The sequence below is a fragment of the Miniopterus schreibersii genome (genome assembly GCF_964146895.1).
Source record: "Miniopterus schreibersii genome assembly, chromosome: 4".
Classification (NCBI taxonomy): Eukaryota; Metazoa; Chordata; class Mammalia; order Chiroptera; family Miniopteridae; genus Miniopterus; species Miniopterus schreibersii.
Window position 1 is genome coordinate 65,623,965 of NC_138105.1, and position 64,628 is coordinate 65,688,592.

Sequence of the window (64,628 nt, forward strand, 5' to 3'; positions counted from 1 at the left end):
CAAGCAACAAGTGCTGGGAGGGTGTGGAGAAAGGGGAGCCCTGGTGCACTGCCGGTGGGAACGCAGACTGGGGCAGCCACTGTGGAAAATAGCGTGGAGGGTCCTCAAAAAATTAAAAATGGAGCTGCCATTTGACCCAGTGATTCCACTTCTAGGAATATATCCTAAGAATCCTGAAGCACTAATCAGAAAGAACTTATGCACCCCTATGTTCATAGCAGCGCAGTTTACAAGAGCTAAGATCTGGACACAGCCCAGGCGCCCATCAGTAGCTGAGTGGATAGAAAGGCTGTGGGGCATTCACACCATGGAGTACTACGCAGCTGTAAAGAAGAAGGCCCTCGGACCCTTTGGGACAGTATGGATGGACCTGGAGAGTATTACTCTAAGCGAAGCAAGCCAGGCAGAGAAAGACAAGTACCACGTAATCTCACTCATATGTGAAATCTAATGAACAAAATAAACTGATGAATAAAATAAAACCAGAGGCAGGGATGCATGGATCAGACTGACACATGTCAGAGGGGAGCGGGTGGGGGGCTGGATAAAGGAAGGTGAAGAGATTAGCCAAGGAACATATATGCATAGCCCAGGGACAACAGTGTGGTGAGGGCCAGGGGGCGCTGCTGAGTGGAGGTGGGCAAAGTGGGGGGGACAGGGACATCTGCAAGTGTCAGCAATAAAAAAAAAATTTCTAAGATTTTTTTTTAATCCTCACTTGAGGATATTTTTTCCACTGCTTTTCAGAGGGAGTGGGAGAGAGAGAGAACATCAGTGTGAGAGAGACACACTGATTGGTTGCCTCCCACACGCGCTCCGACCAGGGCCGGGGAACAAGCCTGCAACCGAGGTACGTGCCCTTGGCCAGGATCAAACCTGCGACCCTTCAGTCCGAGGGCCGACGCTCTAACCACTGAGCAAACCAGCTAGGGCCACAACAATAAAAAAAAATAATAAAGGGTGAATATCGACACGCATATAAAGAAGGAACCTTAGCACTAACTGGTTTGGCTCAGCAGTTAGAGCGTCAGCCTGCAGACTGAAGGGTCCTGGGTTCGATTCCAGCCAAGGGCATGTAACTTGGTTGCAGGCTCGATCCCCAGCCCTGGTTGGGGTGAGTGGGGAAGGCAACCAATCGATGTGTCTCTCTCATGTTGTTGTTTCTCTCTCTCTCCCTCCCTTCTACTGTCTCTGAAAAGCAACAGAAAAAATATCCTCGGGTGAGGGTTAAAAAGTAAATAAATAAATAAAAAGTTCCAATTGTTAAAAAAGAAAGAAAGAAAGAACCTTGACCTACACAAAATTAACTCAAAATGGATCACAGACCTAAATGTAAATGTAAATATAAAACAATAAAATTCCTAGAAGAAAACAAAACATCTTTGTGGCCTTGGGTTTGGCAAAGAGTTCTTATAGAAAGTACCACAAGCATAATCTATAAAGAAGAAAAAAAAAGATAAATTGAACATTATAAAAATTAAAAACTTTTGCTCCGCAAAGGACACAAAAAGATGAAAAGGATGGAAAACCAAACCACAGACTGGGAGAGAATATTTGCAAACCACATGCCCAGTAAAGGACTTGTATGCAGAATATATAAAGAATTTTCAAAACATAGTAATAGGAAGACAACCTACTAAAAGAAATGGTAAAATTTGAATAGACAGTTCACCAAAGAAGATACAGATAACATATGAACACGTGAAAAGATATTCAACATCATTAATCAATTGGGGATTTGCAGGTTAAATCCACAATGAGATGCCATCAGCTAAAAGAAAAAATATGTAGCACTTGTGTTTGTTTTGTTTAATTTGCGGATAAAGACTGCATACAGGTGTGAAAAATAAAGCCTCTTTTGCAACCCAGAACTCATAGTTCAGTATGAGGTGTTTTTTTGTGTTTTGTGTTTTGTTTTTTTATTTCAAAGAGAGGCAGGGAGAGGGAGAGAGAGAGAAACATCAGTGATGAGAGAGTCATTGACCCGCTGCCTCCTGCTGGGGACCGAGCCTAAAACCGGGGCATGTGCCCTGACCAGGAACTGAACTGTGACCTCTTGGTTCATGGGTCGATGCTCAACCACTGAGCAACACTGGCCAGGCCAATATGAGTTTTGATACATATAATAAGGAACATGATGAAAAATAATAATTATATATATATATATATATATATATATATATATATATATATATATATACACACACAACCAAGTGCTGGCAGGGAGTGGGAAACTGGTCAGCAGTTTCTTACCAAGTTAAACATATAGTTATCCTAGGACCCAGCAATCCCACTTGTAAGGACTTACCCAAGTAAAATGAACACCAATTGTTCATATGACACCTGAATATGTATGTTTATAGCAGCACTAGTAATGATGTTCCCAAACTGGAGCCAACCCAAATGTCCTTTTGTGAATGAATGGTGACACACGTACACAACGGAAAACTGCTCAGCAGTCAAAAGGGATGGGCTCCTCATACACCCAACTGCACAGACACGTTCCAAATGCTAAATGAAAGAAGCCGGTCTCAAAAGCCACATTATGTGTGATTCCATTTATATCACATTTGCAAAAGGATTTTATTTTATTTTATTATTTTATTTTATTTTTGTAAAATATATCTTTATTGATTTCAGAGAGAGGAAAGAAGAAGGAGAGAGATAGAAACATCAATGATGAGAGAGTCATTGATCGAGCCCACAACCTGGGCATGTGCCCTGACCAGGAATTGAACCCTGATCGCTTGGATCCTAGGTTGACGCTCAACCGCTGAGCCGCGCCTGGCCGGGCGCAAAAGGATTTTAAAAGTTGTAGCAACAAAGAGTGGATCTATGGTTTCCAGGGGCTAGGGGTGTGGTGAGAGTCTGGCTCTACAAAGGAGGGAGTTTTTCAGGGGGAGGGAATTATCTTCTGTCAACTCTCGCTGATTATTTACATGACTCTGTACATGTGTCAAAACTCATAGTCAAATATCAAAGAAAGTGAAGACAGTGCCATGTACTTTTAAAAACAAAAAATTAAATAAATCTTATTGCCAAAAAGTACCCCTCAAACATAAAAATACTGTAGAAGAGCAGTAGTGACTGCCAGGTGAAAGGAGGCAGTTTCTGTTGGAAAGGGTACCTGGGGACCCTGATGGGGTTGATGATGTCCTTAGTCTTGGCCTGGCTGGGGGTCATATGGCCATTGGGTTCACAAGAACTGATTAGGTTAGATATTCATGTTTTCTGTGTGTGTGTGTTTCAAACATGCACACAAGCTCACCTAATGAACTAAAATGTGACAAATGTCCCCACTGGCACCTGGTATGTGGAAAGAACCCGTCTGCCTTTTTGGGGAACTGGAAGGGAGATTTGTTTTGAAGCTGGAGAAATTCAGAGGCCCGGCCCTAGTGGGCATCCAGGGAGCAGGTGGTTTTTCTGAGGTCAGTGAGAGCCACGGAAGGTGTTAGACCAGGGGCTGACACCTGGTCCTGTTGTGACACGCTGGCAATGGGCAGCAGGCAGATGCCCAGAGAAGGTGGCCCTCGTGCTCCTGCGTGTCTCTGCACTTCCGTCCGCTCTCTGCTCTGTGACTCAGCCTGGCCTTCTCCTTTTGCCTAGCTGGTTATTTCTGTTCTGTGCTGTCCTCCCAGCCCTGCCCCGCTCAGACTGATTTATGCTTTTTTTCACCTGCCTGGCAGTGGGAAGTCACCCTGACCTCCTCAGGGCCAACCACTGGGGGTGAGTGGATAGTCCCGGGCCTCCGGGCCTCAGTGACCAGACAGGGGTGGGGTTGGGGGACCTTATCAGACTTCCCATCTGCTATTCATTATGACGCAACAGCGAAGAAAACCGCACTTTCTTCATAGTTGGGGATTGGGGGAGGGGCGACAGTGCTGCTGTGTGGCGCCAGGCACTCACCTTCTCTGAGCCTTGATAGTACCATCTGTGGGGGTTCCAGAGGCCCCTGAATTATGTGTATCTCCAGGGAGCGGTGTTCCAGAACTTTCTAGAACTTTTAAGAACTTCTCAACAGGGATTCTGCACATAGAAACGGCCAAGATCTGCTGGATTGGAGACAAATTGCAATCCCCCTTTGCTGCGAGTGCCAGGAAGCAGCCATGTGCTCACCCTTGCATTGTAGTCCTCCTTTGAGGGTCCTAAAGAGTAAGGGAGTCAGGGTCCTAAAGATCTTGACCCACAGGTTGGATTCACAAGATCTCCCTATGCCCAGACTGCCTGTTCAACGTCTCCCGGCTGTCAAATGCCATCTGCTCAGCATGGCCTCCCTTGACTCCCTGTGTAAAGCCACAGCCCACACCCCCCAACATCTCCCAGCCCTGTTCTCTACTTTATTTTTTGCTCAGAATGTATTGCCATCCAACAGGCTCAAATATATTTTTTAAATGTCTTTCCTGCCCTGGCCGGGTGGCTCAGCTGGTTGGAGTGTCTTCCTGTACACCAAAAGGTTGTTGGCTCAATTTCCAGTCAGGGCACATACCTTTTTTTTTTTTTTTTTTTTAATATATCTTTATGAATTTCAGAGAGAGGAAAGGAGAGGGAGAGAGAGATAGAAACATCAATGATGAGAGAGTCACTGATCGAGCCCGCAACCCCGGGCATGTGACTCGACAGGGAATCGAACCCCGATCGCCTGGATCCCAGGTCGATGCTCAACCACTGAGCCCCGCCCGGCCTGGTAGGGCACGTACCTAGGTTGCAGGCTCAATCCCTGGTGCAGGCTTGTGCGGAGACAACAGATTGATGACATTTCTTTGTCTCTCTCCCTTCCTTTTTCTCAAAAAAAAAAAAAAAGGTATTTTCTTACTTGTCTAACTAGAATGTTAAGCAGAGGGGTCAGGGATTTTGTCATTTTGTTTTCTGCAGCACCTAGAATGCCTGGCACACAGTAGGTGCTCAATCAATGTTTTCTGGGAGAATCAATGGCCCTCCTCAAAGCCTCCTGGTTAGTGTTTAGACCCTGGAGCCCCACGGGTAAAGCCGGCTCCGGGCCCTGTCTGGTCCCATCATGATCTGTGCCTCAGTTTACCCATCTGTATATGGGAGGAAATGGCAGTAACTCCGGGGTGATGTGCAGGTGCAACAAGCCCACACACGCAAGCACTTCCAACAGCAGGAGCCGCCCCGCCCGCGCCGCCGGGACTCTGAGGCTTGCTCCTGATTGGCTCAGAGCGGGCTCGGGGCCGGGCCTGGGGACAGGCCAGGGCGGGGTCAGGGGCCCCGGGACCAGGGAGTCCGCCCTCCTGCAGAATGAGGAAGGAGGGCCCAGCCAATTGCTGGGACCCGGGCTGCTGGGGCCCTTCCAAGAGCTGCTCCGCCCTCCCCAGGGGCACCCACCTCTCCTCCTCGCCGCCACAGTCAACCTGTTAGGCCGGGCCAGGCAGGTCTGGAGATGGGCGGGGAGCCCTGAGCCTCTGCACCCCAGCTCCTGCTCCTCCTCCTCCCCCACCGCCCTGTGCCCAGCACTCAGGCTTCTCGGAGCTGGGCTGCCTGGGAGCCCGAGGCCAGGAAGTCCGGGGTTCCAGTGGGAGGGGTGACCCCCAAGAAGAGGGCAGCCCATTCACGCTTGGCTGCCAGGAGCCCTCCCCAGAGCCAGCAGAGTGGGGGTACCCTCCCCAGGGGGCCAGGGCCATGCTGCCTTGTGCCTTCTGAGGTCCCGCACCATGGCCCGGTCGCTGACCTGGCACTGCTGCCCCTGGTGCCTGACAGAGGATGAGAAGACAGCCGCGCGGATTGACCAGGAGATCAACAAGATCCTCCTGGAACAGAAGAAGCGGGACCGAGGGGAGCTGAAGCTGCTGCTGTTGGGTGAGTCCAGGGCCTGGCGAGAGGGCGGAGGGAAGAGGGGCTGAAGGAGAAGGTCCTCCCGCACCAGGGTGGGAGAACCTGGGAACCCACTTGCTGGATATGAAGACTGAGGCCCAGAGAAGCCTAGTTCCTCGTCCAAACATGGGCCCAGCCACCTTGCAGAGCATCTGCAAGAACAGAGGTGGCCCCGCGGGATGGCCTCATGGGGCCGGCCCCAGCCTGGCAGGCCCAGCACGCCCTACCGGCTCTGTGTCATGGAAAGGGAACCATGAGCTCAAGTCTCTGCCTGGGACTCTCCCTCCAGCTCCGTTCCTGACTGCCCTCCAGTTCCTCTCTCCCTGTCGCACCAAGCAGTCGGGAGGGCTTGACCCAGATTCTGGAGGTTTATTAGCATGAGTTTTGCAGGCAAAGCATTGCCAACTGGTTCTGATTGATTGATTGATTCATTCATTCATTCATACATTCAAGAAGTGTTAACTCCTGGGGACAGAGCAGCAACGGAGATGGAAGTTGTCCCTGCCTCCATGGACCTCATCTTCTGGTGAGGGAGGTAGACATTAAGATAAAAGAATTTCCAGAACCTAGAAGACTGAGGAGGAAAATTAAACCAATGAGGCAGTAGGGATGACTTGAAGGGCAGCAGACTGTGACCTCAGAAACCTCAAATCTTGTTGTCCACATGTGTCCACTTCCCCAACCACTTTGCCCTGTGTATGGCCCCAGGGATGCAGGCCTTGGAGGGTCTTCCAGGACTCTCTGAGCCCTGGGTGTGGGCTGGGGAAGGTTCTAGGTGTCCTGAAGTCACATCTGCCTGGCCCAGGTCAGAGAAGCTGTATAGTCACCTCTCTCTTCCCTTGCTCAGTGGGAAGCCCTGAGGATTAGAGAGAGGAAAGAGAGTGGGAGCACTGGGCGCCCAGGAATGGCACCTTAATTGAGTGACCTTCTAACATTGCTTTCTCTTATTGAACTAGGTAAAATAATCCCCCCTCCCATTTATTTCTCCAAGAAGATCTGGCATGGCATAAAATTCAAACCCTGGCCCCCTTGACCTCTCAGACCCTAGCTTCATCTATTGACCATAATATTTCAGCTGCAGCCACCTGGCTTCTTTGCTCTTCATTGAATATTTCATATTTTCCTTAAACATTTGGTAAAATCATCAATGAGCTGTTTGAGCCTGGAAAGTTTTTGATTAAGAATTTAATTGCTTTAATAGCTATCTCTATTTCATTTCTTTAACAGGGTATTGTTATATTAAATAATATATGTGATATATTTATATATCATTTATTAATACATAGGACTATTTAAGCTTTGAGTAAGCTTTGGTTATTGGTGTCTTTCAAAGAATTTGTCCATTTCTTCAAAATTGTTAAATTTCTGGGCATAGAGTTGTTTATAACATTCCCTTATCTTTTTTTTTTGTGTAGAATCCGTAGTGATGTCCTTTCTTTTTTTTTTTTTTAATATGTCTTTATTGATTTCAGAGAGAGGAAGGGAGAGGGAGAGAGATAGAAATGTCAATGATGAGAGAGTCATTGATTGGCTGCCTCCTCATGCCCACCACTGGGGATTGAGCCCACAACACGGGCATGGGCCCTGACCGGGAATCAACCCTCAATCTCCTGGATCGTAGGTCAATGCTCAACCGCTGAGCCACGCCAGCCGGGTTGATGTTCCTTCTTTAATTCTTTGTCTTCCGTCCCTTTTCTTCATCAGTCAGACTAGGAGTTTATAAATGTTAGTGATCTTTCCTTGTACATTTCAAGTTTATTTACCCCAACCTCAGGGCCCTTGCACTTGCTGTTATCCCCGTAAAGAGCTCTCAGTGTCACCCAAACCTTTGCATGACTGGCACTCTCACTCAAGGAAGGTCTCAGCTCAACTGTTATCTGCTCAGAGAAGTTTTCCCTAAATACCATGGCTACACAGACAGCCTCATCCTTCTCTATCCTCTCTTGACTTTTTCCCATAGCACCCACTCACTGACACTCAGGTGTTTACTTGTTTATTGTCTGCCTCTCCAGTTATACAGCAAACAGTGTAAGAGTGGGGACCATGTCTGTCTTATCCACTCCTGTGCCCCCAGCATCTAGCCCAGAAGGACAATGAACCTGATATATAGTAACTGTCTAATGCATGCTTTATAAATGAGTGAACGAATGAATGAATGAGTCATTCAATCCTGATTTAGGGGCAATTTTCCCCAGAGCTGTACCATATCTTCCTGGAGATGGGCAGGTCCCTTGCCCCACACCACTCTAACTGCTGCACAGCCAGCCCCAAATCAGGAAGCCCCTTCTGCTGTTGTGGGGAAGGGAGCGGGGAGAGGAGGTTGTCTGTGTCCCCGAGCACTGATGGTCACCCTGTAGACAGCCCTGTGGACTGGTTTCGACCACCCCCATCCCTTTCCTGAGGGCCACCTCCACACCTCTCTACCTTTTTGAAAACAGGAATTTTAAAAAAGTTATTTTTTCCTAAAGATTCACTGATCCTTTTGAGGATGAAGGCCCAGGGACCAGAGGGTGGGAGGGGGGAGTGTCTGTCTATGACAGGAAGCGATCACCATGTTGGGGAGGGGGAAAATTCAGAATGAAGCCAGCTCTGTCCACAATCCCAGATGAGGAAACCAAGGCCCAGAGAGGCAAAGTGACTTGCCCAAGGTCACACAGCCAGTATTGGAACCTAGAATTCCAGTTCCAGGTCTGTGTGTCTGACTGCCCTGTGCACGTGCCTCAGAAGAGAAAAGCCACAGAACCCCAATGACAGACCAGGACACTGAGGCCCAGGGATGTGGCAGCATTGGTCTGGGTCAGTGGCCACTGGGAGCCAGAGCTGGACTTAGAAGCTGAGCCACCTGCCCCCCTGCTGCCCAGACTGGCTCCTGTACCCCAGGAGCCCCGTTTCCCGGGGCGGAGGCGGGGCCACCGTCCCAGTGGCAGAGGCTGCACGCTGTCGCTGTCTCGCTGTCCCGCTGTCTCGTGATGCCCAGGGCTTGGCCCGCTCCTCCTGGCGCCTGCTGGTTTCCGCTTCCTCACCATCCCGGGAGGAAGTATCACTTCCCCTCTGGGCTTCGGGCCGCCAGGTGGCTGCAGCTGTCCCCGCAGCCCCCAGGCCCATGTGGGGGTTTCCTGAGGCAGACCAGGAGCCAGGGGCTGGAGGGATTCCAGGTCCCTTAGTGGCTTCAGGACAGGCTTGGGCTGCAAAGAGGGGTTTCCAACCATGGAGTTCTTCAGAATTCAGGTTGTGATCCATCCATGAGTCACAAAAACCATGTTGTGGGTGGAGACCAGAATTTTTTTTTCTTTAATAAAACAGAAGAGACGAGGGGGGGAAAAAATCAGTACACCGCAACATTGTTAACTGTCGCCTCCTGAGACCTTTGTTCTCTATATTTTTGGTGGAGACCTCAGGTCTGGAAGGCGACATGGAGAGAGGTCAGGGGGTGCAGTCCCCTGCCCCAGGCCTCAGGGCCATCTCCGGCAGCCCCCAGAGGAGCCGTCCAGTTTCTAAGCGTCTGTAGAAATGTCACATTAACTGATATGTTGATGACGCCTGACCCACCAGACTGACCATGTCCCATTCTGTGGATGGAGGACCCATAAGGGTTGACTTTAGTCCCCTGCTTCTCCACTAGCTGTGTAACCCTGGGAAAGGCCCTTCACCTCTCTGAGCACCATGTCTCCTGCAAATGGGAAAACAGCAGGGATCTTATGAGGATGGACCGAGGACATGCAGAGTGCCTTGGCGCCTGTCCTGGCAGATGCCAAGAGTTAAGCCATGCTCGCTGCGATGATGATGAGGCCGGTTGTTACTATTATAATTGTCCTTACTGTTTAGGTAGCACATGGGGAATTTTCAGCACGATAATTAAAAAGCTCATGGGCTCTGGACTTAGACAGAACTGGGTTTGACCCAAGGCAGTCCCCTCAACAGATCTGGGACTCAGTTTCCCTACCCGAAAAGTGGGGCCAAGAGGGGTCTCTCTCTCGCCACGAGGCTCAGGTGAGATGGTGCTTCATGCTCTCAGCTCTCAAGGGCACGTGGGCTTGGCCGCTTCTGCCATCCCCTAATGCCAAGCTTCTGAAGACTGGCAGTCTCCCCAGGTTTCTAAGTGGGAAGCAAGGCTGTGGGTTTATGTCACTGACTGTGACATTCAAATGTTTCACTTGCAGCATATTTAGTGAGCTTGGCATTTGCTCTTCCTAAAATCCAAGAAATTCCAGAATCTGAGACACGTGGCCCCACATTGGAGAGCTTTAGATTATGGACCTAGGGACCCTGTGGGGTGCTTTGTTTTCTTTTTGTTTTTTTAAATCCTCACCTGAGGATATTTTTCCCATTGCTTTTCAGAGAGAGTGGAGGGTAAAGAGAGAGAGGGAGAAACATCAATGTGAGAGAGACACATCGATTCGTTGCCTCCCACATGTGCCCCATCCAGGGGCAGAGCCTGCAACTGAGGTATGTGCCCTTGGCTGGAACTGAACTCAGGACCCTTCAGCCTGTGGGTTGACATTTTAACCACTGAACCAAACCCTAGGGCATTTTTATTTTTTTAAGAAAACATTTTGTTTGGGAATAATTTTGGATACACAGCACAGAGTTGCCCTCTAGTCCTAAGCAGCTTCCCTTCACATCCATGTCTTTTTTTTTTAAAGATGTTTTTATTGATTTTAGAGAGAGAGGAAGGGAGAGAGAGAGAGAAGCATGACTGGATGCCTCCTGCATGCCCCCTACTGGGAATCAAGCCTGCAACCAGGGCATGTGCCCTGACCAGGAATTGAACTGCTGACCTCTTGGTTCATGGGTCAACACTCAACCGCTGAGCTACACCCGGCTGGGTCACATTCACATCTTATAGAACTGCAGTGCCATTGTCATAGCTGAGGAATGAACATGGGACCCTTCCTGTCGTATCACTGTTAACTAAGCTCCAGACAGTGGATTGGGTGATTTGACTGTCCTTTCCATGAAGGCCCTTTTCTTATTCCAGGGTGCAATCCAGCATTTCATGTTGCATTTAGAGTTGTTTTTTTCTTTCTTGACTTATTTTGAAATGTGTGCAGACTTATAGAAAAGTTGTGCCTGGATTCTTCTGCATTTTTTTTTTCCTTTTTAATTTATTGATTTTAGAGAGAGAGAGAGGAAGGGAGAGAAAAACATAGACCTGTTGTTCCACTTAGTTGTGCATTCATTGGTTGCCTCTTGTATGTGCCCTGACTAGGAATCGAACCTGCAACCTTGATGTATCAGGATGATGCTCTAACCAACTGAGCTAGCAGGTCAGGGCTGCAACTGTGAACATTTTACCACATTTCCTTTATTCTTCTTCCCCGAATATATACACACATATATATGCCACCTGTAAGTGTATGCATATATACTTATAATTTATTGAATCCATAATTATAGCTATAATTTATTTACTATACATTTATATATTTAATACATACATACCTATTTTTTCTGAACTGTTTGACCTGATGCTTATTTACCCCTAAATACTTCAGTGGGTTTGAGTCTCACTACAAAGCAAAGGCCCCCCAGGACCACGACCAAAAGCTGGCGGTGAGCATGGCGCAGAGCTGTGGGCCAGACACACCTCACTCACACCTGCCAGCTCTCCCACTTTCCCCACTAATGTCCTTTATGGCAACACAACAGTGTCTCATTTTCTTAGACCTCGATTCCAGTGGACTTATAACACTCGGTGCCACCTCAGACCTGCCCTTGTCACCCTCAGATGTGCTGGGGATTGTCAGGGGGCAAGATGCCCCTGGGGGGTGATATAAGGTAGCACCCTCCTTTTCTTTGTCTCCCACACTCTCCACCCTCCTCCCTGCCCCTCTTCCTCTGCTCCTATTTCCTCTTTCTGGGCACCAACCAGGCCACCCCTTCCCTTTTTGCTGCTTTTCCAGTTCCTCCTGCAGCAGTCCCCAGTCTGGTCCCTGGAAAACCCCCATACCTGTGTCTCCCAGGAGCCAGGTAGGGTGACCAAGATGTTGGAGGAGCCTCCCAGCCTTGCACCTCCTGCCTGGCTATCACACCCATTTTACAGACAGAAAACAGAGGCACAGAGGGGGAAGGAGGTTCTGGAGCTCAGGCAGCAGGGAGCTGAGCCTTGGTCTTTGAGTTTCTGGTTCTGGGCTCTTGAAAAATCCAGAATTAATATCACAAACCCAGGGTCGGTTTTGTGTGTGAGCAATCTGGGCAGTCCCCCAGTGCCCTCTCTCAGAAGGGCTCTGTTTTTTTCATCTTGCACTTGGCCCTGTCAGTTCTGCAGCTGGGCTTGCAAGAGCCCCTCTCCCCACGTTGGTTCATCAGCAGGGCCCTCCCGATTCTGTTTCCTAAATATCTCGCATATGTGTCCCCTTCTCACCAGCTCCTGGGTCCACCCCATCATGTCCTACCTCCACCAGTGCAGTGCCTCTGCCCTGGTACCCCACAGCCTGTCCACCCCCGCAGCAGCAGCCACCAGAGGGTGCATGTGAGCATCCGAATGGGGTCCTGTCTCTCCTCTATCCACAGTCCTCCCTCCTGGGCTCCCACCGCCCTGGGGTAAAAGCCCAAGTTCTCCCACAAGACCCTGTATGACCTGCCCTGTCCCCTCCCTGCCATCACCTCCTCCCTCTCTTCCCCTCCAGCCACATGGGGACCCTTCATTGTTTCTCCAACATGCCAGGTGTGGGCCTGTCCCAGGACCTTTGCACAGGCTTTGCCCTCTGCATGGTATATCCTCCCTCCAAATCTTGGCACAAGAGCAACCTTCCCAGCCTTCGGCTCTCAACCCTACAAGTCACCTCCACCAAGAGGCCTTCTTTGACACTCAGCTATAGTAGTCACCTAAACATTCTTTATCTACCCTATTTTAGTTCCTTCATAAAAGTTTTTCTACCTGAGATTATTATAGCAAATAGTATTAATTACAATGAATAAACACTGATAGTACTGATAATAGTGAGCACTAATGTAGCTCTTGCTATATCTAAGCATGCTCTAAGCCATGGTCCACAAACTTTTTCTGTAGAGAGACAGATAGCAAATATTTTCAGCTGTGTGGCCAGAGGGTTTCTGTCCGACTACTGAACTCTGTAATTATAGGGAGAAAACAGCCTAGACTATCAGAACACAGGTGGGTGTGGTCATGTGCCAATAAAACTTTATTGATAGACACTGAAACCTGAATTTCACATAATTTTCACATGATATGAAACAAGTTTCTTCTGATTTCTTTCAGTGTGAAAACTGGAACCATTAAAAGTCTCAGAAACAAAAAGCATACAAACTGTAAAAGCTCCCTGGCTCTGCCTAAACAGGCTGAATTTGGCCCGAGGGCCATGGTTTGCAGCCCCCTCCTAGGAGCCCTTCCAATGAACTCGTTTGCCTTCAAGGTCATTGCTCGGGCAGGGCCTGGGGCTGATGCCCGGGGCAGGGGTGGGGAGACGAGGCCAAGGGTGGTCCCAGAGCGCGGCCCTGGCTGAGGGGAACCTGAGCCCAGGAGGCCCGCCTGAGACCGAGCGCTGGCGTGTCCCCACAGGCCCGGGCGAGAGTGGGAAGAGCACGTTCATCAAGCAGATGCGCATCATCCACGGCGCCGGCTACTCGGAGGAAGAGCGCAGGGCCTTCCGGCCGCTCGTCTACCAGAACATCTTTGCGTCCATGCGGGCCATGATCGAGGCCATGGACCAGCTGCAGATCCCCTTCAGCAGGCCAGAGAGCAAGGTGACCGTCCTGGGGTTGCCCCGTGGGCCTCGCACGGGGGGGGGGGGCCCTTAGGACCCCCAGGCCTTGCTAAGAACACCCCCTCCAGAGGTTTCTTGAGACCCTGCCCTGCATTCTAGGCAGCTCTGCCCAGCATGCTTTCCCCTCGCATGTCCCCCGTGCGTCCCCAGGGCTCCATCCTTGGACCCCGTGGGCATGGGGATCCTGAAGCAACACCTGCTCCCCTGTGGAAATACTAATACAATGGGCTGATTACTGCGGGGAGAGGCTACTATGCAGTTCATGCATCATATTACCTTTTTTTTTAAAAAAACAAACACATTTTATTGAGGTAAGAACACTCAACATTAGATTTATCCTCTCAAATTGTAAGTGCTCAGTATGGTATTAACTGGAGGAAGTATATTGTGCCGCAGAGCTCTACAACCATCCATCCTGCCTGACAGAAACTCTGCCCACTGCTCAGCAACTCTGAGTGTCCCCTCCCCAAGCCCCTTCTTCTCTGTCCCCCTGAGTCTGCCTGTTCTGGTTGCCTCCTGTAAGTGGGGTTGTGCGGTGTTTTCCCTTGCGTGCCTGGCCTGTCTCACTTAACATCGTATCCTCAAGGTTTATCCACATCGTTGCCTGTTGTAGAATTTCCTTCTTTGTATTTATTTTTATTTTATTTAAAAATTTTATTTTTTAATTACAGTTCACATTCAATATTCTTTTGTATTAGTTTTAGATATACAGCATAGTGGTTAGACGACCACATACTTTACAAGAATTTCCTTCTTTTTAAAGACTGAATACTATTCCACTTATGGGCCACACTTTCTTATCCATTCATCTGTTGATGGATATTTGTTTTTTTTCTACATCTTGGGTATTGAGAACAGTGCTGCAATGGGTATGGGAGTGCTCATATCTTTTCGAGATATGTTTTCAATTTTCTTTATAAACACCCAGAAATAGAATTTGTGGATCATATGGTGATTCTATTTTTAATTTTTTGAGGAACCTCCATACTGTCTTCTATGTGGTCACACCATTTTGCATTCCTACCAACAGTGCACGGGGTTCTAATTTCTCCACATCCTCACTAACACTTGATGTTTTGGGTTTGCTTGTTTTTTGTTTTTGTTTTTTTTTAATAGAAAGTAATCTTTTTTAAAAAGGTATCTTTATTGATTTCAGAGAGAGGAAAGGAGAGGGAGAGAGAGAGAGAATTGAAACATCAATGATGAGAGAGTCATTGATCCTCTGCCTCCTGCACGCCCCCCACTGGGAATCGAGCCCACAACCCAGGCATGTGCCCTGACCGGGAATCGAATCGAGATCTCCTGGATCCCAGGTCAATGCTCAACCACTGAGCCACATCGGGCTGAGCAGGGTTTGCTTGTTTTTTATAATGGCCATCCTAACAGTTGTGAGGTCACATTACTTTTCTAAAATCTGAAAGCATCTAGTTTGTGAATCTGAGATGGTCCAAGGACCTTGGAAGAGGGACTGGGGGCCTATGGTTCCTACCTCACAGGGCTGATATAAGAATGTGTTAAATTAAAAGTGCCCAAAGTTTTCAAAACAATGCCTGGAATGTACTATGGGCTCAGTAAGTGTTAGTGGGTGAAACAATTATTTAATCCTCACAGTAGCCCCTTTCAACTATTACCCCATATTATAGATGAGAAGGGGGCTCCCCCTAAGGATAACCACTATCCCATCTTCCATCACCATACGTGGGTTGCCTATTTTTTTAATTCTCAAAGTTTCTGTAATGATTTTTTTATGTCTGGCTTCTGGTGCTGTACAATATGTCTGTGATTCACTTATCTTTTGGGGGCATCATTTATTTCCACCATAAGAGTATGTCTTGGTTTATTTATTTGTCCATTCTGATGTTGTTGACATTTGGGTCATCTGCATATTTCTGTTGGGTATTTACTTATAAGGGACATGTAGTAGACACCAAACTATTTTCCAAGTAATTGTAGCAATTCACACTCCCAGCAGAAGTACATGCAGAGTTCCAGTTGCTCCCTGTCCTAATCAACACTTGGTATGGTTTTGATTTCCATTGCTCTGATTAATAAGAACTTGTGTACCTTTTCTTATGTTTGTTGGACACTTAGATATCCTTTTTTGTGAAGCAACTATTCAAACCTTTTGCCCATTACTTTGATTTTGTTTTTTCCCCACTTAAAAAAGTACAGTTGCTCGGTTTTTTCTTTACTGATTTGCAGAAAATTCTGTGTATATTCTGAATATACACAGAAGCACTTTGTTACTTTCACATCTATTGTGAGATTTATTCCTAGGAATTCACTATCTTTTGATGCTACTATAAATGCGATTTACATTTTTAAAAGTTTCCACTAGTTAGTGGTTAGCGTATAGGCACACATTTGATTTTTGTTTATTGATCTTGCATTTGGGGACCCTGTTAAGTTCTCTTGTTTATTCTAATAGTTTATCTATAGACTATTTTGGATTTCCTACATATAGTCACGTAATCTGTGCATAACCACAGTGTAATTTCTTCCTTTCCAAACCCGACCTTTCATTTCTTTCCCCTGGCAGGGACCTCGGTACAGTGTTCATTAAAATGGCATGAGTGGGCATCATTGTCTCATTTTCAGTCTTCTGTCTTTTAACAGCAAAGCACTTTGTTCAAAGCCCATTAAGGTCTATTCAGGGGCTTCACTGAATATAGTTTTACTATGAATTTTTAGAAGGATGTTTCTCCTAATATTTGCTTTTAAAATTATTAATTGCCCTGGCCGGTGTGGCTCAGTGGTCGGGGTGCCGTCCTTTGCACTGAAGGGTCTCAGGTTTGTTTCCTGGTCAGGGCACATACCCAGGTTGCAGGTTTGATCCCGGGTTGGGGTGCCTACAGGAGGCAAACAATCAATGTTGCTCTCTCACATCAGAGTTTCTCTCCCACTCCCTTCCTCTCTCTCAAGAATCAATGAAAAACATATCTTTGAGTGGTGATTAAAAAAAATTATTAATCAGTTTTATTGTGTTTTTTAAAACTTTGGAATATGTGTTTTCAGGCTGTGTATTAGTTTGCTCAGGCTGCCATAACAAAGTGCCACAGTCTGGGGAACTTATACGACAGAAATTAATTTTTTCACAATTCTGGAGGCTGGACGTCTGAGATCAAGGTGTCGGAGGGGCTTGTCTCCTTGGCATGCAGATGGCTGTCTTCTCTCTGTGTCCTCACATGGTCGTCCCTACTCCTTTTGTATGAGGACACCAGTCCCCACTCCTGGGGCTTTCACGTCCCTTACCTCGATGTGAGACCTGGGCAAGTTGCTTCTGGTGCCTCAGTAGCCTAATCTATGAAATGGGGGACACCTGTAGGGACTTGTCTCCTAGGAGTCAAGGAACCAGTGCTTGCAGAGACAGGAGGGGTGCCCTGCACTTAGGAGGCCCTTAGTGCACACAGGCCATGGCCTTTATCCCCTGTTGTCCTCTGGACCACGTTTCTCTGCTGCCCCTGGTACTGGGACAGTCACTTTCCCTCAGCACGCCCTCCGTGGGTGGACGCAGGAGTGACTGAGGGAGCACATCAGAGGGGACAGAGGTGGGGGGGCTGTGCGGGCCTGCACCTGGGCTGGGAAGGCGGGGCAGCTGAGAAAGGAGGGGAAGGGGGCTTGCTGGGATGTCGGAGGCTGCTCTGACCTGCCTCGTCCGTCCCTCCAGCACCACGCCAGCCTGGTCATGAGCCAGGACCCCTACAAAGTGACCACTTTTGAGAAGCGCTATGCGGTGGCCATGCAGTGGCTGTGGAGCGACGCCGGCGTCCGGGCCTGCTATGAGCGCCGGCGCGAGTTCCACCTGCTTGACTCGGCAGTGTAGTGAGTCTGGGTCGCGGCGGTGGAGGCGGGGTGCGGGGTGCAGGGTTGGGGGTGAGGTGGGCACAACTACAGATTGAGATGCAGCCAGCAGAGACCCAGTCCCAGGATTACAACTAGACAGAGGGGGTCCCGAGTAGCCAGCTCCTACCCTGGAGACATGCTGTTGGGGACATGCTGTTGGGTGTGAGCTGCCTTTGGGATGGTGGACATTGTTCCTGGGGTGAGGTTGTATTTGGGTGACATTGTATCTGGGGTGACATTGTTCCTGGGGTGAGGTTGTTCCTGGGGTGACCCTGTTTTGGGGGTGATGTCATTTCTGGGGTGACATTGCTCATTATCACATGGTGATGCTGTCCTGGGCACGATGCTGGGCGCCCAGGGTGATTTGCTCCCAGGCCATCACTATTTTCGGGGCAATGCCACTCCTGGTGACAGCCCCCAAGGTGACACCCCCTACAGTGTTGCTGTTCTTGAGGTCACACCGTCCTTGGGATAACGCTGCTCCACAGGTGAAGCTGCTTCTCCCAACGCTCCCATGGCCTCAGGGTGGTGCTCCTGGGCCATCTACAGACCCCAGAGATCCTGGCTCCTCGTGGGGGGGGCTCTCTCCCCTACCAGGATCCTCACTGGGCCCTGGGTGGTGGGCCTGAGAAGGTAAGGGAGGCTGCAGGGCCAAGCTCAGGGCTCCTTGATCCCCAGCTACCTGTCTCACCTGGAGCGCATCACCGAGGAGGGCTACATCCCCACAGCCCAAGATGTGCTTCGCAGCCGTATGCCCACCACCGGCATCAACGAGTACTGCTTCTCTGTGCAGAAAACCAACCTGCGGTGAGTGTGCAGCCTGCTTGGTGGGGAGTGCTTCCTGGAGGAGGGGCAAAGCAGTTGGGGCCCTGAGGGATGAGTAGGAGTTTCCTAGACCCAGCCGTCAAGGGGGTTCCAGGCTGAAGGAGGCAGAATTGGACATAGACACCTCCAGCTCCCATACAGTCAGGACCAGGACCTGGAAGAGCCCAGAGTGAAGCACCAGAGCTCCTGGGAGAGGGGACATTGGTATTAGGGCATTGAAGGATGAGATCACTAGTGCCGCCCCTTGAGGGGCTATTGTGCAGGAGAAGACAGAGACTGTATGGTTGGAACTATGCCAGAGGGATGGATTTGGGCTGGGGAAGCTCAGAGGCTGATCCCTCTAGTGGTCTATAAAGGGGGTGAGACTAGAGGTCTGGAGAGTCAGGAGGAGGCAAGAACCATGGTCCAGGCAGGAAGGGATAGTAAGGGTCGGGACAGTGGCCATGGAGATGGAAATGAGCAGATGGTGCAAGAAATGTTTCTAATGTAGAATGGACAGGACTAGATGAGTGTGGAACTTAGAGCAAGGAGTTGAAAATGACTCCCAGTTTTCCCATCAAGGTGACAGGGTAGAAGGTGGAGCCACCATGGCAGCAGCAGGATTGGGGGGAGTATTATATAAGATGATGAAGTCCTTGGGGTACATAGAGGCTGAGGGGTCTAGGGCATCTGGGAGGTGACTGGGCAAACACAGGCCTGAGCTGGAAGACAGAGTTGTGGTGGCCAGTGCAGCAAGGTAGCATCCAGGTAGGGTGATGGCCAGTGTCAAAAGCTAAGGAGAGGTCAGGAAGAATACAGCAGGAGGAACAACTTCTGGGGTTGGCAGTTAGCGGGTCATCAGTGACCTTAGCAAGCTCTGTGCCTGTGGGCTGATGACAGCGAGCTGTGGAGAGCACAGGGTGATGCCTGGAGATAGTGGTTGTGATCAACCCACCCATATTGAGTCTCTCATTTCCATGGACACCCTCCCCCACCCCAACCACACTATTCTGGCCTCTGCAATAGTCCTTTCCAGGAAGGTTCATAATTTAGCTGTTTGCCATGAGCCTCCTCCACTGGACGGAGCGTCCCACAAGGTTAGGGGCTGAGTGTCAGCCTCCTGCTTCACAGTGATGATCAATCAGATCAAGATCAGAGTGGAAGTTGGTAATTGTGGGAGGATGGATGGATGGATGGATGGATGGATGGATGGATGGACGGATGGATAAATGGATAGACCAGTGAATGTATGGGTGTGTGGGCGGAGGATGGATAGATGGGTGGGTGGATAGATGGGTGGGTGGATAGATGTATGGATGGGTGGATGGATGGGTGGGTGGATAGATGTATGGATGGGTGGATGGATGGGTAAAAGTTTAGGAGTGAAGGTAGAGGGTGGGGATGTTCACAGGGAAGGCTGTGCTGGAGAGGGGATTTTTAGGTGAGAGATTGAGTTTGTTCTTAGGCTAAGGAGAGAGGTTAATCAGTGGAGTGAGGGCACAGAGGAAACTAAGACTCTGAGATGGGAGGCTGGCAAGTAGTGTACCCCACTTCTGTCTTAGTCTCCAGAGCCCCACTCTCAACATGGGGGTTTGAGGGAGTCTGACACATCAGAAGGATTGGTCTCTGGAATCAGGAGCCACAGGCACTAGCCTCTTTCCCCTCCTGTACAGTGGGGCAAGTCCCTTCTTGCTCAGAGGCTTCTAGCATTTCCTGTTGGCTTCCTGAGTAACAGTCCTATCCCCGGGGAAATGACGCAGGGCTTATCAGTGACCCACATTTCTTAGAAGAGGGCACAGGAAGGCAGGAGGGCTCAAGCTTCTGTTGTGGTGTGTGGGGGTGGAGGCCTGGCCCTCGCCTTGGTCACACACAGGGGGAATAGTGTTTGCCACTGAACAGTCCCCTGGCCAACCAGAACACAGCATTTCTGCTTCACTGAGGGGAAAACTTGAGTTGTGGAGACTGGCTGCAGTTTCCCCTGGGTCAGCCAGCCAGAACAAGGGCAGTCTCCGGATGCATCTGACCGCTGTCCTCCACCATGAGGGTAGAAATCAGACAACACAGTGCAGTAGAAGTTGGGAAAGTCCCTTCTCCTCCCTGCACCTCAGTTTCCTCATCAGTATAATGGGTGTAACAGTGATACTGTGGGAGTGAAATATAATAACCCACAAGAAGGTGGGCCCAGTGGCTGGCCTCTGTTCTTGCTGCTCATCACATTGATCTTGGCATGTCTCAGACATGACGGGTCTGGGGTAACACGTCGTGGGGCCTGATTAAACCTGAGCTCTGAAAGGTGGCAATTCTGGTAGGATTGTTGACGTCGGGGGCCAGAGGTCAGAACGCAAGAAGTGGATCCACTGCTTTGAGAACGTGATCGCCCTCATCTACCTGGCCTCGCTGAGCGAGTACGACCAGTGCCTGGAGGAGAATAACCAGGAGGTGAGGGCCACAGGGGGCGCTCGTCTCCTCCCGCTGGCCCAGGGACCCACAGCTGGGCAGGGAGCCCCAGGACCACTCTTGAGCGGGCCTGAGTGTGTCTGGTGTGGCTTTAAGCCTCACCTTCCACTCTTTCGCGATCAGACCATTGAGCCCCAAGACTCAGACCCACAAGTGTTTGTGTTGCCAGCGACACTCACATGTGACATGTGTGCATGCATACATACACAAACACACACAGTGGGACACTCATGTCCTGAGATACGGCCCCCCAGAAACAACACAAGCTGTCCTGGAAATACTATCACACTGCAGAGACAATGCCACACTTTTATTCAGAAATGCTAGTGAGGATCAATCTTCTTTTGTGACCTCTTCTCCTAACTAACATCCAGCATGAAGGCCAGGGACACTGTCATCTGTGGCATGTGCAGTTTTAGTGGTTAAAGTGTCACATAGACAGTTTGGGCATTTGAGAGGGAGATGCTACAATTTTGACTTTCAGAATGAATCAGACAGAATGAGTCTGAGGTTGTTCTGACATACCTCTCGCCAAGTGACATGTCCTAGTTTGCTGAGGCAGCTATAACAAATGACCACAGACGGGGAGGCTGAGACAACAGGAAAGGTTTCTCTCCTGGTTCTGGAGGCTGAAGTCTGAGATCCAGGTGTCGTTGAGGCCATGAAGGAGAATCCGTTCCATGCTCTCCCAGCTGCTGGTGACTGGCAACCCTTTGTGTTCCTTGGCTTGTAGATGCATTCACCCATCTCTGCCTCCATCACCACATGGCATCCTCCTCATATGCGTGGCCGTGTCCTAATTTCTTCTTTTTATAAGGACATCAATCATTGGACTTAAGGCCACCCAATTCCAGTATGACCTCTTAATGAATTACATTTTAAAGACCTTATTTCCAAATAAGGTCACATTCTGAAGTTCTAGGTGGACATGAATTTGGGGAGGACACTAGTCAGACCAGTTGAGGCACAGAACCATGTTGGGCTTACACAGCAGCTGGCCACACCCTCTCAGACCCGTCTCCGCGTAGAGGGAGGGCTCCTGTTTGAGCCAAGCTGCCTGACTTGAGTGATGAACTCCTGTGTCCTCCAACCCAGAACAGAATGAAGGAGAGCCTGGCTCTGTTTGGCACAATCCTGGAACTGCCCTGGTTCAAAAGCACATCCGTCATCCTTTTCCTCAACAAAACCGACATCCTGGAGGAGAAGATACCCACCTCCCACCTGGCTACCTACTTCCCCAGTTTCCAGGGTGAGTGTCCTAGAACTTTCTATACCCTACCTCCCAAAAAGCAGCTCCCAAGATAGATGCTCATCCAGGTCCTACTCCAGCCTGGAGTCAGTGGAGTTTCAAATGCTGTTAGACAGACCGGAGTTCCAGACCCACATCCTTCCACTGCCCAACCTCTCTCTGGTCTCAGTTTTCCCATCTGTAGAATGAGGTAAAATAACAGATACCCTCACACTCGATATAATTGCTTAAAATGGAGGATTCCCAAAAGACATATATTACAGGTCTTGTGAGGGTGGGTCTGCTGGACAGAGTTCATTGTCATGAAGCATACCCAGAAGGCACAACACTATTTCCAGAATCTGCTTAGATTTTTGACACTTTTCTTTTTCTAACTTTCTAGTCATCTCATCTATACCTAATTGGATAGCATTTTTATTTTTAAATCTGTGACTGACCTCTGAACAAGTCTTTCCAAAGGGCACGGCTTAGTTTTCATAGATACAAGAACCCTCTTTTATGCTGTGCTAGTGGCTAATAGATCTGTATTAGTGTCTCATTAAGTGCATATTAACCAGAAGGAATACAACAGGTTTGGGAACAAACCTTTGGTGCAACCCAAGGCGCAAAGGGCCCCGGCCAACTAGAGCAGAGTACAGGACGTGGTGGGCGCCATGTAGTGTATCTTCCAAAGGAGATGTAAGGTTTTGGTGAATCCAGGGAAGGGATGTATTAGAGAGCACTTTCCCCAGAGTGCCACTGTGAGGCTAAGGGAGCTGCTAGAAGTATCCCAGCTGAGTAACAAATACCCCCCCCCCCCCAAAGTTAGAGGCTTAACCCAGCCACTTCACTTTGCTCACGATTGTGGGGGTCAGGAATTTGGGAAAGGTTGAGGCAGTTGTTCACCTGTGGCCCATGTGCATCAGCTGGGGCGGCTGGGATTGGAGGTGTGCTTCCCAGATGGCTTCTTGCACTGTGTGTATGGTGACTGTTCTCCTCCACCTCTCCCTTCCTCCTCCTCTCCTCCTCCTTTTACTCTCTTCTTCTATCCCTCTCCCTCTCTTTTTTCTCTTTCTCTCCCTCTCCTTCCCCCCATCTGGTGTCTCCTAACCCAGGGCTAGGTCACAGCACGGCTGTCCCTGGATGGCCAGACTTCAGCCCGGGTGGAAGCCTCTGCTCATGACCTAGCCTCAGACGTCGCAGATGGTTACAAAGGCCTCATTCTATTGGTCAGGAAAATCACCCAGGTCAGCCCAAACCCAAATGGAGGCAAAGAGTCTACCTTACGATGGCCAAACAGCCTGCGCCTGCAGGGAGGGAAGGAAGCAAGGGCAGCCACCTTAGAGACGAGCTATCTTTGTTTAATTGGGCTGCTGTGACAGATGGCCACAGACTAGGGGACTGAAAACAGCAGACATTTTTTCCCTGACAGTCCAGGAGGCTAGAAGTCTGGAAGCAGGGTGTCAGTCAGTGAGTGGCAGAGCAGAGTCCTTCAGGAGGCTCTGAGGGAGAATCTGTTCCAGGCCTCTCTCCTGGTTTCTGGTGGTTGCCTGCAACCCTTAGCATTTCTTGATTTACGATGTATCACATGCATCACTCCAATCTCTTCTTCCATTGTCACATGGCCTTCTCCGTCTCTGGTTGTCTCTCCTCTTTTTATAAGGACACAAGTCATTGAATTTAGAGTCCAACCTAATTCGATATGATCTCATTTCAACTCAACTCTGCAAAGATCCTATTTCCAAATCAGCTCATATTCTGAGGTTCTCAGTGGACGTGAATTTGGGGGGGATACTATTCACCCCAATACGCAATCAACCATAGTAGATGAAGCCCTTAGTTTGCATGTACTAAGCATCACCATGGGTGTGACCCTGTGGCCTTGTCAGAGCCCATGTGGCCAGTCTCAGCCAGTCATACCCACAAGACTCAGAAACTGGGTGACAAATGTCAACTTATTCCAAGGTGGTGGTCTGGACACCTCTTATCACCCTTCTTAGCTGGCAGCACTTGGAGAGTTTGGGAACAGGGATAAAGTAGATAGTTTTGAGGATTGTTTACTTTCCTTAAGGTCAAAGGGAACCCCTATGACTCATTCTTTTCTCCCAGCCAAAGAGGCTGGAGCACCCAGTATACTAAACTTCCAGCTCCTGGCCTTTCTTTCCTGTATACTAAATAATACACATGACAACAATAAACCAATAACAACTAACACATCTAACACTGATGGAAGCACCTTTATGTATTGACTTGTTTAATCCTCATTAAAAACCCCTGTGCAGTAGGACTCATTTTTCTCACCTCTCTAGAGATGGGGAAACTGAGGCACAGAGAAGTACAGTCACTTGCCAGAAGTCATACAGCCAGTGAGTGACAGAGGCAGGATTCCAACCCAGGCCATCTGGATTCAGAGATGGCAGGTCTTACCCACTATGTTAGCCTGCCTTTCTGAAAGAGTGATAGCATACCTCATGGAGCTTTGATTATTGAGCATGGAGCCCTGGACATGATTACATTGAATCCTCACAACTCTGGGAGGCCTGGGGCTATTCCGATCCCAGTTTTACAAACCATGAAACTGAGGCTCACATAGGTTACGTGAATTAACATATACCCAAATTAGTAAGTAGCAGAGCCAGGCGGAGGGCCCATAACTCATCTTGTGCTTTCAACACAGCAGCCCATGTGCCTCACCAGGGCAGCCATCCCTTCCCCTTTCCCGGCCTCAGTTTCCCATCTGCACCAGCATCTATCTGCAGCTCGGGTTCCCATCCCTCCAGCTCCAAGCCCAGCCAAGAGAGTCTCTTCAACACGAGTTCTGACCAGAGCCCCAGAGCTGAGGCTCATTGGTTTGCTCCAGGTCATCCAGCCTAATGCTTCCAATGGTTGGGCTGGAGTCAGGTGACCTGCTAGAAACTCAAAAGCTGGCATCCACCTGTTGCAGCTGTAGTGGATACTTGCTGAGGTCCCTGCAGCCCTAAGTTGTCCACATCGGGCAGAGAGTTTCCAGGCCCCCCTGTTGGTCCTAGGAGGGAGGGTCCCCGCCTGCCTCAGAGCCTTGTGTCCTGACTGCCCTCACCCCTGCTCCCTAGGCCCGAAGCAGGACGCGGAGGCAGCCAAGAGGTTCATCCTGGACATGTACACCCGCATGTACGCCAGCTGCGTGGACGGCGCTGACGGGGGCAGGAAGGGCTCGCGCTCCCGGCGCCTCTTCAGCCACTACACGTGCGCCACGGACACGCAGAACATCCGTAAAGTCTTCAAGGACGTGCGGGACTCGGTCCTGGCCCGTTACCTCGACGAGATCAACCTGCTGTGACCCAGGCACCCCCTCCTCTGGTGTCCGCAGAGCGGTGGCGGGCAGGACCTTGAGGGCGTGGCCCGCGCTCTGAGAGCCCAGAGAGCCCCGCCGTCGCTCCAGGCCCGCGGGCGGGAGGGCCCCGGGGTGCGCCGGGGATGGAAGGACAGTCCCCGCCCCTGCCCTGCCCCTGGCCAGGACAGCCCCTGGGGGCTCCTCTCTTGACTCCTAGGAAAAGGAGCACAGTGGTCATCTGGGACACCAGGGTGGAGGAAAAGATGAAGAGAGCAGGGGATGGAGGACTTGGATGGGTGGGGCTCTCGCAGGATCCCCACCTCCGGGTTTATCCCCTCCTTGGTGGGAGTCTGGAACTCCCTGAGGATGATACCCCCAGGGATGGGGCAGTGGTCCTTCAGGCCCAGGGACAGGACTCTGGCGCCCCCTAGTGGACAGGAGACAATACCCCCCAGTTTGAGGTCTGGGTAGCTCAGAGACCTCCCTTTTCTGTGGAGGAAGAGACTCCTGGAAAACGGTGAACCCCTAAGGGCCTCATGACTCAAAGTGTGTCCTATTACGGTTTGCAGACGGGAAAACGAGGCTCACAGGCATCCCCCTCCTTCCCAGGCTGGGGGCCCGGTGCACTGCATCTTAAAACCTGTATTTATTCCCTTACCTGCAGGGCCCCCTTGTGAGTTGGACATTAAAGAAATGACATTCTGGACACCTGTGATTTCTTTCTTTTTTTCAATCCTCACCCGAGGATATTTTTTCCATTGCTTTTCAGAGAGAGTGAAAGGGAGAGAGAGAGAAAGAGAGAATCATCGATGTGAGAGACACATCGATTGGCTGCTCCTGCAGCATGTGGGGATACGTTCCGGGGACCCTTCAATCTGCAGGCTGGCGCTCTAACCAGAGTCAAACTGGCTAGGGCAGACCTGTGATTTCTTAGGGGTGTCCTGTTTATCCCCTGTGGTTCCTTCTCAGGTCTCCTGTCCCATGCTGGGTAGAAACATGGAGAAGGAAGGAAAAAAGTTCTACTTGTTTACCCACTTGTGCTAGTCATGCGACCTAGAGCTGTCGGGGAAGGTGCACACTTTTAACTAGGAGGTAGAGTCCAACCTCTCTCCCTGAAGGGGGGTACATTTAAGCCCACCCTGTGTTGCTATTCACCCAAAATTCCAGCAGCAGCTCCCACCCACCTCTGATGAAGATGAAGATAATGGCTCTATGTACACCAGATCGTGGTGTCCCACCATCCTCAGGGATGCCCCATGTAGCACAAGCCCTATCATTCCCATTTTACAGATGAGAAAAATAAGGCACAAAGAAACCGAACAATTTGACTAAGGTCATACACCTGAGAGGTCACAGAGCCAAGATTCTATTCATTCAACACTTTTTATTTATTTATTAAATATATCTTTATTGATTTCAGAGGCTGGAAGAGAGAGAGAAACATCAATGATGAGAGTCATTGATTGTCTGCCTCCTGCACGCCCCCTGCTGGGGATGAAGCCCACAACCCAGGCATGTGCCCTGACCAGAAATAGAACCCCGATCTCCTGGATCCTAGGTTGATGCTCAACCGCTGAGCCACGCCAGCCAGGTAACACTTTTCTTTTTTACTTAAACCTTTGTGTTTTAGAATAGTCTTAGATTTACAGAAAAATTGTGAGGTTAGTACAGAGAGTTGCCTTGTAAAACCACACCCAATTTCCCCTACTATTAGCATCTTACATTAATATGGTACTTTTTTTTACAACCAATGAACCAATATTGATACATTACTAACTAAAATTTATATTCGGATTTCCTCAGTTTTCCCCTAATATCCTTTTTTAGTCCCAGTACCCCATCCAGGACCCCACATAATATTTAGTCGTCATATCTCCTTAAGTTCCTTTTGGCTGTGATAGTTTCTCTGACTTTCCCTGTTTTTTATTACCTTGACAGTTTTGGGGAGTGATGGTCAGATATTTTTCCTGGGGTTGCTGTAACAAAGTACCACAGACTGAGTGGCTTAAAACAACAGAAAAGGCCCAGCTGGCATGGCTCAGTGGGTGAGCGTCAACCTATGATCCAGGAGTCACGGTTCATTCCCAGTCAGAGCACATGCCCAGGTTGTGGGCTCTATCCCCAGTTGGGGGCCTACAGGAGGCAGCTGATCAGTGACTCTCTCATCATTGATGTTTCAGTCTCCCTCTCCCTTCCTCTCTGAGATCAATAAAAATGTATTTAAAAAAAAAAAAGCTTTAAAACAATAAAATGTATTCTTCCAATTCTTGAGGCCAGAAGTTTGAGATCAAGGCAGCAGCAGGGCCATACTCCCTCTGAGAGCTCTAAAGCAGGATTCTTCCTGCCTCTTCCAGCTTCCGATAGGCCCAGGCATCCCTTGGCTTGTGGACAGTGGAACCTCTTTGAGTGGGTTCCTCAGTCCCATTGACATGACCCCCGTGGTCTTAAGAGCTCATACTTCTGGTACAGCGAGATGCTTTGTCTTGTCCTATACTTTCACAGCCCCAGCTATGCATTTGGCCAATTCTCCAAGGAGCCCTGATTCCTTTTCACGGGAGATATTTAGAGACCACACTCTGATCACAAAGTTAGGAAATCCATATTTTCTTCACTCACCTTTTTATTTTGAAAATACTTTAAGCCTACAGAACTTGCCAAACTATTGCAATGAAGTCCCATCTACCTTTCATCTAGGTCAGGTTTCAGCAAACCATCTGCTCTATACCTGTTTTTATAAATAAAGTTTTATTAGCACAGAGCCACACCCATTTCATTTACATTTGGTCTCTGGCAGCTTTTTCTATGGGGGGCAGTGTTTCAACAGACACTGCCAGGCCCTCAAAGCTGAAATTATTTACTCTTTGGCTCTTTGCAGAAAAAATTTGCTGACCCTGAGCTAGATCTGCCCGTGGTTAACCTTTTATATTTATCTGAACAAAATCTAAAAGCATATTATATATTCTGTAGAAAATATGCACATTCTTTTTCTTAATTTTCTAAATAAATTTAGAATAAGTGGAGATATCATGCACCTTTACTTCAAAACACCATGTATTTTCTATGAAAAAAATCTTCTGTTAAATAGCGAAGGGTGATAGTCAAATTCAGGAAATATAGCATTGATACAGTAGTATTATCTAATATACAGCCCAGATGAGAATTTCCTCAATATTGTCTTTTACAGCAGCTTTCCCCTCCATTCCAGTATCCAGTTGGGAACCACTCATTGCATTTTATTTCATGCATCTTGTGTCTCTTTTCATCCAAGACAGCCTTAGCCTTTTTTGTCTTTCATGACCTTGACTCTTTTGCAGAGTATAGGCCAATTATTCTGGGATGTCCTCAGTGTGGGTTTGTGTGGTGCCTCCTCATGATCTGATGCAGGTTGTATATTTTGGCAGGGGTAGCACAGAAGTGATGTGTCCTCCTCAGTGAGTGATATCAGGATGCCAGCCATGTTTGTATGCTGCATTTCTGGCGATGTTTACTTGGATCTCTTGGTTAAGGCTGCTACTGGAAAGGGGACCTAGCCCTCAGCGGGTCTGCCTAGGGCTGGCAGGGAGTGTGTGGGTTCTTGACTTCATGCAGGAAAAATTTCACAACATGAGTCCCGGTGACTATGAGGGAATGTTTATTAAAGCTGGGGACAGTGAAACAAGAAAGGGCTTAGCATAGAAGAAACAACAGGAGAGCCCAGGGCAGGCTGCCCTAGTGCTCTGGGAAGTCAGAGAAAAGGGGGCCTGGGGAACAGGTTCAGGGGTTAGCCTGGGAAGAGCTGTCCCCAGAGGGAGAGCGTGCGCTGGGTCCTTGGTCTTGAGACTTTTACCTTTCTCTTGCAGATGGTAATCTTAGGGGAGGCCTCCGGGGAGGGTTTCAGCAGAATAGTCATCAGTTTTCGAGGTGCGCTCCTTCAGGGTTGTGGTGTCCACTGATTGGTCAGTGTCAGGGTCGGGTGGGGGGGCAGGGAGTCGGGTCGTTAGTCATTGCAGCTGGTCCTGGTGTTGCCCACCTGGTTTTGCTGCTTTCCTGGGTCTGGAGCTGAAATACAGCTGAGGTCCAGATGTTATCTCTTCAGAGATGACCTTCCGTATCTGCTGAAAATTGCTCTGCCCGTTTGTTCAGCTCCCTCAATTTCCCTATTCCCTTGTCCTGGCTTGCTGGCCTGTCTCAAGGCGACATTCATCAGGTTTCTTGAGTAAGATATTTTTCTCCTTGTAATTCATATTTCTTTGTAGGAAGATACTTTGAGATTATGTAAATATCCTGCTCTCCAACAAAATTCCACCCAATAATTGTAACATTTACTTTTGATTACTGCCTGGGTCAATTAATACTATGATGATTATAAAAGAGTGATTTTTCTAACTGCTATTGGGTAGATGCCTAAGAGTGGAATTGCTGGGTCATATGGAAAGGCTGTTTTTTTTCTAATTTTTTTTATTGTGGTAAAGTACACATAACCTAAAATTGACCATTTTAGCCATTTTAAGTGTACCGTTCAGTGGCATTGAGTACATTCACATTGCCGTGCAGCCATCCCCACCATCTATCTCCAGGACTTTTCACCTTTAAAGCTGAAACTGTTCCCATTAAACACTAACTGCCCCTCCCCCTCCGCTAGGCCCTGCTCCCCCCCCCACCTACTTCCTGTCTCTCTAATTTTAAGGTCATTCATTGCTGGTGCTCCCATAGCTCAAGGTTTGGCCAGCAGCAGCCCCTCAGGCTGGCTCCTGTATCTCTGTGCCAGGTCCCCATCTTTCTCGGAGCTCTTTCTTACTCTCGGACACACTAACATGTTCCAGGCTCATCTTGCACTCTCCCTGCCTTACTGCTTTTATATTTTATTTTGTTTTTTTTGAAGGGGATGATATTCAGAAGCCAAGATCTGGGTGTCTGATGCTCTCATTGCTATTGTGGAGCTCCAGTGGACAGAGTCAGGCAACAGATTTTTGTTTAAGTCACTAGTCCACCCTGCCACTGAACCCTGCTCTATTCCCGTGGGCTTCTGCTCTCTCCCATTCCATATTTACATCTCCCCCAATGAATACCTGGCTCTTAATATCAATACGCTTGCTACCGTGCCCAGTCCCATAATGCATATGGTAGTTTCAGGTCAAAATCTCTACAGTTTTCTTGTCTTTGGAGCAAGTACTGTGTCCAAAGGTTGCATGGGCTGGTTCTTTTGTATTTCTGCATAGTTATGTTTTTCATTTGAGATACAATTATGTTCATTTCTTTTCTATTTCTGTTCAATCTTAAATCTCTTTTTGTCTATCCTTGTCAATTTAATTCCATTGTTGACTATAGGAATCATTAACTGAGTTCAAAAACTATGCAGAGGGACACTCAGACAGTGTCATTCCCTCTTTTCAATTTCAGTCCCCTCCAGCCCCCACCTTCTCTCCCCTCCTGTAGATAACCACTCTCAGTGGTTCCTGGTTTCTCTTCTGTGTTTGTTTTGCAAAAGCAAGCAGATATATGTATATTTTATCTCCCCTTCTTTTTTTTTTTTTAATATATTATCTCCCCTTCTTTATTACACAAAAGGTACCATTTGACCTAAGCTCTTTTGTACTTTCCCCCCCACTTAATATGACCTTGAAATCATTCCATTCATTCACAAAGGTCATCCTTGTCCTTGTCCTTTTTCATGGCTGCATAGTGCTCCATTTTGGGTGCAGCATAATTTATCAACCTACCTCCTGTGTACAGACATTTGGGGTACTAATATTTCTCATTTACAAACAACAAAAATAACCTTCTGTGTGTTAACTTGCATATTGTTAGAGCTGTGGCTTCAGGGAAGATTCTAGAGGGGGCTTGTCCTTACAGCACAGAGATAAATTGTAAGATTAAATAAGGCATGATATATGTATGGCCTTTCTCCCAGGCAGCAAGTAATTCATGGGAGAGGTCCTTGTTGGACAGCTCTGCCTTGTTAGTCAAACTGCTCTCTCATAGCGTTGTGCTTTAGTCCTGAATTTGCTTTCTGGGTCAGGGGCTCAGCTGGGGTTGGGGTTTAGTTGAGGTTGGGGCTCAACTAGAGTTGGGGCTTAGCTTGGGATCAGGGCTCAGTCCAGGGCTGGGGCTCACCCAGGATTATAGTCAGCTTAAGGCTCATCCAAGGTCTGGGTTCAGGCTGGGACCAGGGCTCAGCCTGGGATCAGGGCTCAGCCTGGGATTAGAGCCTTGTCCAAGGGCCAGACTCAGCCTCAAATCAGGATTCAATCCAGGGTATAGGCTTAGCCTCAAAACATTCAGTGTATCTCTCTGTTAATGTGCCCAAGTCAGGTGGTTCCTTGTGAGGCCAGCACTGAGGGCCAACTGTCCTACTGCACAGAGTGGTACCTGGGAAAGATTTGGCTGCCTTTCCCACCCCACCCCAGGCCTCAAACCCCAGCTCCTACACAGCTGCCTGAGTGGCCCCTCCTCCCATAACCTCCCCTTCAGATCCGTTATTGCTTGGTCATTTCCAGTGACAAGATGCTACCGCCTCAGGCAGAACCTCGATCTGAGCTTCCCTGTAATGGTCCTGTTCCCACAGCTGGGTAGTGAACAAAGGGAGAAGTGCTGGTCAGGAGCCACAGTCACCTGGACTGCCTGCCCTGATCTCCTGCCCACCCTGCCTCTTATGGGCACACTTGTGCCCTTTGTGGGACTGGCAAGGCAGCCTGCTTCCCCACTGAGACCACAGGGCAGGGCTGTGCCTCGCCCCCCTAGGTCCTCCAGGACTGGCTTTACTTCTCCCACTTCTCACTCCCGCTTGGTGCCCACGCCTCAATCTTCAGCCATCTCAGACTGAGTCAGCCTGAGCCAGGTCAGGTGGACATGGATGGGAGTGGGGCGAGTCCCCATTTTCCCTGTGAGTCCCTCCCCCCGGGTGAGGGTCCCTAGCTCTGCTCCCAGTAGGGCCAGCTCAGGAGGCAGAAGAGACAATCGAAAACTCTGGTAAGGAGGGTCCTGGCCCCGGAGGACCCAGTGTCTGTAGGTGGTCACCTCCCACTGTGTGACCCTCAGTAGCGGGTGCCACCTCTTTAGGCCTCAGTTTCCTCTTCTGTGGACGGGTGTACTACAGGTCCACCTCGCCCTATCGTGGGGATAAAATGGGGTGCATCCACACCTTCAACAAGGTGGCCAGCTGGCTGTGCTCATGTTCATGTGTGTGCAGTCACTTGACACATACTTATTAAGCACCTACTGTGTGCCAGGCACAATTGGAGCAGTTGGGAAGACAGTAATGGAATACCTGGGTCTTGGAGGAAGTCACCTAGCCAGGAAGGATGGCAAATGCTTTTGGGGGACACATTTCCCTCCCTCTGGGCCCCTATCCCCTGGGCTTTTGAGGAACAGAAGAGGGCAACGGTGGGGGTCTCGAAGCTGGAGCAGCTGCAGTGCCCTCTGAAGGCCTGAGGTGGGAACAGGCCGTTGGGATGCCCCTCCCCGCCCAGGCCTCACCCTCACCCTGGGGGTACCTCGAACATAACAGGAAATTTCGAATAACAGGAAGCCAAGCCCGTCAAGGCGGCAGCTCCACCCTGCCTGGGGCAGCCACCCTGAGCCTCAGTCTGTCCCTAGAGACTGCCATGAATGCCACGGGGTCCGCAGTGAAGGCCCCTGACACCTGCCAGCAGCTGGCGGCCAGTGGGCACAGCCAGCTCATTACCCTGCACTACAACCACTCGGGCCGGCTGATGTGGCGGACCAAGCAGGAGGACGGGGGCCTGAGTGTCCTGCAGGGGCTCTTCGTGGCCATGAGCTGTCTGGTGGTGCTGGAGAACCTCCTGGTGCTGATGGCCATCGTGACCCGCATGCGCTCCCGGCGCTGGGTCTACTACTGCCTGGTGAACATCACCCTGAGCGATCTGCTCACCGGCTTGGCCTACCTGGTCAACGTCCTGCTGTCTGGGGCCCGGACCTTCCACCTGGCGCCGGCCACCTGGTTCCTGCGGGAGGGCATACTCTTCATGGCCCTGGCTGCCTCCACCTTCAGTCTGCTTTTCACAGCTGGCGAACGCTTTGCGACCATGGTGCGGCCGGTGGCCGAGAGCGGGACCACCAAGAGGGGCCGCGTCTTGGGCTTCATTGGGCTGTGCTGGCTGCTGGCCGCCCTGCTGGGCCTGCTGCCCCTGCTCGGCTGGAACTGCGTGTGCTCCTTCCAGAGCTGCTCCAGCCTGCTCCCGCTCTATTCCAAGGCCTACATCCTCTTCTGCGTGGTCATCTTTGCCTGCATCCTGGCCACCATCATGGTGCTCTACGGGGCCATCTTCCGGGTGGTGCGGGCCAACGGGCAGAAAGCCTCGCGCCCCCCGTTCCGCCGCAAGGCCCGCCGGCTGCTCAACACGGTGCTCATGATCCTGGTGGCTTTCGTGGTCTGCTGGGGTCCCCTCTTCGGTCTGCTGCTGGCCGACATCTTTGGCTCCAACATCTGGGCCCAGGAGTACCTGAGGGGCATGGACTGGATCCTGGCGCTGGCTGTGCTGAACTCGGCCGTGAACCCGCTCATCTACTCCTTCCGCAGCCGGGAGGTGTGCCGGGCCGTGCTGGGCTTCCTCTGCGGCGGGTGCCTCCGGCTGGGCCTTCGCGGGCCTGGGGACTGCCTGGCCCAGGCTGTGGAGGCGCACTCGGGAGCCTCCACCACTGACAGCTCGCTGAGGCCCAGGGACAGCTTTAGGGGCTCTCGGTCGCTCAGCTTTCGGATGCGGGAGCCCCTGACTAGCATCTCCAGCGTGAGGAGCGTCTGAGCCACGCTGGGGAAGATGGTGCAGCCACCGGGTGCAGGCCCACGCAGGCCCACGCAGGCCCTCCTCCCGGCCTGGACAAGGCCCCGGAGGGGGGCCCGGAGCCTGGGAGCGTGCAGAGAGGCACCAGGCAGGCCCAGCTGGAGAGGACAGGCTACCAGCCAGGTGTCCCAAGGCCCTGTGCTCCTCCCCGCAGCCCCGGGGCTGCTGACGCCAAGCAGGTGTTTGTTTCGTGGCCTCCTCGGAGAGGAAGGGAAGTGCTCACTGAAACAGAGAGCGCCCTGGAATGGGGACAAGTAGGGTTACTATGTATGCCCCAGGTCCTTTGTGATTCTGGGGAAATCCTGGCTCCTTTCTGGGCCTCAGTGGGGCTCCCAGGCGACGAGGGGCAGACCGTGGGATTGATGCCTTGGCAACATGGAAGTTCAATGATGGTACGAGATGTCTCAGCCTCCCTCTTATTCATGTTTTTTTTTGCAGAGGGACGATGGCAGGAGAGCTGTGGGGCAGCTGGGAGCCTGCAGGAGGCATGTCTGTGGCCAGGGGAGGCCTTGAGTCTGTGCTTGGTGGGGGCGTGTGGTTGTGAGGGCAGGCGGGGTGTGTGTGTGTGCATGGGTGTGAGTGTAAGTGTGGGGGGGGGGAAGAGAGAGAGAAAGAGAGAGGTGGGGGACAGATTGGTTGTGCCCGTGAGCATATGCTGCGCCTCTGCGTGTGCACAAACAACTCCGTGTGCGGCAGGCCTCTTGTCTTGTCTGAGGGTGTGTTTGTGCGCACACCTGTGTGTAACCCGACCGCTCTGCTGAAAGTATTTGAGCATTACAAGGCTACCAGGGTTGGGAGGAGGAGCAGTGACAGTTGACACCCACCCCTTCTCGCTCACTTCCCCTTTCCTGCCCCATCTGTCATCTCGGTCCCCCGGCAGCCTCCTTCCTCCACCTCTGGGCCTTGCATCTCTTATGACCCCAGTCTGGGGGCCAACAGAAGGGCAGCGGTCTGGTTCTCCTGGCCTCGGAACCTCGCCTACTCTCTAGAGTTCTTTTTAGCACTAACAGCGTCACCCTTCCCCACCTGTAAAATGGGCTGGTAACAAGCAGAACCCACAGCATGAGATTGTTGTTACATGCTCAGTGCTTGCCATGGTCAGTCGCATCCCTGTGTCCCACAAAATGTGTGGCGATGGTGAAAGGTTCTACATCTGCGCTGGCCAGTACAGAACCCCACGTGGCTATTGAGCACTCAATAAGTGGCCAGTGAAACTGAAGAACTGAACTTTGGATTGGTTTGTATTTAAATAGCTTATGGGACTCTGGCAGCCGTAATGGACAGCACAGGTGCACACCCTCAATACATGGCCACCTTTGGCTGCTAGAAAGTTCTTTTCCCCATCCTCCCAGGACCGAGCTAGGATCTTTCTGTCTCTGTCTTGCCAAGTTCTCAGGGCAGCCCCCTACTTCTGTTTTTCCTCTGCATGATGCGGGTGTGGTGACTGGAAACCGTTTATTGCACTGTCCAATATAGCAGCCACTAGCCACATATGGCTGTTTATCACTAACTAAAATAAAATAAAATTTAAAAATTCAGTTGGTTGTGTTGGTTGCCTGGAGCTGCCATATCAAAGTACCATAGATGAAAGGGCTTAAACCACAGACATTTATTCTGTCCCAGCTCTTGAGGCTAAAGTCTGGGATCAAGATACCAGCAGGGTTGGCTCCTTCTGAGGTCATGAGGGAGAACCTGTTCCTAGATTTTGGTGGTGGCTGGCAATCTTTGGTGTCCCTAGGCTTGCAGATGCATCACCCTCATCTCTACCTTCATGTTCACATGGCATTCCCCCTGTGTGTGTGCCCTAATTTCCCCTTTTTCATAAGGACGCCAATCATATTGGATTAGGGCCACCCCACTCCTGTATGCCCTCACCTTAACTCATTACATCTACAACGACCCTATTTTCCAAATAAGGTCACATTCAGATGTCCTGGGGGTTATGACTTCAACACATAAATTCAACCCATACCAGTCATGCTACCACATTTTAAGTACTCAACAGTGACATATGATTTGTGGCAACTGTTTTGGACACTGTAGAGGCAGAATGTTTTCATCATCATGGGAAGTTCTGTTGGACACGGCCGGAAAGAGTTCCTGGCATGTATCTAGGTGCACAATAAGCTGGAATAATTCTTACGTTTTCCTGATGCCTGTTCCAGGTGTGTCTATCTGGGACGGCAGTAGGCAGTGTGGGGGCTTGGTGAAATTTGGGGTGAGTGGAGCTTGGGTCACCCCCAAAACTCTCAGCCTGTGTTCTGGGCCTGTGTTGAGCTGGCTTAGTTGCCCCATCTGCCCTGCCTACCCTTCGGGTCTCAGCTTTAACATGGCCTCCTCCAGGAAGTCTCTTCTGATTTTTCCCCCTCCTTAGGCCTGCCTCCTCTGGACTCCCACAGCTGCTTGTGAGTCCCATTGCAGCTCCAATCACCTCTGGTCACGCATCCATCTCCTCCCCTAGGCTGCAAGCTCTGTGACAGTGAAGATCATGGTAGTGTCCAGGTCACCACTGAGTCCCTGGGACCTGGCACAGGCCCAGCATATGGCAGGTACTCAGTGACCTGGAGCTTCGGGAGCACTGGACACAGCAGCATGCCTTCTGCTGAGCCTCAGGAAACTCTTCCCCTCCTCCTTTCCTATGCCAGCCCTCCTCTCTGACAGTGGCAGAACCGCCCCAAAGAATCCTTGTTTTCTGCTCGTTTGATGGCTCAGGTGTCCGTAACCCATTATCATTCCCCAGCTCTGCTGAACACCATGGGCCTCAGCTTCTTCATCTGTCAAAGGAGGACATTGATAGCTCCTGCCCTCCTGGGATGTTGATAACTCTAGGCATAAAAAGGCACTCAGACTATTTTGTGTATGCTTTTATTTTTTTAATTTATTTTATTTTTTAAAATATCTTTATTGATTTTAGAGAGAGGAAAGGAGAGGGAGAGAGAGAGAGAGAGAAACATCAATGATGAGAGAGTCATTGATCAGCTGCAGCCCGCAACCTGGGCATGTGCCCTGACCGGGAATCGAACCCTGATCGCCTGGATCCTAGGTCGATGCTTAACCGCTGAGCCACGCCTGGCTGGGCTATTTTGTGTATGCTTTTAAATGAATAATAACAACAGGGCCTTATATATCACTCGGTGCCTGGTGTTGTGTAATCACCTTTATATTAACTCATTTAACCCTCACAAAACCTCTCCATCAACTCCACTTTAGAGATGAGAAACTGAGGCCCAGAGAGGTTGGGTAATTTATTCAAGGTCACACAGCTGGGAAGCAGCAGAGCTGGGATTCAGACCCAAGCAGGTGGCTTCTTAATTCCTGCATGTTAATGCCTCTTGAATGAATGAATGAATGAATGAATGAATATAAATTCCTTTCCTCCTTGGAAAATTCAGAACAAATGTTCCATTTCATTCTTTGGGCTGCCTGTGGTTTCATCTCCACAGAGTAGGATTAGTTGAACCTCCACATTTGAGACAGAAAAACCAAGGCCCAGGAGAGGAGGCAGCATGGGCAGCTCTAGGGCACAAGCCTCATTGTTTGAGTCATGTTCAGGCCCCTATCTTGTTGTTTTTTGTTTTGGTTTTTTTTTTGGTTAATTCTAACCCGAGGATATTTTTCCATTGATTTATTTTTTATTTCTTTAAGAAAGAGTGGAAGGGAGGGATGAAGGAGGAGAGAGAGAGAGAGGTGGGAGGAGAAACATCGATGTGAGAGAGACACATCAATTGATTGTCTCCCACATGTGCCCGGACCAGGGCTGGGGATCAAACCTCCAACCCAGGTATGTGCCCTTGACCAGGAATTGAACCTGCGACCCTTTGGTGCATGGGCCAACACTCAAACCACTGAGCCACAAGGGCCAGGGCCAGGCCCAGACCCCTATATGTATATATTTTAATATGTTTTTATTGATTTTAGAGAGAGAGGAAGGGAGAGGGACAGAGAGAAACATCCATGAGAGAGAACCGTCTATTGGCTGCCTCCTGCATGCCCCCTACTGGGGAATGGGCATGTGCCCTAACTGGGAATGGAACCCGCAGCCTTTTGGTGCGTGGGATGATGCTAAACCAACTGAGCCACTCCAACCAGGGCCCAGACTCCTATCTTGACTTGTTTTGGGGTGAGTGTGTGTGTGTATCTTGTGTGTTCATAGCCTGGTCTGAGAGAATGGGGGGCAGGTGGAAGAAACAGGTAATAAACATTTGGTGATGAAGAGTATGTGGGCCAGAATGACTTCTTGTCTCTTTCCCTGCCCTTCCAGGGCACTCCTGACTCCTCAGGCGTAGGACTTCCCTGGAGAGGCCTGGGGAATGGCTGCAAGATGGGGTAAAGAAGAATGGCTAGGAAGGATTGGCTGGTGTGTTGGAGCTTTCCCTACTCATTCATTTACTCACTTATTCATTCGCTTAACCACTGTGTGTTAGGCTCTACTCTGGGCACTGAGATTCCAGATATAAAAAATCTGGTTTCTGCCCTCATAAAGGTCCCACTCTGGTGGGCGTGGCAAATACCAAGCTAAGAAATGCCCAACAACATTTCTGTAAGGAGCTAGCCATGCAGAAAAGTGGGGGAGTGTTCTGCAGGCAAAACAGATGCAACAGTCCTGGGGCTGCACAAGTGGGTGCATTCTCATAATAGCAACACTTATTGAGAGCTTCATGTTTGCCTTCCTCTTTCCCAGTCGGTTCATGTGAATTATTTGATTAAATTCTTACGCACCCTTGGGGGAAGCAGGAGAGTGATTATTTATTATATTTGGCAGCTGAGGGAACTGAGGCTCAGAGAGGTGGTGACTTGTCCAAGGTTGCACAGCTGGGAAGTGGAGGAGGTGGGACTTTAACCCAGTGCTGTTAATCAGCACAAATGCCACCATGTTGGAGCTTGGGATGTCAACTCGCTGCGGGCCAGGGCTGTTGTATTCTTCACCCTGCGACCTCAGTCTTTCCATCTGTACAAAGGGGTGTGAGTTACTCATGCTTCTCAAGTTCCCTGGCCCCGAGACGGGGGGGTTCTTAGGATGGTCATATTAGAAAATACAAATTTGGGATACCCAGTTAAATTTCAATTTCTGATGAATAAGAAATAATTTTTAACTATGACTATGACTCCAAAATGAATAAGCATAAGTATGTTACCAACTCCTGCACAACTCCAGGCTCCAAACTACAAGTCCCACAATCCATCACGTCATCCCTTTAGAAACCTATAATTTCTTCATTCATCCCAAAATTATATAGCTCACCCACTGTGTGCCATGCCTTGTGTTAGGTTCCAGGGATACATCAATGCACAAAGCTGACCAAAGTCTTTGACCTCATGGAGGGCATCTACGTCTATATTCCTTGCAAGTTTTAAGCGATTTTCTCAGACTTCTGACAGGAAGACTACAGCTCCCATGATCCCTTGTGCTTGCTCAATGGGACTACAATTCCCAGGAGACCCAGCCACCAAGTAGGCCCCTCCCTTCATTCCCAACTTTTTGCACAGTCCAAGGTCAAGTCCTACATCTGCAGTCACCTCTCCCTCCTCCCACAGCAAAGACAGGGTTTAAATAAGTTCCACTTCAAATAGATCTATTTTAAGTCTCTGTATTTTCTGATTTGGAGTTTATGTGAAACTTTAGCAGTTTTAGACAAACAGCCCACCACATCTTCCACTCTGGAGTAAATGAGTGGGCCTACAACTCCCAGGTGGCTTGGCGCGCCGTGAGAACGACACCTCCCAGGAGGCAGCGCGGCGGAGCGGGGCGGTCCGCAGCAGTGCCCGCAGGACCCCGGGGTGAACGCGGGCTGCCCGGCGCAGCGTCCGCAGGACCCCGGCATCTACCCATGTTGAGGTGAGTCTGCGGGAGCCGCCGCCGTCGCCGTCGTCTCATTCCCGCCGCCGCTCTGCGCGGCTCCCCTGCCGGCCAGGATGCTGGAGGAAGCGGGCGAGGTGCTGGAGAACATGCTGAAGGCGTCGTGCTTGCCACTTGGCTTCATCGTCTTTCTGCCCGCCGTGTTGCTGCTGGTGGCGCCGCCACTGCCCGCCGCCGATGCGGCGCACGAGTTCACTGTCTACCGCATGCAGCAGTACGATCTGCAGGGGCAGCCCTACGGTGCGTGGACCCTTGCCTCCCTCCTGGGCCTCCCCCGGGTCCCCGCCTCCCTCGACCTGCCCCCACCCCCACCCACCACTCCCCACGCTTGGCCCCTGGCCCAGCCGGCCTCGTCTCGGCCTTTCCGGAGCCCAGCCTCCCCGAGCCGAGATGTCCCTTTCCCTCAGCCGAGTCTCTGCTCCCCGGGGCCCTAGGACCCTCTTCTCCGGCCTGTCCAGCTGGAGTCCAGCTGTCAGACCCATATCTAGGCCCAGGTAAGTCAGAGTCTGGATGCCTGGACCTCCGCTAGGCCCCCAGCTCTTCGGCCCCCCCCCCCCCCCCCCCCCCGCGCTGGCCCCTACATCTTCCTGTCCCTGACACGGACTACCTGTCCCAGAACCCTCCCATTCTAAGGCCAAGCTCCCCCAGCTCCTTGGTCCCCTCTCCAATTCTCAGCTGGGCCAGAGTCTCTTGCCCAGGCCCACTCCCTGGTACACCACCTTTGTGCCCATCCTCACTGGGTCATGCTCTGCTCCCAGAGCTTCAGCCTCTGGCCTGGTTGATTTGGAGGTAAGCCACCCTGCTCTCGGTCTGCCAGGTAACTGCTCAACGTGGTGTGCCAGCCAGCCCCCGCTCTTCACAGTCCCTGGGTGCCTCTGTGCTCTTCGTGCAGCATGCTCGCATTCTGCTCCCCTCAGGACTCCAGAGCACAGATCGACAACCAAGGCCTGACCCCACATCAGGGCCCATTTCTCTCCAGGCTCTCATCTCTCGCTGGTCCCAGCACATGAGCCAGATCCTTCAGAATTCCTTAGCCAGACCCCCCCCCCCCCCGCAGTTTAGTCCCCATGCCTTAGGTTCCTGAGGATCCCTGGGACCCCATGTTTTGACCTCTCCTTTGGTGTGTACATCCCTGATCCTGGGATTTTCTCCCATTATTTTTTTTGACTTGGTAGGTCCCCTCACATGCCCTCCATCTCCGCCCCCCATCTTTGTTGCTCCTAGTGAGAAACCCAGACACCTTCTACCCAACATAGGGCATTTATAGAGACTGGGGTCTGGGGGTGATCAGAGGGGGCCTAGTGGGGTCCCCACTGAGCTTGGCTAAGTGCTTCTTGTCTACAGAGCAGGGAGACAGAGGCCTGGCTTGAGAAACTTGTATGAGGCCCTGCTAGTGGGGCTTGTATGTCCACACCCCCAACACATCCTGCAGTGTCCCTGGTTCAGATGTGGATGGACCATTGCTGCCTGGGGAGAAGCTGGTGGGATAGTTGGTGCTGTGGAGGAGGAGTTTGTTGCTCGAGGGGAGGCTCCTCAAGGGTCCGAGGCATTGCTGCTTGTTCTTCAGCAAAAAGACCTGGTGTGGCCAGAAGCCCTGGGTCTTTCCGTGCCAGTGGTGCCTTTGAGAGCTGCTAGGTCTGCTGGGTCACTGCTGATGGCAGTCTCCCCAGTGTCTTTCACACCCTCCCCTAGAGCGCATGCCCACCCCCGCCGGGGCTCCTCACCTCTGGTGCAATTCTGGTTCTGGGTCTCTCAACTTCCTGTTCACGCCTGTTGAGAAATAGGGCTGGGCAGCTGCCCAGGAAGGAAAGGCGTGTGCTCTTTGTGCTGTGCTGTGCTGTGCTGTGCTGTGCTGTGAATAGTGCTGAGGGAAATATACCAGGTACAGGGCCACAGGTGTGGCCTTGCCCCCCTACTAGGTGGACTCTGGCCGTTCCAAGGTGACTGCTGCTTTAACAGCGCTTGCTGTGTGCTGGGGCACTGTGGTTAGCAGCCCACTCATGCCCATCTCACTTGATACCCTAGGCTCAACAAGGCCCTAGGAGGTGGGGGTGTTAGCACCTCAGCACCATGCTGGGCAGACTTGCCAGGGCTTCTTTACCTAGGATTGGCCCTTCAACCGTTGTTATAAATAAAGTTTTATGGGCACACAGCCACACCCACTAGTTGATGTGTTTCTGACAGCTGAACTGAGTAGTCATGACAGAGCCCCTGTGACCCAGCCAGGCAAGAGGATTGATCCTTTGGTCCTTGATAGAAAAGTTTGTAGGCTCCTTGGGTCTGGTCTTATTGTGGGAACCAGTGACCTCTGTCCCAGTGTCTGTTGCTGTCCAACAAGCCTGAATCTCTGCTGGTCTAGAGCAGGGATGTGGGAGGCTGTGCTGGCTTTAACTTCACATCAATAAAGGTGGTCTCTGCCCTTGGGGCGCTCAGAGTCTAGGGCACAGTCCCTGGCTTTGCTCTTATTCCCCTCCTTCCTTCTCTGGCCTTGCTTCCTTCCTCTGGAAATTGGGGTCCTGATTCCTGCCCTGCAGGAGCACCAAGCCCAGTGAGATTATGTGCACAGTAGGCTCCACAGGCTACCCTTTATGTACCCACCCCTGAGGTGACATTTGAGCCAGCTCTGGGAGGCTAGGGGCCAGAAACAGGTGGGGTGTGGAGGAGGCGCCTTCTGGGCATTCCACAACCTTCAAGGGCGTCCTGAAGGTCTTTGCTGCCCTCCCCTTGCCTAAAGCAGAGAAAAGTTCCCCAGAGGATTAGGGGTGGAAGCAGTGTATCCCTGGCCCAGAGCATATGACCCACCTTTACTCCTTGGTCACTGGCCCCCTGCTCCAGAGATGGCCCTTGCTATTCCCACCTGGGATGTCCCTTCTGTGTCCTCTGGCCTCCTCTCCCCACCCTCCCCTTAGGGCACTCCATTGGAAGCACACCTTCTCCTTTCTTCTCAGTCTCCTAAAGAGCTGATTCCTGGAAAGCAGAGGCAGGGATCTAGGCTTCTGGCCTTGAGCCTGAAGCTTAGTGTAGCCTAGCATAGGTCCGCTTCTGTGAGTACATGGATCGCACCTCCCATGAGCTGCTTCCACCTCCAGGACAGTTTGAGGGCTGGCTCCCCTGGGGAAGCCAGATCCCTTCTGTGTCCTCCGTGCTCACTGTGTGGGTCTCAAACTGGAGGCCCTGGGCACTCCATCCAGCTTTCATGTGGTTAGGGTTTACTTGCTTGCTTCAGCCTGAGTCAGCCTGCAGTGAGTGAAATATTTTGGACTCTTTGTTTGCCTTTACCATTGGGGTGATTTGACATAAGAACTGAGATTTCTGGCAGCTTTCAAGCAGCATGTAGGTGGCCCTGACATGGGGGATTGACTGAGTCCCCGTACTCACCAGTCTATTGGAAAAGATGCCCCCTTTGCCCAGCTGGCGTGGCTCAGTTGGTTGAGCATCGTCCTGCGCACTGAAGGGTTGCCCGTTCAATTCCCGGTTGGGGCACATTCCTTGGTTGCAGATTTGATCCCTGGTTGGGCGCGTACGGAGGGCAGCCAATTGATGTTTCTCTCCCCTAGTGTGTGTGTGTGTGTGTGTGTGTGTGTGTGTGTGTGTGTGTCTGTCTCTCTCTCTCTCTCTCTCAGCATGTCTTCAGGTGAGGATTTAAAAAAAAAAGATGGCCCCTAAGGGCCTGCCACTGTGTTCCACGCACCTGTGGGGAGCTATGTAGACCTTATCACTCCCTTTACAATCCTGCATTTTAACATCAAAAGGGCTTCTTTGGGATGCCTTTCTTCAGCAGAACTCTCTCAGGGCAGCAGGGTTCACATGCTGTGTGCCTGAGGAGAGCCTGCTGGCCTTAGAAAAGCTCTTCCTAGTTCTGACCCACCACTTTTGGTCAGATAGGGGTGGGGATTCAGCTGCCTGTGGAAAACTTGTGAGTGGCCAGGGTCCAGACTGGGACTCAGCCTTTCCTTTCCCTAAATCTCTGGATCTTTCTTGAGCTCTTAGAAGAGAGGTGTAATATGGCGATTGGTTGTAGAGCAGTGAGAAGTTTCTACCTTGGGTGACTGCTCCCAGAGGACGCTTGTTGATACCTGGGGACGTCCATGGTTGTCACAACTGGGGATGATCCTGGCATTGAGCAGGTGGGGGCCAGGGATGCTACTCAACACCCAACAGTGCCCAGGACAGCACTCCACAGAGAATGACCCAACCCTAACGTCCATTGTGCTGAGGGGAAGAGACCTTAGCATGTCTGGAGCTTTCTGAGGCTCACTTTGGGGGCTTAGTGTTTGTTCATTTGTTCTCCTGGCTGGTGCTCATCAAGAATCTGTCAGAACAGGAGTAGCTGTACTACTTTTACACTGCAGTGAACAAGGTCCCTGCCCCCAGAACACCAGTTTAATTAGAGGAATAGATAGCCATAAACATTCTAGGTGGTGCTGAGGCTCCAGGGAAATGACCAAGGTAACTTTAGAGCCCTGGAGGGGAGGAGGTGCTTGGCAGGAGAGGGCCAGAGAGGGCAGGACAGCCACCCGGCTCAGGTCAGCAAGGCCCAGAGTTTAGTTTGCCCCAGGATTCTGGGAGCCTGGGGAGGGTGCACCTGTGGCTTTTTCCAGGGGGAAGGGTCTCAGCTTTCATTCAGTTCTCAAAAGGTTCTGCAACTCTTGAGGGTTCAAGTGGACACTGCATTCATGGGAAGTAGGATGCTGGCTGTGGCAAACACGTACTGGGGTTTGTAGGCAGAGGGCTGGTGGGACTCTGGGTGTTCCTGAGTTGGTGTTTTCTGGGCAAGGGTCTTGGACTCTGCTGAAGGAGCAACCCAACCACCCCCGCTCCCCCATAGGCACGCGGAACGCAGTGCTCAACACGGAGGCGCGAACAATTGATGCAGACGTGCTGAGCCGTCGCTGCGTGCTCATGCGGCTGCTAGATTTCTCCTATGAGCAGTACCAGAAGGCCCTGCGGCAGTTGGCTGGTGCCGTGGTCATCATCCTTCCACGGGCCATGGCTGCCGTGCCCCAGGATGTCATTCGGGTGAGTCCCCATTCCCCACCTTCTTTACAGGCCAGGGTCCAGAAGCTTCTTTGGGAAAAGGATCACTGGGTTTGGAGGCAGCTGTGTGGCAAGTCATTTTACCTCCCTGAGCCCTTGTCCTTCAAGAAGTGGATGGCACCTGTTCCCCTTCATCATTGGTTCCTATCCCCCTGGAGTGACACTGCAGAGGACACTGGGTGATGTCTGGGGACATCTGTGGTTTTCACAACTGGGGGTGCTTGTGGCATCAAGTGGGTGGGACCAGGGGTACTGTTCAATACCCCGTAAGTGCCCAGGACAGGCCCCCACAGAGTGACCCAGCCTCGATGTCAGCAGTGCTGAGGGGCAGAGGTTTGCTTTGAATGAACAGGATCTGATAGGATCCCCCAAGTTACTGTGATAAAGATGCTTTGCAGATGAGAAGGGGGTGTGGGGCGGTGGGGGTTGGGTGGGGTCGCGGAGCCCATGCTTTCCAAAAGCCAGCTTAGTGCCAGCCATACAGTTTATGCCCACTGTCCATGTGGGTCCCTGCCATCAGCTTGGGAAGCCAGCACCCATTGCCCACTTACAGCCAGTGAGAGTAGGACTGGCCCAAAGTAACCCCACATCTGACCCCAGCCTGGCTGGCTCCAACACCTGTTCTCCCAGTCCGTTTCCTCCCTGCTGGGTACCACCCAGGGGGCTCCTGGGCATCACCACACCTCACCCGTCCCTCTGTCTTTGTCGAACTTCCCTGTCCCCTTCCTGCCCCTTCCTCTAGCACAATCCTAGCCTCGTTAGCTACCTCGGAGGAGGCATTCTTTCAGGCCCTGACCTACCTGCCCTCCAGGGACAGCCATTGGGTACCCCCCAGGCTTAAGTCACCTAAACGTGTGTCTCTTCCACAGCAATTCATGGAGATTGAGCCTGAGATGCTGGCCATGGAGACCATTGTTCCTGTGTACTTTGCTGTGGAAGACGAGGCCCTGCTCTCCATCTACGAGCAGACTCAGGCCGCCTCTGCCTCCCAGGGCTCTGCTTCTGCTGCTGAAGGTGTGCTGGGGGCTGCAGGAGAAGAGCGGGTTCATGGGGTCATGGGGAGCCTTCCCTGTTGAGGACTAGGGTCACACTGTGCCAGTTCTGAGACCCTTAACACATCACTCGTACTTAATGGTGCAAGTTACCAGGCCCTGCCCCAGACCTGTGTCACAGTTTCAGGGCGGAGGGCCAGGACTGCATTTTATAGCCCCCACCTCACCCCACTTCTGATTTTCACACAAACAAAAGCTTGAGAATCATTGATTTGGAGGGAGGTATTACCTTCCTTCAGTCTCTGGATGTTTATGAAAAACATGTCATCGATTTATTTTTTTCTGTCCTTGCTGAATACATCAGTGGGTCAGTAACATTCTTGGGGAGAGGAGAAAACCCATTTCCTCAAACCCATTTCCTCCTACCCTGTGGACTGGGGATGCTGTGGTGAGCTCAGAGCAGGAATGGTTTACTGTTGGGAATGAGAGCAAAATTAGTCATAAATGCAGCTGAAAGGAGCCACCTGATGCTCTGTTCTCATCTATTAAAATGGCAGGTGTAATAGGAAAAAATATTTAGAGCTGACAGGAGTGGGACAAGGCAGGAGGGCTTGTCCACACTGGGAGACCTGGCCCAGCTCCTTGGGGAAACAGTTTGGCGACAGATGTTTAAGCCGTAGACAAAGGTTCGATCCTCCCGGCCAGATGATTGTCTGCATGGGATGCATGATCAGGGGTTGGCAAGCTACAGCCTGTTTGTGTAAATAGAGTTTTGTTGTCATTTGGCTGTTTCCAATCCTTTATGTATTGTCTATGGTGGCTTTCATGCTACAGCAGCAGAGTTGAATGGCTGTGACAGAGTGGAGCAGAACATATTGCCTCTCTGGCCCTTTATAGAAAAAGTTTGTCAACCCCTGGTCTAGATCAAAGTCTTGAGAGTATCCGTCTGCATTGTGGCAGCAGAAGAGTGAATTTTTGGAAAGACCTAAATTTCCAGGTATTGCAGAAGAGAGGAATCTTCTACTTAGTGGAATATTGTGCAGCCATTAAAAATGACATCAGGGCAGAATTTTCGCAGGATGGAAAAATGCTTATTTTACATTAGTAAGTGGAAAAAACAGGATATAAAATCATGAATGTTCATCACAATTGACTTTCTTAGAAATAACTTACGTATTTTCGAATACGTGAAGACTTATGAGAAGGTGCAAAAATACCACAGTTCCTTTCTCCCCGCTTCCTCTAGTGATAGTTCCTTACCCATTAAAACTGTATTTTTAAATGCGTAAAGAACAGAAGCATACTTGAGACGGTGAACTCATGGGTGTTTTTAGTTCCTGACCCGAAATGAAAAAGTAGCGTCCACAGTGATTCATTTGCTCTCACTGAGCAAGGTGGGCACTGCCTCATGTCTGGTGTCATGAGCAAGTGAGTTACAAATCTTTGGGAGCCCAGGCTGTTTCGCTTTTGGGGCTGGGCTGGTGGATTGTGGGCCATCCGAAGAGAGACTCCTATTTCTGGATCACCTCTAGCGTGACTGTCTTCGTAGATGCTGAGTCAGTCCTTGGGAGGCTGGGTCAGGGGGCGTGTGCGCACCTCTGTAAATTTGGAATGGAGGCCTAAGGGTCTTGCAGAGTGAGGGCACTCCCTGCCTGCTTGGGGTCAGGGTGACTGTTTCACCAGCTCTTATCCTGGACATCCAGGCTCTTTTCCACATCTGTTCATCATCTTGGTTCTGGTTTGTATGATCAGTTCTGCATACAGCTTTGCATAGACTGATCACCTAGGGTCCAGGGTGTTGGGATGATGAGGATGCTGGCTCTGGTTGAGGAACCCTCGGACTGACCCCTCCCTGCTCCTGTCCCCAGTGCTGCTCCACACTGCCACCGCCAATGGCTTCCAGATGGTCACCAGTGGGGTTCAGAGCAAGGCCGTGAGTGACTGGCTCATCACCAGTGTGGAGGTGAGTGCCAGCCCTGTTGCTGTGCTGTGACTCCAGGATGGGGGGTTGCTGAGACCACTGCGTCATCCTCAGAGTGTACCCTGGTGCCCAGTACCCAGTAGGCCATCAGTAACCACTTGTAGCTGGGCATACTGGTCTCCTCAGTCCTCTGCCTGGGCCAGGCACTGCCTCCTGTATTAATGGGGCTTCTGTAGGCCCAAATCTCCAGGGACTTACACCAGATGGTCAAGGCTGCTTGGCATCGCCCCCCATGTCAGCATGTACACTCTGGTAGAAGTTGGGGTGCAGCCATATTGTCAGCTACTCTCCTTTAGGAGTAAGTGATTCTTCCTCAGGGCCGTTGAACATATGAAGTCAGTGGTAGAGCATTGGCCTTCACGCTGAAGGTTCACAGGTTCGATTCCCTGTCAACCTGGGTAGCAGGTTCTCGGCCCCAGTTGGGGCTCCTGTGGGAGGCAGCCAGTCAATGTGTCTCCCTCACATCGATGTTTCTCTTCCTCTTTCTCTCTTCCACTCTCTAAAAATCAATGGGAAAAATATCCTCAAATGAGGATTAACAAAACAAACAAAGTCAGTTGAGAATCCCATGCCTTTCTGTGAGTAATTTTTTGAGCCCCTGCTGTTTGCAGGGGGCAGTGGTGAGCAAGATGTCATTCCTCCCTTGAATTTCTCCTGCATTTTCAGAGGGGCACTCAGGGATGTCCCGGCTGAGAGGCTTGGAGCCAGGTGAAGTGGCAGTGAGGAGAGGACTGAGATTCTGGGTGGAGCGGGCTGCCCTGCAGAGACCAGGGTGGAAGAGGCAAGGCAGCTAACAGAGCTGTCAGGCCAATTCGGGATGAGGGGAAGCCGCTGTGGCCTGTGAGCAATCGATAGAATAATCATATGAATACGCTTTTTAAAATTGTATAAGAGATGGTGGTGATTTGGGCAGAGAAAACCTGCACTGGCCAGACTCCAGAGGTTGGGTTCAGCTGCAGTTGGTCCAGTTTCCCAAAGGGGTCACAGCAGATGGAACCACTGAGAGTCTGGTGGGCCCTTCTCAAATTTGGGGCTCTGTTTCAGCCTTATTGCATGGCCGTTGGTTCTGAAAATGTCTGCTGACCATGAGTCCTCTGCCATTCCTGTTATTCACATGGGAAGCAGGGGGCAAGGAGGAAGGGAGGTGTTGGCCTCTCTCCCACTCTCCCTAGCCAGTGCTGAGATACAGACCCCATGGGGCTCTTGGGGCTCCATTCCCAACTGCACTGTTTCTGCTTGTCAGCAGTGCTCTGCCCTCCAAAACAGTGGCTTGGAGCTCAGCCTTTGAAGGGTGGGCTTGGTTTCCAGGGGGAGAAGCACACTGCAAGAAGATGGAGCAGATTCCTGTAGCTAGAGCCATGGTCAGCAAACTGCAGCCCTCGGCCAAGTCTGGCCCTTGGTCTATTTCTATAAATAAAGTTTTATTGGCACCTGGTCACTCCCATTAGTTCACATAGCACCCACAATTGACTAGTCATGACAGACCATAGAGCCAGCAAAGCTAAAAATATTCTCTCACCCCACTCCTGCTGGGTGAGGCAGCCTGTACTGTTCTGGTGGTTAGGACCTCAGCTGACTGGCACTTCACAGACTCTCTCTCCACAGGGGCGACTGACGGGGCTGGGTGGAGAGGACCTTCCCACCATTGTCATTGTGGCTCACTACGATGCCTTTGGAGTGGCCCCTGTACGTATACGCTTGCCTCAGGAGGGGAGGTGCGCGCCTTTCCTTTCACACTGCTTCAGCCCAGTTCAGAGGCAGAAATAGCTGTCTGTGGACAGCAAATGTGGTTAGAGGAGCAGCACCCACTCTGAGAGCCCTTTAGACATTACCCTAGCTCCTCTTGAGGACCCTGCAGGGTGGCTATCATTGTCAAGCTGAGACAGGCTAAACCAGGGTGTATCTCATGGATGGTCCCATTGCAGATAGGTGACTGGGCCTGGAATAGAGCCCTACATGTCTGTCTGGGTCTCCAAGACACTCAGTTGATAATTCACTGAGAGGACCCCAGGACTCAGCAGATGGTTATCTTCATGGCCATGGTTTGTACAGAGATAGAACAGAGCAGAATGAACCAAGGGAAAAGGTGTATAGGGCAGATCGGGGTGGTGACCAGGCACAAGCTTCCAGAGTCCTCTCCTGGTGGAGTCAATGGGATGCACTTAATTCCCGCAAAATGAGATGTGATGATAACATGTGAGATGCAGTCCCCAGGGGGCTCATAGAGATCTGGTGCCCAGGGTTCTCACTAGGAGCCGATCATCTGGGCCCCTCTGCCTGCCACATATGAGATCCCAGACTCCAGGAGGAGAGCATGTGCACAGCATGAATCATGTTTGCATAGACAGGTTAGGGCCAGGGAGCCCCTGGAGGCCAGTTTCAGATGTCGCCCAGGGCGAGCCTTGCAGGCCGGCCTCTCTGAGGATAGAAGTCTGAGGTGCACTTAGTCCTGCCAGCAGGCTACAGGCATCCCTGGGGCCACGCCCTCAGAGCCTCCAGCACAGCGAGATTGAGGCTCATGCCAAAGTGTAAATCTGCTTCCTTTGTCAAGAAAGTCTTGCTTTGAAAGAAAAACCAGATGAACCAAATAGGGTGCTAATGGTGGGTGGACCTGCAGCCTCATGTGAGCTCTTGACTGTGCCATAGACCAGTAACAGCTGTTCCAGGGGCCATACCCTCGGAAGGCCAGGGCCATTCTTGAGACCCACCAGGACCCAGAGACAGGCCCTGACCAGTCATCTGAGAACAATGCTCTCAACTTGTTCGTTATTCCTTTTTAGACATTTTTGTCCTAATTTCTCACTGTCTGTGAAACTTTAAAAAAGTTTTTTGAAATATAATTTCTATAATGTAAAATTTACCCTTTTAAAGCATACAGTTTGGTGGTTTTTAATATAGTAACAAGGTTGTATAACCATCACCACTATCTAATTCCAGAACATTCCGTTATCCCAAAAGAAACCCCATCCCTGTTAGCAGTCTGGAGATTTCACATAAATGGAAGCACACAGTGTAGCCACACGTGGTGTCTGGCTCCTGTTGCTGAGCATCACGTTGCCCCTTCCCCATGAATTTTAATACTCTCGATACACTATATGTTGGTTTATGGACTGTGACCTTGGGAGGGTCCTAAGCCATTGTGGAATCCAAGATTTTTTTCTTTCCCAAGAAATAGTCATTGCCCCATCGGGAAGTACTGCTTTTCAATCATAGATCCTAGATGAGTGGAGGGGGGAGGCTTTCAGAGCATAGAAGGCTGATGGTCCAGTTGGAGGGAACCTGCACCAACTCCCCCCAATAGTAAAGGGTGTGAGGGTCTAAGTGCACATGCTGAGGCTGGACAGAGGCAGCCCTGGTGGCACAGCTCAGGCACAGGGCAGAGTTGCAGTGAGCAAGGAGACTCAGAAGGGCCTCAGGTGTTGAGACGCTCATCCCTGAGGACATTGAGGTGCTGTCAGTCTGGGGTTCTAAGCAGAGGAGGGCAGCCATCCCATTTGTGCTCTAAGTGTGGACTGGGGTCAAGATTGGCACAGGCAGAGTGGACTGCAACTGCTGAGGGAGGAGGGTAATGAGGCGCTGTGCATGGCCAGTTGGGGGTGGCTGCCAGCTTTTTCTTGCTTGCCACAGTGGCTGTCACATGGTGCGGACTCCAACGGGAGCGGCATCTCCGTGCTGCTGGAGCTCGCCCGCCTCTTCTCCAGGCTGTACACCTACAAGCGCACCCATGCCGCGTAAGTGATGGCCAAGTGATGGCCAGGTGGGAGGGGCTGAAGGCCAAAGTGAGGCCACATGCTGATTGGGCCACACTGGTTACATCTGAGCCTTGGTTTGGATGCACTTCTAACCCTGGGAGTAACAGTGTCTGTATTTAGGGCTACCATGGGCCAGGCCCCTCCCACATTCACCCCCTGGAACACTCCTCAGGGTGTCCAGCTGCTGTTAGTCCCAGCAGTGAGGATGCTTTTAGCTGCAAGTAGTAATAGGAACACTCGAAAAATAGTCATGTAAACTAGTTTCCTTCTTAGCACTATGGACACTGGGCCGGGTCATTCTGGGTTTATTCATCCACACGTGGTGCTGCCCTGGGGCAGAAAGGGGCTCAGTGAGAGTTTCCTAGAGCTGTTGTCACCAAGCACCACACACAGAGTAGCTGAAATAGCAGACATTTATGTTCCCAGTTCTGGAGACCAAGATCAAGTTGTCAGAGGGCCGTGTTCCCCACTAAGTCTCCAGGTTAGGGTCGTTCCTACCTTCCACAGCTTCTGGGAGCTGCCTTCAGTCCTCAGAATTCTTGGCTGTGGCCACATAACTCCAGCCTCTCTCTCCCTCCTCACATGGCCCTCTCTCTCTCTCTGTCTTCTCTCTCCTGTAAGGACTGCTGTGGCAGTGGTAGGATGGGTGAGGTGGAGGATGAGGAAGGCCCAAGGATGTGGTCCTTTGTAACAGCTTCAGGAAAAAGCAGTGCTGAATTCCTTTCACCTTTTCTTTCTGGGCATATTTCTTGGTCTATTGAAACCAGGCTGTCTCCTGGTTTTGAGAGCTCAGAGAAGCCTCTGGAGCAGTGGTTCTCACCCCAGGGGTGACTCTGCCCTAGAGGATACTGGACCATGTCTGGGGACATCTGTGGATGCCACAACTGGGCATGCTCTTGGCATCGAGTGAGTGGGGACCAGGGATGCCGCTCAATACACCAGAGTGCCAAGGATGCCCCCGACAGGGATGACCTGGTCCCCTGGTCCTGATACCAGCAGTGGGCACTGGGGAAGCTCTGCCCTGAGGACTGGTCAGGATTTTGCACTAGGGGAGACCACCTCCTTGTTGAGGACCTAGACACTCATCTGCCAAAGTTGACACCTCCACTCCCCCACCAGGTATAATCTCCTGTTCTTTGCCTCTGGAGGGGGCAAATTTAACTATCAGGGGACCAAGCGCTGGTTAGAAGACAACCTGGACCACACAGGTTAGTGGCCCCCAGCTTGCCCAGGGCATGGGGTCAGGGGCCTCTGGTTTCCCCCCGATCCCCATCAGCTCCTGCTGCTCCTACAGATTCTAGCCTGCTTCAGGACAATGTGGCTTTTGTCCTCTGCCTGGACACCGTGGGCCGGGGGGACAGCCTCTATCTACATGTGTCTAAGCCGCCCAGGGAGGGGACACTGCAGCACGCCTTCCTACGGGAGCTGGAGATGGTAGGTGCCACTGGGGGCAAGGGAGCTTTCCAGGCAGCAGCTTGGAAAGCCAGGCATGTGCCCATTTCACAGACAGGCCCCCTGAGGCCCTAACAAGGGTGGCAGTATATCACAAGGGTCTTGGGGGCCAGGCTGGGATATCTGCCCTAACTGTCCCTTGTTAGCTAGTGTTCACATGGCATCAGCCAGGCATTAGACCAGTCATTTTGCAAACCCTGGGACCTTGAGTGAGTTTCAGTTGGGTTTCTGGGAGGCAAGTGGGTTTTTCCCGCATTTCCAAATGTGGGAGGTTTGGGAAGGGACATGGGACCCTCCTGGCTCTCAGGACCCTGTGTGAACATTTGTGGAATGGACTCGGGGCAAGGTGTCCCTCTGCAGACTTGTTGGCTTGTGGCCAGGACTCCAGGGCAGTGGGTAGACTTCCTGACTACAACACCCCATGCAGGTGGCTGCTCACCAGTTCCCAGAGGTGCGCTTCTCAATGGTGCACAAGAAGATCAACCTGGCGGAGGACATCCTGGCCTGGGAGCATGAGCGCTTCGCCATCCGCCGGCTGCCTGCCTTCACTCTGTCCCACCTGGAGAGCCACCGTGATGGCCAGCGCAGCAGCATTATGGATGTACGGTGAGTGCAGTCCCGAGGCCTCCTGCTTTATCTCATAGCTATCTCCCTGTAGTCTGGGTCCTATGAACAAAACTTTTCTCCTGGGGTGGGGGTGGGGTCACAGTAGACATGGGTTCCTTGAGTGAGGGAACATGCCATGTGAGTGGTGGGGGAGGAGCTAGGACTAGCCTGGCAGCTCAAGAAACAGGAGTGTGGCTCACCTGTGCTAATTCAGCAAGGGGTGCTAGGGACAGGGAGGACACAGCAAGTTCCCCCACACACACACACACTCCCAGCCCCTATGCATGACTTTCAGACCCTGAGCACCTCAGTTCTCCCTGTGGCTTCTGCCCCCAGGCCTTTGCATAACTGTGCTGTGGCTTGGAGAGCTGTGCCCTGTCTCCTCATACTTCCTTGGGACCCCCCCCACCAACTCCTTTCCCACTTTCTCTCTCTCTGTGATGCTGGTACCTCTGGCTTCCATTGTTTTATGATCTCACATCCCCATTAGTTCCCCCTGCTAGCATGGCAGCCCCCAGTGGGTTTAGGGTTTTATGTTGGTGTTGGCTGCCAAACCCCGAGCCTGGGACAGTCTGCCTATGCCCTCTCATTGGCCAACCCTGGGCAACAGCCTAGCTACTGGACACAAGTCAGTTGGGGGGATGAGAAGGTGGTCCTCGATGGGGCCCATCCCAGCCTGGTAACAGGCAAGACCCAGAGAGTGAGACCAGGCACACAGGAGCATCAGCTGGTCCTGGGGCTGGAGGGCTTCTTGGAGGAGTTGGCACTGAAACCAAGGGACATGAGTCAGGAGAAGGGTGTTCCAGAGGAGAGGGAGCTGAGAGCAAAGGAGAATTGGAGGGAAAGAGGAACAGAGCCTGGAGAGTGAGTCTAGCCACCTCCCCCTGCCACTTGCCCCTCCCAGGGTGGTCCCAGCATCTTACACCCACTTGGATCAGTGACGTTGTGCCTCCAAAGTTCCTCTTTTCAGGTCTGTGTTGCCGGCAATTCTCGGTGTCCCTTGGCTTGTGGATGCATTATCCCAATCCCTGCCTCTGTTGTCACAAATTTCTCTTATAAGGACATCCCCCATTGGATATAGGGCCACCCTACTTTAGTGTGACCTCATCCTAACCACATCTGCAAAGATTCTACTTCCAGATCAGGTCACATTCCCAGGTTCGGATGGGTGTGAATTTGGGAGGACATTTGACCCTATTGCTGGGTGCTAATTGACTGCCCTCAACAACCCATGCAGGCAGGTGCCCTGACCACCCATGTTCCAGATGAGGAAACTGAAGCTCAGAGGGGTCAGGTCATTTCAGGCAGACACAAGGAGCCAGGCCTGCTTGTCTGCACCTGCAAATAACCCGCAAGGGCACTGGGCAACCTTTTGAAGAGGGCAGGGTCTCCCTAAATTTAAAAGCAGAATCTGAGGTACAGAGAGGTGTCTGCCGTGCCCAAGGAGGCTATTTTTTTTCTTATTTGTATTATCATTAGATATGTGATTGCTCTTGCTCTTTGGTCATTATAAATGTTACTGATTCCAAATATATAGAGAATTTTTTCAAATCTGCTCTTGAAGGTCCCGGGTTGACTCTAAAACCCTGACTCGCAACACAAGGCTCATCGCAGAGGCCCTGACTCGAGTCATCTACAACCTTACTGAGAAGGTGAGACCCCCACCATGGCTGCAAGCCCTCCATGTGCACCAGGTGGGTGGAGACTGAGAGCCTGTCCCTCCCTCTTTTTGCAGGGGACACCCCCGGACATGCCTGTCTTCACAGAGCAGATGGTAACCGCTGGGCTGGATGGGCAGGGGTCCTGGGGCAGTGGTGGGCAGGAGTTCCATGACCATGGCCATATCCCTCGTAGCAGATCCAACAGGAACAGCTGGACTCGGTGATGGACTGGCTCACCAACCAGCCCCGGGCTGCCCAGTTGGTGGACAAAGATGGCACGTTCCTCAACACACTGGAGCACTATCTGAGCCGCTACCTGAAGGAGGTGAAGCAGCACCACATCAAGGCTGACAAACGGTGAGGCGCAGACCACCCTATCCCGTCCCAGGGAGCGTGCTCTTCTAGCGTCTTCCACACCTCCCCCAGGGCCAGGTTGAGCAAATAAATAAAATAGTGGATGAACAGTAAAATGATAAATAAGAAAGTACAGGGTTCCAGTTAAATTTGAGTTCCAGATAAACACCAAATTGTTTTTTAGTATAAATATATCCCATACAATGTTCGGGATGTACTTACACTAAAAGCCTGTTCTCGTTTATCTGAATCCACAGAGGACTGATGTCTTTGTATTATCTGGCAGCCCTATACCCCCGCCCACCCTCTTGTTCTTTTGTGCTCTAGACATCAGGTGGCTTGTACCTGGGTCCCTGTCTGCTCTTAGGGTGCTCCTCCCCACTGTGGGCCCTCTGGGTTTTGTCTTTTTTCTGCTCAAGGCTCCCAAGCTCCTCAGTTGGGCTGAGCAGGCACCTCAGGGCCTGTGGTAGGAGGAGCACCTATGGGTGTCCATGGGCAGGAGATTTCCCTCCTCCTGCTCATTGCCCTTGCTGGCCTCCACCTTCCTCCTGAGTCGTGGCACTCCCGGAGACAGAGGCTTAGACAGAAGAAACTGAGGCTCAAAGGGGATCCACAGCCATGGAGTCAGGGTCTGATTCTCGGGCCATGGTCACCCTCCTTCTATAGAAATGGTCTAGACCAGTAAAGTTTCTATAGTCACCATATTTCATTTTGAAAGAGTATGTTTTAACACCCCAAAAAACAATAGGAAAGATGGTACTTAAGAATAAAGGATAGTCCTTTTTCAGGAGAGACAGTGGCAGCCTCGAGGAGACACATGGAGTGCTCCCTGCCATGTCTCTGGGCTAGTGGGGCCTCTGGGTGGTCTGGTGTCTGGGGGCCACAGGACCTGCCCCGGCGATCGGGACGAGTCCACTGAGAATGCACTCTCTCCCAGGGACCCCGAGTTTGTCTTCTACGACCAGCTGAAGCAGGTGATGAATGCCTACAGGTGAGCTGCTCCGGACCAGGAGCCCTTGTCCCTCTGGGTTACCATCCAGGGGACTGTGGTCCACAGGACAGCCAGGGAGCAGTGAGTCCCACACCCTCCCTTGACCCCTGACTCATCTCCCTCCAGGGTCAAACCAGCCATTTTCGACCTGCTCCTGGCAGTCTGCATCGGCGCCTACCTCGGCATGGCCTACACGGCGGTCCAGGTGAGCTCATGGGGTTCAGGTGGGAGGATTGGCCAGGCTGGGCAAGTTCTTGCCCCCGTCCTGCCTAGAAGCATGTGACTCCACAGGTCCCTGGTTCTTTCTTGGTGGGGTTTGTCCCCGACCTCACTCTCACCCTCCTACTGCCCCCAGCACTTCGACCTTCTGTACAAAACAGTTCAGAGACTCCTCCTGAAGGCCAAGACACAGTGACGTGGATGTCGCCGTGCCAGCACCGCGGGCCCCCCCGCCTGCCACCCTCACCACCCTCAGCCTGCAGGGGCTCACCAAAACCCCGAATTACAGAGCTTTTCTGTGTTGCTCTCGAGGATTTGGGGGATTCTTTCTCTTTTTTGTCCTTTGAACTCCCTTGGAGGAGCATTTGGTGGAGTTCTGGGGCCAGGCCATGGACTTGGGAAGAAGCGTGGCTGAGCCTCTGGCCTGGGAGATGGTCCTGCGGCCCACAGGCGCTAAGCTGTGCTATGAAAGGAGATTTGTCCAGCACAGCCTTGGGGTCACTCCTGCTCGTGATGCCAACCATGCCTGGCAATGGCTCTGCACCTGTCCTCTGTGCTGTCTCCATCTCCCTCCGTGACTCGGATCCTCTCCTTGTGTTTGTCTGAAGAGGGAAGCACCACCCTCTGGGCCCCCGGTGGTAGCTCTTCCCTCAAAAGGTTGTCTCCTCCCTGGGCCAGCGCTGAGGCACATGTCTCTCAGAACCCCTGTTGGACTGCTGGTGCCTGAAGACCCGGAGGCCTCCCCCATTCTGTCACCTTCATGCAGGGCCCCTATGTCGTTCCCCGTCTCTGGAGCTTCTCTAGCCTCTGCTCTCACTGCGCCCTAGAGAGTGCCGGCATCTCCCCTAGGCTGTCTTCTCTATAGGCTCCTGGGCTTCCAACTCCCAGCTCTCAAGGGGGAGCTGGGTGCCCTTGGAGGCTCCAGGGCCAGAGAGAGACCTAGAGGAGGCGCTGGAGGAGAGGCCCTGGGCTGGAGACCTACTGGTCCCCCTGCAAACTCACTCCTTAGCCCACTGGGCCTGCCTCCTCACCGATGAAAAGAAGGATGCGTTCTGGGGGAGTGAAGTCCATGTTGGGACCTGGTGAGGGGAGTCAGGGCAGAGTGTTTGCTGGAGAAGATGTGACTGTAGGATCCAGAGGGGGAAGGTGTGGGCTCTGTGGGAGCCTCGACTGAGCCCGCACCCCACAAACCAGGTGCCTCATGGGGTGTGAGCTTCTCTCCTGGTGGGGAGAAGGCCTCCAGCACTGAATGGACCTCAGGGAGATGCAGGTGTACCAGTTCATGAGCAATATAATCAAGCAAGTGTTAAGGGGGAGGGTCAGGACAGGGAAGAAGGGGCTCCAGGCCCACCATGGAGGTCTGAAGTGCTATAAAGGGGCAGGAGGACTGACTCTCCTACCCAGCTTGCTGTTGCCCCTTCCCAAAGCCCACCAACAGGAGAAACTGGGCTGCTCTGGGGGCTCTTGTCTCTGCCTCCACCTCCAGCCTCCCACCTTTGCCAAACCAGTCCTTCCCTCCCTGGGCACATCTGGTTGTCCTGTCTTCCAGCCTTCCAGGCCCCGGATGTTAGCTAAGCCAGACCTAGGGAGAGGTCAGTGTGGGGGCCGCAGGTTCTTCTGCCTCATTCCTTCTCCATCCTGCCTAGTGGACTGACTTCCCCAGGGACTTCATTAAACACCTGGCCACCTCTTGGGGTTTGGGGTTCACACCACGAGGTGGATGGGTTGCAGGGAGACTGATCCTTCCCCAAATGTGACAGTGATGGGTGTATCATCTGGGGTTGCCCAGTTAGTGTCCTTCCTCCCCAGAGTGGCTCATCAGGACCGCAGAGCTCAGGCTGGTTGTGGGATGCAGTTGGATCAGAAAATAAAGCCATATCGAACAATCAGCCTTGAGTGTCCTGTCTGGGGGCTCCTGGGGGTGTTGGCAGGCTGATTCCTTCTGAGACTGAGGGGATCTGTCCAGTGCTCTCCCAGCTGATGTTCGTTGGCTTGTGGTAGTATGGCTCTGGTCTGCCTCCACCTTCATATGGAGTCTTCTCTGTATATGTGTGTGTATCTCTAATAAGGGTACTGGTCATTGGGTTCAGGGCCCACCCTACTCTAGTACAACCTCGTCTCAACTAATTATGTCTGCAAAGACCCTCTTTCCTAATAAGGTTTCATTCTGAGGTTCCCAGAGGTCATGAATTTGAGGAGACACCATTCAACCCAATGTGAGGGTGGGGCAACAGGCTGTGTGGAGGCCTCTCCCACTGACCAGGCCCACCCCTAGCCCCAAACCAGGCTTTGGGGGCGTCCTGGCTTAGATACAGCCTCTGGGATACCCGGTGTAGCTCACTCTGGGTTTATGGGGTGGGGTGCTCTGGGTTTATGGGGTGTGGTTGCTCCTGGCATGAGGGAAGCAGGTCACGGCCATGTCTCCTCCTCTGCTGTTCCGCTAAGGCTGGAAGGTGGCTTTGGCCTCAGCATGGACTTGGCTAAAACTCCCCACATTTCAGAGGAAAGGCCAGCCCATCACCTCCTCATATTAACATGCTGATGTTTCCTTTTCTTTTTTTACACAAAAAGTTCCACTGATTGTAACCAAGAGGAAACGAAAGCCACCAATAGTCCCAGCTGGCAAATATGGCTGCCGTCAACATGTTCTTTGGACGTGAATATAAATATATGCAGTCTCATTTTGAAAATAGGACATATATATATATATATATATTTAAGTATTTCTCTTTTTAAATAGTTCTTTGCAGACAGCAGGAATACAGTGAGAAGCACACATGTAAGGTGCACGGTGTCACATTCACAATGTGAAAAGCCATCACCACACTGAGCTGGTGAATGTTTCCTTGCTCCCCTTTGCAACCTCTCCACACCCTCTTCCCCAGGTGACCACTGATGTCACTACAGATTAGTCTCAAGTCAACCAATATTTGCCCCCCTGCTGCATGTCGAGAACAAGAGACCCTGTCCTAGCCACCCTTGGGCCTATGGTCCACTGGGGAAGACAGGTAACAAAAATAGCGGGGGTGGACAGTGATGGCTCCCTGAGGAGGGGGCTTTTGAGTGAAATCAGAATGGCAAGAAGGATTAAGCTGTGTGGAAATCCGAGTTGGTGGTCCAGGCAGAGGGCACAGCCCCTGCAAAGGCACTGGGGCAGGATGGTGCCTGGTATGTTGGAGGAACAGTGGGGAGGCAACCACTGATTACACATTAGTTGGCATTTCCTAGATTTTTATATAAATGGAATCATTCCCATATGTGTCCTTTTTATCTGGCTCCTTTCACTCAGGAGGTTGATTCATGTAGCGTGTATCAGTACATTCCTTCTTTTTCTGAGTAGTAGTGTGCAGATATACAGCAGGCACTCAAGTAATGTCATTCCATTCAACGTCATTTTCTTATAACTGAGATGCCATAGGGATTTTACTCTTGTTTATATCAGCCTGTGATAAACTGGTTTCCTTATATGTCATCTCGCTTAAAATCACAGAACTTATTGACATTAAGTGAGGACTTATTGTACCACAATTTGTTATCAATTCACAAATTGAGACATTTAGGTTGTTTCCAAATTTTGGCTATTACCAATCAGCTGTTATAAACATATACAATTAAATGTATGGACATATGCTTTCATTTCTCTTGGATAAATACCTAGAGTGGAATGGTTGTGTCACATCATGGGTGTCTAATTTTTTCGAAGATAATTGTGTCATTTTGTGTTCCCACCTACCAATTCTTCCACATCCTTGCCAACGTTTGGTGTGGTCAGACTTTTAAATTTTAGTCACGTATAGGTGTGTAGTGATATCTTATAGTTTTAATTTGCATCTTCCTATTGACTAATGTTTCCATGTTTGTATTTGTCATCCACATCTTTGGTGTGTCTTTGGTGACATGCTTGTTGGAAGCTTTTACCCATTTTTTATGAGTTTTCTTTTATTGAGTTTTGAGAATTCTTTATATATGCTGGATACAAGCCCTTTTTCAGCTATATCTTTGTAAATATTCCCTCCCAGTCTGTGGCTTGTCTTTTCATTCACTTAAGTATCTTTCAAAGAGCAGAAGTTCTTTTTTAAAAATATATATATCTTTATTGATTTTAAAGAGAAGGAAAGGAGGAGGGGGAGAGAGAGAAACATCAGTGATGAGTCATTGATTGGCTGCTCCTGCATGCCCCCTACTGGGGATCGAGCCCGCAACCGGGGCATGTGCCCTGACCAGGAATCAAACCTCAATCTCCTGGATCCTAGGTCGATGCTCAACCGCTGAGCCACACCAGCCAGGCAAGAATAAAAGTTCTTAATTTTTATCAAGTCCATTGTATCAGTTTGTTCTTTTATGAATTATGCTTCCGGTGTCATACTTGAGAACTTTTTCCCTAACTCAAGTTCACAAAGATTTATTTCTGTTTTTTTCCTAAAAGTGTAATAGTTTTAGGCTTTACGTTTCAATCTATGATTCATTTTGTGCTATTTAAAAAATATATGTTGTGCCCTAGCCGGTTTGGCTCGGTGGGTAGAGCGTTGGCCTGTGGACTGAGGGGTCTTGGGTTCTATTTCGGCCAAGGGCTCATACCTCATTTGTAGGCCCTGGCCCCTGGGCTGTGTGCGGGAGGCAACCAGTCGGTGTGTCTCTCACATCAATGTTTCTATCTTTCTCCCTTCCACTCTCTCTGAAAAGCAATGGAAAAAATATCCTCGGGTGAGGATTAAAAATAAACAACAAAAAATATGTTGCAGAATATGGAACATGTTTAGATTTTTAATATGGATATCCAGTTGTTCCAGCACCATTTGTTGAAAATACTATCCTTTCTCCACTGAATTGCCTTTGCACCTTTTTTTGAAAATTAATTAAGCAGTGTGTGTGAATCAATTTCTGGACTACATTCTATTCCACTGATCTATGTGTCTATCCTTTCACTAATACCACACTGTTGTTGTTTTTTAAAAAAAAGTTAATCATTTTTAGAGAGAAAGGGAGAGAGAGAGAGAAACATCGATGTGAGAGCTCAACATCGATCAGCTGCCTCCTACATGCACCCTACTGGGGATCAAACCAGCAACCCGGGCATGTGCCAACCTCTTGGTGCATGGAATGATGCCCAAACAGCCACACTGGCCAGGGCAATACCACAGTGTTTTGATCACCATGGCTTTCTGAATAAGTCTTGAAATTAGGTAGTGAGACTCCTTCAACTTTGATCTTTTTTTATTTAATTTTTTAGATTTTTAGTTTTTTACAATATGTGTCTATTGATTTCAGAGAGAGAAAGGGAGAGGGAGAGAGAGAGAGAAATGTCAGTGATGAGAGAGTATTGATCAGCTGCCTCCTGCACACCCCCTACTGGGGATTAAGCCTGTAACCTGGGCTTGTGCCCTGACTAGGAATCAAATTGTAAGCTCCTGGTTCATGAGCCAACGCTCAACCACTGAGGCACGCCAACTGGGCATTCAACTTTGATCTTTTTCAAAGTTGTTTTGACTATTCTAGGTCCTTTGCGCTTCCATGTGAATTTTGGAATCAGCTTGTCAATTGTGTTTAAGAAAAAAAAAGCCTTGGATTTTAATTGGGGTTACAATGAATCTATAGATCAGTTGGAAATGAACTGACAAGTTACCAATTGCGATGGTTAATTTTCCATCAACTTGACTAGGCTATAGTGCCCAGCTGTTTGGTTCAAACATCAGTCTAGATGTTGCTGTGAAGGCATTTGTTTGTTTGTTTGTCAATTATTTTAAATCCTCACCTGAGGATATATTTTTTCCATTGCTTTTCAGAGAGTGAAAGGGAGAGAGTGAGAAAGAGAAACATCAGTGTGAGAGAGAGAGAGACATCGATTGGTTGCCTCCCATAAGTGGCTCAGGAGCGGAAGCCTGCAACCGAGGTATGTGCCCTTGGTTGGAATAGAACCTGGGACCCGGTCTTTAGTCCACAGTCTGACACTAACCACTGAGCAAAACTGGCTAGGGCTGTGAAGGCATTATTTATTTACTTAAAAAAAATATGTCTTTATTGATTTCAGAGAGAAAAAGGGAGAGGGAGAGAGAGAGAGAGAAGCACCAATGATGAGAGAGTCATTGATCGGCTGCCTCCTGCACGCCCCCTACTGGGAATCAAGCCCACAACCTGGGCATATGCCCTGACTGGGAATCGAACTGCGATCTCCTGGATCATAGGTTGATGCTCAACTACTTAGCCACACTAGTCGGGCTGCGAAGACATTTTTAGATGTGATTAACATTTAAAATGACTGAATAAACAGATCACCGGTGGGCCTCATGGATGTCGGTGGGCTTCATCCAATCAGTTGAAGAGAAAAGACTGAGGTTCCATGAGGAGGAAGGAATTCTGCCTCAGATTGCCTTCTGACTGCAACATGGACTCTTGTTGGAACTTTCAGCCTGTGGGCTTCCGCTGTGGATTTCAGGCCTTCCAGTCCCCACAACCTTTCTCTGTAAATACACATCTTATACACATCTTATTGGTTCTGTTTCCCAGGAAAAGCCTACCACACCAATACTGAGTCTTCCAATTCATGTTCTCAGCTGGGGAGAGAGGCCAACCTAAGGGGAGGAAATAGCACCTTTCATACCAATGCCTGTAGACCATCATAAGTCATATGTGTGGCGTGCCGGACTTCTGCCTGGCAGCACGGGCTCCACCGCCCAGGGCCACACAGCATGTCCTCCGAGTGGGCCTAACTCTTGCTTTTATGTTTCACTTACACATATACAAACCTTTTCACTGCTGTATAGCACTCCATCCTCTGAAGGTACCTTGAACTATCCACCCAACCCGCATGCTGCTTGTGCCCAACTTTCCACCACCATAAACCTTTATAGGTATCTCTTGGAGCACTGGGAGGGATTGTGTTTAACCAAAGGTTAGCAAACTGCCACCCATGGCCTAGTCCAGCCCTCCGCCTGTTGTAAATAAAGTTTTATTGGCACACAGCCACGCCCAATCATTGTGTATCTTTTGTTGCTGCTTTCACACCTCGGGGGCAAAGCTGAACAGTTGCAGCAGAGACTGGGGGGATGGCCAAACTCCAAATGCTTGCGACCCAGTTCTTCACAGGAAAATTCCACACTCTGGTTTTCCTTCTCTTTCGTAGTGGGTAAGCTTTGGCCATTACTAGATAGCAAAATGGATCCACTTTGTAATGGACACACATTCTTGGCTTCTTTTGACATTTCAATCTCCATTCTGAGAGTTTCTAATGATTTTAACCACCCTTTTGACCTACGAAAGGTCCAGAGCACATGAACAGGAGCGTTGAGTGGGGCACTAGAAGAAATGTGGTTCCGAGGGGCTGCACACGCTTCTCCACAGGATCCCACCCCAACCCCCCTGCCAAGGCAAGAGCCTGACCTGTCCACATCAGCAGCTACCCGGGGGGTCCTGCCCCACAAGGCATTCTGGGAGATATCTGCGGACATCTGTCGGCATCAGGACTGGGGGTGCTCCTGGCCCAAGTGGGTGGAGCCAGGGATGCTGCTTACCTACCCCCTCCCACGTTGGTCCCCCACAGAGGACAATATGACCCCTAAATGCCCACAGTTTCCCTTTAAGATAAATTTATTCAAGTTTGTGTAAGTATTTTGAGAAGCCTCTGGGAGATGAACTCGGAGCAAGTGCAAAGGCTCTGGGGCAGGTTAATGAGGAAACAGGTCCAAAGAGCGGAGCGACTTTTGGGAAGACTCCGGGCCCCTGGCTCCCGCCACAGGCTCCGCTCCCAG

The 64,628-nt window shown here is 50.7% G+C and overlaps 3 protein-coding genes across 5 annotated transcripts; all 3 read left to right on the top strand.

The window, feature by feature from the left end:
- The first annotated feature begins 5,253 nt into the window (after window positions 1–5,253).
- GNA15 (G protein subunit alpha 15) lies at window positions 5,254–25,908 on the top strand. The gene is made up of 7 exons (XM_081134666.1): window positions 5,254–5,814; window positions 13,352–13,536; window positions 17,224–17,378; window positions 18,078–18,206; window positions 20,513–20,642; window positions 21,756–21,909; window positions 24,981–25,908. The coding sequence occupies exons 1-7, from the start codon at window positions 5,670–5,672 to the stop codon at window positions 25,205–25,207; spliced, it is 1,125 nt and encodes a 374-aa protein (XP_080990792.1). The 5' UTR covers window positions 5,254–5,669; the 3' UTR covers window positions 25,208–25,908.
- Window positions 25,909–32,760: 6,852 nt separating this feature from the next.
- On the top strand, window positions 32,761–34,462 carry S1PR4 (sphingosine-1-phosphate receptor 4). The gene has a single exon (XM_081135213.1). The coding sequence runs from the start codon at window positions 32,785–32,787 to the stop codon at window positions 33,940–33,942; it is 1,158 nt and encodes a 385-aa protein (XP_080991339.1). The 5' UTR covers window positions 32,761–32,784; the 3' UTR covers window positions 33,943–34,462.
- Window positions 34,463–39,719: 5,257 nt separating this feature from the next.
- Window positions 39,720–58,772, top strand: NCLN (nicalin). Of its 3 annotated transcripts, none has more exons than XM_081135944.1 (15): window positions 39,720–40,078; window positions 44,667–44,857; window positions 45,745–45,889; window positions 47,736–47,830; window positions 49,454–49,534; window positions 51,476–51,579; window positions 52,720–52,808; window positions 52,895–53,034; window positions 53,480–53,658; window positions 55,223–55,310; window positions 55,394–55,432; window positions 55,513–55,676; window positions 56,611–56,664; window positions 56,791–56,869; window positions 57,020–58,772. In XM_081135944.1, exons 1-15 carry the CDS (start codon window positions 39,895–39,897, stop codon window positions 57,077–57,079), a joined length of 1,692 nt encoding a protein of 563 aa, XP_080992070.1. In that variant the 5' UTR covers window positions 39,720–39,894; the 3' UTR covers window positions 57,080–58,772. The 3 variants fall into 3 exon arrangements, with proteins under 3 accessions (XP_080992070.1, XP_080992071.1, XP_080992072.1); XM_081135945.1 differs by having other exon boundaries at window positions 55,516–55,676; XM_081135946.1 differs by lacking the exon at window positions 56,611–56,664.
- The last annotated feature ends 5,856 nt before the right edge of the window (window positions 58,773–64,628 follow it).

What these genes read in the sequence shown, in the direction of transcription:
- NCLN (XM_081135944.1), top strand. Translation starts at nt 39,895, where the DNA reads ATGCTGGAGGAAGCGGGCGAGGTGCTGGAGAACATGCTGAAGGCGTCG. An exon ending in TCTGCAGGGGCAGCCCTACG is followed by an intron (nt 40,079 to 44,666) that starts GTGCGTGGACCC and finishes GCTCCCCCATAG; the next exon opens with GCACGCGGAACGCAGTGCTC. An exon ending in AGCAGCATTATGGATGTACG is followed by an intron (nt 53,659 to 55,222) that starts GTGAGTGCAGTC and finishes CTGCTCTTGAAG; the next exon opens with GTCCCGGGTTGACTCTAAAA.
- S1PR4 (XM_081135213.1), top strand. Translation starts at nt 32,785, where the DNA reads ATGAATGCCACGGGGTCCGCAGTGAAGGCCCCTGACACCTGCCAGCAG.
- GNA15 (XM_081134666.1), top strand. Translation starts at nt 5,670, where the DNA reads ATGGCCCGGTCGCTGACCTGGCACTGCTGCCCCTGGTGCCTGACAGAG. An exon ending in TCAGCAGGCCAGAGAGCAAG is followed by an intron (nt 13,537 to 17,223) that starts GTGACCGTCCTG and finishes CCGTCCCTCCAG; the next exon opens with CACCACGCCAGCCTGGTCAT. An exon ending in CTACTTCCCCAGTTTCCAGG is followed by an intron (nt 21,910 to 24,980) that starts GTGAGTGTCCTA and finishes CCTGCTCCCTAG; the next exon opens with GCCCGAAGCAGGACGCGGAG.